This window comes from Phaseolus vulgaris, chromosome 11, assembly GCF_051622355.1.
Source record: "Phaseolus vulgaris cultivar YP4 chromosome 11, ASM5162235v1, whole genome shotgun sequence".
Lineage (NCBI taxonomy): Eukaryota > Viridiplantae > Streptophyta > Magnoliopsida > Fabales > Fabaceae > Phaseolus > Phaseolus vulgaris.
In genome coordinates, this window is record NC_143508.1 from 40,439,390 (window position 1) to 40,504,934 (window position 65,545).

Here is a 65,545-nt window from a genome sequence, read left to right on the forward strand (position 1 = left end):
CTAAAACATTCTAGAACCGGCGCCTATTCCATGCATGAGAAAGGTGTGACTCTTCCCTTCACTTTGGCACCTCCTATTCTACTCCTACACCTATCTACTAATACACCCCCCTAAAGCTCCTAACTAAAGCCTAAAAGATGCTTAAACAAAAGAGGTTTCTAATGTTTCCCTCTAAGCACCTTCAACTAAAGAAATTACAAAAAGAGAAAATAAATGTCCTCTAGCTCCCAAAGCTTTGAACATGCTTCTTGTAATCCTTTGAGGTGGACTTTGACCTCCATGGGCGTCTTCTATTTGTGCCTCCACCTCGTCTTGATCTTGTTGATTGGCCTCCATGTCCTCTTGAGCTTGATCTCCATCAAAACCGGTCAATCATTCTGCAGGTAATCAGTATTATGTTGAGGAATGTTTAGAAAGACTAAACAATTATTCTGATATTGTTGATTTAAAATGGAAAATGCTGCATGATAAAAGTAGATATTTGGTGTATGAGGTCTAAAATTATCTTTACTAATACTATTAATTAATGATTTTTGAATTAAATTAATTATGTGTAAATAATATTCGATAGAATGTACTTAATATAAGTCTTTATAAACATTATAATTTATATTATTTTATATAAATATAAAAAATTTATTATATATTTTTTAAGGTGTTATAAATAATATATATAGTTTAAAAATTGATCTAAAATTGTAAAATTTGAAAACTAAATAAGAAGAAAGTTACAAATTACTAATAAACAATAAACCACAAAATTTAAATCTTTTCATAAACAACAACTAATACTATAACAAAATTTTAAAAAATATAATATTTGAGAGAGTATTATAAAGACTCCGTTCTACTATTAATTAGTCCAATCCTACTCAAACAAAATGTAATTAAGAATTTTTAAACTAAATGTATTTAAGAATTTTTATTTTTTCAAACCCTAACATATCTCTATAAATAAAGTAATTTGATTAATTTTAAAGTTTCGACATTGTTAAACATTTATTTACATATTAGTTTTAAAAAAACATGAATATTTTATTTGCTACTTGATTTAATTAAAAAATAGGTCAATATTTCACATGGTTGTATAATTTTATTTTGATATAACCTATTGTTTTATATGTATAATAATTGGTACTTTGCGTTAATAATACAATTTATCATTAATATATTATAATATGACATCGTAAAATGAAAATTGAAATAATGATTTCTTTAACTAATTTGATTGATTAACATTAAATGATATATTTTTTTAATGTTTGTGTTCTTGTGGTCCAAATTTAGTTTGAAAAGTTTTGATGCTACATTTTGTTATACTAACAAAATGTGTAAATAATATAGTTTAAAGCATCCAAAATTGTAGCAAATTTAAATTATTTAAAATTTTAAAACTTTTGTATTTATATTTATATATATATATATATATATATATATTATGGGTCTAATTTGAAATTTTTATAGTTTAGATCACTCGTTTGCTTCAAATTATATATATTTTTTAAATCTTATCATTAACTTATGCGTTGGTCAAGTAAATGCTAACTTTTTTTTTATATTTTGTAATTTTTTTTTAATTTCGGTTTATTTGTAAGTCAAATCCATTTTAAATTTTTTTAAGTGTGAAACAATATAACTCTATTTTTTTCCGATTAAATTCACACACAATTTTTTTTTAAATTATAAAATAATTATTCTTGTGTCATCAACTCTTCTAAATTTTTTGTTATTTATATGGGTGAAGCACACATAAGCCAGATATTATAATATGTATTTTATACTTAGTGTGAGCTAGGATCTTGTTATGTGCATCGATTTTAAACTCAGTACCTTTTATCCAATTTAGAGTCGGTTGAAAAATCGACACATTAACCATGAATAAACAACGACTTTCGCCTCTTTACACCCATTTTTCATCGATTCTAATTTATTAATTTCTTGTAGTAAAATCTTACAAATTTTTTAACTAAATATGTTACTTTACAAAAGTAGTGGTTAATTATATACTAAATAATAGATCTTTCTTTAAAGCATTTGAAGAAAATAAATATTGAAGATTATTTATATATATGTGTGAAAAATAGTAAGAGAAACAATATTTTCTAAAGAATGAGATGCAAACAAATATAAATTTTAAACTCTTGAAAAAAAAAACATATTTCTATAACAGTATTTTTTTTTCCTTATGGGATCTCTTTTAACCATTGTACTGGTCAGAGTGTTCGAAGTTTCGATCCGACCACTTAAGTGTGTTAACTCGACTGGTAAGGTCAACTTGGGGGAGGCAGCTAACTCGGCCCAAAATAAATAATAAGCCCAATGATGCAGCAAGAGGTCGACCCAGACAATTGGGAGTCCGTATTGAAAAGATAATTAAAAGAACATAAGAATAACCAAATTAGTTAAATACAAATATCATTCTAAAGTTCAGTATAAATAAACAACTAGAGATAATTGTTAGAATTAGAGGCCTTAAACAAGAGGGGAATGAATTGTTTATGAAATATTTACGCCAGTATTGAAGGTAGAGTGAAAGACTTGAAAAATTAATCAATTAGAAATCAGTTCAGTCAATTTCAAATTTTTTTTAATGTGATTGCAGTCAACCAGTTGTTTTTGCGAAACAATCAGTTGTTTATACCATCAATGAACAAAATCAAACCAAAAACAGTTTAAAGAGTGTAGAAAAAGAAAGATTCACACAAAATGTTTATATTGGTTCACTGTTTACCAAGAGTTACATCCAGTCCTCAGAAATCACTAAGAACCACAGTTTCATAACAACCTCTGAAACTGCACAACAAAAATTCACACAAAATTATATTAGTCAAGAGAGAAAGGAATGAGTACAACAAGATACAATAAGAGATTAAAGCACTTATTACGAAGTGAACTTTAAGCCTAACTCAACCCTATAAAACCGACTCATGAGGTGAGGTTTGCACCCACTTATATACAATGAAATGTCATAATCTCTAGTCGATGTGGGATCTCCAACAAACCTCCCTCATGCCGAGAGTGACAACTTATGCGTGGGATAACATATTATGGGTGGTCCGATAACGGTCCGATAGTGGGTGGTCTGATAAGCCCAACAAACACTCGCTATGATAAACTCGAAATGGCTTTGATACCATATTACGAAGTGGACTTTAAGCCTAACTCAACCCCATAAAGCCGACTCATGAGGTGAGGTTTGCACCCACTTATATACAATGGAATGTCCTAATCTCTAGTCGATGTGGGATCTCCAACAAAACTTGATACAACACAATCTTATTTCACTCTTAAGAAAGATCAAAAGCACTTAGTAATTTTGGAAAAACTGATTTGAATGATTTCTCTTAGTTAATTAATGATCAGGAGAGTAAAACAAACTTTATATACTCTAATCAATTGGTCAAAACATTTATTACAAGAACCAAAATCAGTTAGGATTCGTTGAAACAGATTAAAACCACTTAACAAAATTATGTTAAGGTTTTCAGAAAAACAATCGATTGAAAACGCGAAACAATCGATTAAATTTGGTTGACAACAAAGTCAAAGAAAGTCAACCTTTTCAAAATCCACTAAGTGTAACATCTCTTAGAGTTGATTAACAAATTCAACTACTCTAGATAAACACACAACGAACAACAAGGCTCTTCATGCAATCCACTTGGATTTGGAGACATCAAAACACCTTGTTCAATAATAATGTTCTACCTGTAACCATAAAATAAAGGGAAATATTAATAGAGTATCTCTAATGTTTGTTAAACTCCTGAAGGGTGGTCTATGAATGCTATAAAAGGGACTTGAGACCTTGAGCAAAGGTAAGTTGAAATTTGGAGAGACTACACCCATACAGTTATTTTGCATACCGTTTCTGATAGTTATGTGCTCTCACTGACTTGATCATCGGAGTGTAATCAACAAATGGAACTTCTCTCACTGTGAATTATTAGCATCCCAAAGTAACAACAACAAAAAAGAGAAGTCACCCCCAGATCCAGCACCAAGGACCAGATCAGGTCAGCCGACGAGAACAACCATATATGCAGAATTAACGAAATACATTAAGATAAAAATGTTAAAATATTTTAAAATTTAGAGAGTAGAAAATTATTTAAAAAAAAGATAAAGTCTAAAAAAAATAACACTAAACAAAATATATAAAATGAAAAGAAGGAGTAAGTAATATGAAAAAAAAAATCTAAACTTAATAAAATGACATAAGTTAAAAAAATTTAATACTAATATTTTCAATTGATAATAATAATAATAATTAACATTTTACAAAGAATTATTTCTTGTTTAAAATCTAACTAATTATTTTATTTAGAATAATAGTAATTTTAATATGACAAATATGAATAATATATAGTATATATAATTCTATTAATTCATTTAAATCAATTCAAATCAAAATACACACGATAGGTAGTCAATATATAAATATGCATATTTTTAAATTAAAGTAACCAAAAACCTTCAACTTCAAACAGTAGGAAGATATTAAATAAAGGTGTTATTATATATATATATATATACCGATCAGTCCTCGGACTTGGACGTTGACCAAAGTCATGATGCGACCCTGAATGCTGGGTCCACTGTGAGGTTCGCAGGACGCGCCAAAGTCTCAGTAAGCTCGCGGGTACGGGCAGCCGAGAAGGGGGTGGCATCAAGACGTGGGGCGTGGAGGCCTCGGGCCTCGACAAATCGAAACAGTAAAGCTGAGTCGAAAACGGGTGGTTTCCAAGCCACATTCCATCACTCAGTAAGGGATAAGTCAAGGTCATAGAAAATCCATGCATGGGGTGTGGGCGAGGCGGTAGGGTGCGTCGCAATCAAAGAGCCCCTAGGAAAGCGACGTCTGGTAAGGGTCACGTCCCAGGGGTACTCTGCATGCATGGCACGTGAAATGGGACATGACACTCCCAGGGCGGATGACCCAGAGATTGGGTGCATGAGTTGGCACCCAACTGGTCATCCCGCAGAGGTTGTACTCCAGTAAAAGGGGGGGGGGGTCTTGCACACTAAATAGCCCTGAGTGTGGGTGATAATGATGCTAAGACGCACCTACAGTAAGCCTAAGTCACAACTAGCAAAGGAAGTAGAAACACTAAAGAGTATATAAAGGGTAACAACCAACAGAACAAGGTACACATTTCTAGTGAAAGTAACACACAGAGAGAATACACACAGAGAGCTCTAAGAGTTAAGAGTTAAGAGTTTTTGGTGTTTCTTTGCCCGAGAGTTTGACTTGAGCGTAGGAAGGCAAACAGCCGCGAGAGTGTGCTTTATCTCTTTGTTTCAGGTGTTTCCGTCAGGGGAAGGATGACACGTAGAGACGAAGGGATTCTTGGATGCGAGGTTAATAGAAGTGCACCACATTTGGCGCCCACCGTGGGGCCCGATCTAAAACGATTGTCCCAACCGCAAGAACTGAGAAAGATTCATCAAGAATCGATCAAGATGAGGAATACGAGGCAAGGATCTGCTGCGCCAATCGGGGGCGAAGGTCTTAACCTACAACAAGTCATGGAGATGATGCAGGGCCTTCAAGAAGCGATGGCAGCGTCAAGAGCTGATCAAGAATGCATTCAGGTTGATCTGGCTGCGTCGCAAGCAAGAAACGAAGAGTTACACCGAACCAATAAAGAGTTGCAGCATGGGTTGCGAAACTAAGTAGGGGATCGTGAAACAGAGGAACAAGAATGTGCTACTCCTCTGAGGGAGTTTCCCATGCCTTTTTCGCAGGCAATTATGGATGCTATGACACCAGCTACGTTCGTGGGACCGAAAGCCACGTTCACAGAGATGGAGGATCCATAGGCCCATCTCACAACTTTCCACATGCAGATGATGCTGGTTGGTGGTTCTGATGCGGTAAGGTGTAAGTTATTCATGAGCACACTGGTAAGGACGATGATGGATTGGTTCATCAGCCTCCCTGATGGCCACGTGACATCGTTTGCGCAATTGTCAAAGTTGTTCAGGGAGTAGTATATTGTGAATCACGCTCCCCCACCCAACTCTTACGATCTCTTCGATGTAAGGCAGTACCAGGGTGAGTCCCTGTAGGAGTTTGTTAATCGTTTTGGGGCGCAGGTGGTGATGCTTAACACCAAGGATGAAACAATGATGGTTCACGCGTTCAGAAAGGGGATTTGTCCAGGGCCTTTCAATGAATCACTCATCAGGAATTGCCCCAAAACCTTCACTGAAATAAGGCGTCAAGCGGCGGCTCACATCGCAGCAGAGGGGGAGATGAATGAGAAGCGTGCGTGTGTTGTTCCCACGCACCCACAAGCGCCGGCGCGTGCACAGCCCGTGAGAGTGCATGAGGCTACAACAGAGAAGAGGGCCCCCGTGAAGAAGCAATCCTACGAACTTAGGAAGCCTCAGGCTAGGGGGCGTGCAAGGGAGAATAAGCCTTTGAGGCATAATATTGTGGTAGAGCTGAAGGATTTGATAGTTGTGCCCAACATAGCAGAGAGGTTGAAGATGCCGCCCAAGACTGACAAGAAAATGAGACCTCATAAGGAGGCTTGGTGCGAGTTTCACCAAGTGTTTGGTCATCCCATACGCAACTGCTTGGCGTTGGGACACCAGTTGGACGAACTGGTGAAGAGTGAGTTCCTAAACGACTACTTGGTGGAGCCACAGAGGACTGAGACCTCAACAGCGTCAGGTGAGGACCAAGGGCACAAGATGCCCGTGCATGGGGAGATCCATACCATCCCGGGGTGTTTCTCAGGTGGAGGGTGCACTGCTTCTCAACGCAAGAGGTATGCACGATCGGTGATGTCAGTAGAGGCGCAGGTGGTGGATGATGTGCTCGATGTCGACCTTACTTTCACGAAGGCCAATCTTCGAGACATCGTTCCTCATGACAACGACCCTGTGGTGATTTCTGTTGTAACCACGGGAAGAAAGGTGCACCGAGTGCTAGTAGACCAAGGCAACTCGGCGGATGTGATGTTTTGGTCCACCTTTAATAAGCTGTAGTTGTCTCCCGATCTGTTGAGGCCTTACACTGGAAGCTTGTATGGCTTCGCGGAAGATCAGGTGGAGGTGTGGGGATATTTGGAGCTAAGGACCACCTTCACCGATGGCTTTGCATCCCGCACGGAGAACATAAGGTACTTGGTGGTTAATGCTTCCTCAGCCTATAATATCCTGTTGGGGAGACCGGCTTTGAATAGGCTAAGGGCGGTAACATCAACACGCCACATGAAGATGATGTTGTCGGACTTGAGCGGGAAGATGATAACAATTAAGTCAGACCAGCAAGAGGCTAAGAGGTGCTGCGAGAACAACCTCAAGACCAAGAGGGGGTGTTCATGGTTACCGAGCGCCCACCTAGTGGAGACAAGGGTGCCCGCGCAGGGGTCTCCTGCACAGAAAGCGCTCGGGAGAGGCGACCCGAGCCAGTAGGGGATATCGTGGAGAGGCAGATTGGGGGCAAAATGTTCAAGCTTGGTAAGTTGTTGAACCAAGCGGAGCAAGATCAAGTTGCCGGGGTGATAGCACGACACCTGGACGCTTTTGCATGGTCTGCCTCGGACATGCCAGGCATAGACCCAGATTTCCTGTGTCACCACCTCACCATGGATCCCAAGGTCAGGCCCGCCCGCTAGAGAAGAAGGAAGTTCAATGAAGAAAGGCGGCGGGTCGTCCAGGAAAAAACAAAGAAGTTGTTGAGTGCCGACCACATAAGGGAGATTCAATACCTTGAGTGGTTGGCAAATGTGGTCTTGGTGAAGAAGGCCAACGGGAAGTGGAGAATGTGTGTGGACTTCACCGACATCAACATGGCATGCCTGAAGGACTCGTAAGTGATCTAGGGTTGATTGCTTAGTGGATTTCCTCAGTGGTTTCTGAGAAGACTAGATGTAACTCTGGGTTTAGAGTGAACCATTATAAACCTCTGTGTGTATTCTCTCTATCCTTAATCTCTTTAAATTCAGTTTTAATATTTGTGAATTGGTATAAACAACCGATTGTTTTTGCGAAACAACCGATTGTTTTTCTGGTGCTGTGCTCTTTGCTTTGTGTTTTGGCAAACTGATTTCCTTATCAATTGTTTCTCGAAGTAATTTCATTCTTGACTTAAAAGTTTTCGAAAACCCTCTTTAAACCATTCACCCCCATCTAGTTTAAAGCCATACATTCTAACAGCCTCCCCCTCGAGTGTGGGCGTCAGGTACGAACAACAAGGTTCGACCAGTTGAGTCCTCCTTTTCATGTGAGCAAAGACGAGGCTAGATGAACGCCTCGAGACTAAACACCATGATAGGGAGTGGCAGCTCCCGCGTAGGACACCTCCTCTCAAGTGTGGACGCCAAGGCTAAGCGAAAAGATTCCCAGTTAAGTCCTTTGTTGCCTTATGGGCAAAGATGGAGCCAGTTAGTATATCTCCCCTGACCACAAAGGCAGGGGCGAGGATCAGTAAAGGAGTTTCCCTTGTCTAAACAGAGTTAAGGCAAGGCCAGTTAAAGGTTCACGCATGTCCGCCCTCTGTCACAGGTGGCCAAGCGGTCAAAGCAAAGCGAAAGAAATGGCGAGGGATTGTGCTACCTAAGGTTCAAATTTTTCAAGGTCATCGTATGTTAAAGTTATTAACGTTAAAGCATTGTTAGCAAGTTAGCAGTTAAAGGCAGAATGGCTAACAAGCAAATACAACAAAACAAGTAAGGGAGACGTCCATCTCAGGATGCTTGCAAGCAATCTGAGCAAGAGCATCCTCGAACCCCGCTGCGTAGGCGTCGGCGTCATCATCGATGAGCTCCGCCTTGGCTCTCCCAAAGGCTTCATCTTGTGTGGTGAGCTCTGCCTTGGCCTTCTCAAGGGCTTCAGTTTATGCAGTGAGCTCAGCCTCCACCTTCCCCAGTTTCACCTCCCTCTCCGTGGCCCGTTCTTCAAGTTTGACCATCTTAGTTTTTGTTGGCCACGACTTCTTCCTCGAGTCCCACCACCTGGGTGCGCAGTGGCACAACCTTGGCTAGCAAGGAGGTATACTCTTGGCTCTTGTCAACTTGGCGAAGTGTACTTAATTCCTGATTCAGTGCAGTCTCACGGTTGGAGACGACCTGAGCCTGTTGGGCTAGTTGTTCCTTCACCATAACCAGTTCTTTAGCCAAAGCCAGCTGCTCCTTTGCTTTTGACTCTGCCTCGTGGGAAAAGGCATCAGCTTGGGCAAAGAATTCGCCAAAACTAAGAGCCAAGCTCTCCTGCATAGCCTTTTCGTTGGAGCTTCCCATGGCCCCTTGTTGATAGCCCTTGAGGATTTGTTGAAGGAACAGGGGAAGCTCAGGGGCAGGCGCAGGGGCAGGCTCAGGGGCGCTCTCACCCCCACCCTCGAGCGCAAAGAGGCTTTGAGGGGATGAGGCGTTGGGGAAGGGTGATCCCTGAGCGAGGCAGGGTGCCTAGCAGAGGAAAAGTTTGAAATAACCGCTACCGCCACCCTACGCTTTTTGAAGACAAGGCCGTCTGTAGTGTCTGCGTCATCATCAGACACAATCTCCACCACCCTCTTGAGAGGGAATGGAGTGAGAGAAGCCCCAGCGGCAGCCAAGGGCACAACGTCCAGAGGGATTGAGGGGGCAGGAGAAGGGGCGGCTGGTGCGATGGTGGCTGGTGCGATGTTTGGAGCAGAAAGGGCTGGGGCACCTGCACCAGCGGCCGCCTCTTCACGAAGGGTTAAGACCTCAGCCAACCTTACCCGCTTCTCTTCATTCAACACCATGCCTACACCCAGAACAGGGAGAGATGAGAACTTGGTAAGACAAAGTTAAGTAAGGAATCAGCACAGGCATAAGAAAGAGTAAAACAGAGAGCTGAGAGAAAGGTCATGAGCAGGTTCCTATATCGATGTAGCCAGCAAGTCCTGATGGGTTATACTCATTCTTGATGAGCTCAGCGGTGTTGAAGATCGTCCCAAGACTAGCCAGCACTTGGCATACCTCACGATCAGCGGAGGATAGCTCATCGAGGGTTTTGGCCTTCTTGAGGGTCAATTTCCCCACCCAGTACAAGGGGAATCCGTCCAGAGAGGTGTCATCGTGCTCAGAACAACACACCCTAAAGAATTTCTCCTTGAAATCCTTGTAAGATTGTTGAAACAGGGTGAGGATGACTCTCCTTGTCACCCCACTGAAGCTCACCCAGAGGTTCTTCCCAGGGTTTTTGGCTTAGAAGAAATGAAGAAAAACATCTACGGTGGGTGGATGGCCAAAATGGTTGCAAAGGATGGAGAAGGCCCTCACAATCGCCCAACTATTGGGATGCAGCTGGGCAGGGGCAACGTTCACTTCAGTTAACAGCTCCCTCTCGAAGCGGGTAAAGGGAAGGTGTTGCCTAATGCGCTTAAAGACCGTTTGGTAAAAGAAGAAGAAGGGTTCTCCCTCGTTGGCACGGTTGTCTATGCAAACGGGTTCGCCCTCCGCATAGGGGCGAACCGAGATATAGACGTCACTCTCTCTCCCAAATGTGCTACCCTTGAACTCAGGCTCACTGTCTAGGTGTGCCCTACAGTCCGCGATAGAGGTGAGGGAGGAGGTTTTGACAAGGAGTTCAACGAACGCCCAGGGATACATGCTCTTGTAGTTGGCGTTGGGTGGAGGGTTGGATGTGACCTTCGTTCATGCCATGACGAAGGAAGCTAAAAAAGCAAGAAAAGAAGAAGGTAAGGGTTCAGCAAGGGGAGCTGTTGTGTAAAAGGGAAGAAAAACCCAGAAAAACCCTACGCTCGTAGAAAACCTAGAAAACAGAGGAACAAAGAGCAAATGTAGAGGAAAACCTAAACGCGGAAGTTTAAACAGGCCCAGGCAGTTACCAACGTGCGAAATCATAAATAAAGAGCAATCAATGGAGAAAAATCATACCTTTGATTGTTGATGAGCAAAAGTTCAGGTTTTTGCGAAGGTAGGAAACCAGAGTGTTCGAAGAGGAAGACAAAAAGTGCACTAGAAAGTTGCAAGTGATGGAACAATGCATGAAGCGCGCAATTTTGAAATACTTAACGTAAACTTGGAAAGCGCAAGCGACGTTAGGTCCCAGCCATTTGATTAAGACACGTGTGCGTTGATTAAGGAAGGAACAGGAAAGAGTCACTTCAGTGCACTGTGCACGTCCTGTCACATGAAGCCACGTAGGTCGGTAGGGCGGGGCCATAGTCTCTTCATTGAACAAGTTAACAGCTCGAGACTTGGGGGCTTGTGTATCGACCAGTCCTCGGACTTGCGCGTTGACCAAAGTCACGGTGCGGCCCTGAATGCTGGGTCCACTGGGAGGTTGGCAGGACGAGCCAGAATCTCAGTAAGCTCGCGGGTAGGGGCAGCCGAGGAGGGGGCGACATCAAGACGGGGGGCGTGCAGGCCTCGGGCCTCGGCAAATCCAAACAGTAAAGCTGAGCCGAAAAAGGGTGGTTTCCAAACCACATTCCAACACTCAGTAAGGGAGAAGTCAAGGTCACAGAAAATCCATGCATGGTGTGTGGACGAGGCGGTAGGGCGCGTCGCAATCAAAGAGCCCGTGGGAAAGAGACGATTGGTAAGGGTCACGTCCCAGGGGTGATCTGCACGCATGGCACGTGAAATGGGACATGGTACTCCCAGGGCGGATGACCCAGAGATTGGGTGCATGAGTTGACACCCAACTGGTCATCCCGCGGAGGTTTCACTCTAGTAAAGGAGGGTCTTGCACACTAAATGGCCCTGAAAGTGGGTGATATTGATGCTAAGACGCACCTACAGTAAGCCTAAGTCACAACTAGCAAAGGAAGCAGAAACACTAAAGAGTATATAAAGGGTAACAACCAACAGAATAAGGTACGCATTTCTAGTGCAAGTAACACACAGAGAGAATACAAACACAGAGCTCTCAGAGTTAATAGTTTTTGGTGTTTCTTTTCCCGAGAGTTTGACTTGAGCGTCAGAGTGCAGACGGCTGCGAGGGCGCCATTTGTCTCTTTGTTTCAGGTGTTTCCATCAGGGGAAAGATGACACTTAGAGACAGGGGAATTCTTGGATGCGAGGTTATCAGAAGTGCACGAAGACGTTTTAGGTCACCAACAAGAAATATATATATATATATATATATATATATATATTGAGAATAAATATTCTGAAAATTTTAATTTAAAACTACTATAAATTTGAATAAAATACATCAGAATATACTAACTTTCCAATTAAAAAAAAATATATAATTGAAATATCAATTAGAATTAGAAAGTTGAAAATAACTAAATATTATAAATAAATACATTATTTTATTAACGCGATAATTAATTGTGGTAATTATAAATTGATTTCATAAATTTTAATAAATTACTTGCTATACAATTTGAAATAAAAAAATTATATATAAGATAATTATTTAATCAATCTAGTTAATTTTGAAAAGTATATGTTTTTATAAAAAAAAAGTTAAATGAACAAGTTCAGTCATATATGCACTTGATTATTATATAATTAAAAATATTTTTTTTAAATGTAAGATTATTAATAATTAATATATCTTTATATTAATTTGTTCATAAATTATAAAGAGATGATACGTGGATACATTTTATTTTTTCTGATAGAGGATAGTGCACTAAATAATCACACATGTTATATTGAATCATTTCTCATTTAAAATGATTATTATATAATTGAGCACAAAATCAAGTAATAATAATAAGTTTTCTTCTCATAATGATCATTAACTGCATGCATGCACTACATTGATTTCCTCTTCACCTCTCTTCTCATAATCTAATATATAAATAAACAAAATATGCAATTCTTTTCTATCACAACTAACTCTTTCATTAGCATTTTTCTATGGTGTTCAAAGTTAATTCTTTCAACAAAATCTTTTCCACACAAAATGATGTGGACAAAGCCACTTACCAAGAGCATGTGTATTCTCTTTTTGTTCTCAATACTAGTTTTGGAAGCCACTGACAAGGTTGATGGGTACTACCCTAATCTTTTTTCGGGTGATGTTCCTAATGTTCCTAATGCCCTTTTTGTCCCTAATGTCCCTTTTGTCCCTAATGTCCCTTTTGTCTTTGATGTTCCCAATGTCCCTAATGTCCCCGAGGAACATCATCATTACATATATGATTTCTTCAAAAAAATTGACAATCATAAATTCAAACACTTGTCTTTTTTTGTTACATTACCATCCTTATGTTTTTTTTATTTGCACCTTATTCATTTTCATCGTATTCATTGTCATGCTTTCGTGCGGTTACTTCAAAAAGGACAAACCTCCCTCGTAACCACAACTCTTGCGTACAATTACTATCCTTTTTTATTTATTTATAAAGTTGTTGACAAAAAAATATATCATGAAATGATTTGGTTTTGATTTGTAAATTTGAATTAGATGTTTGATTATTTGTGTGTTTTTATTTTTATTTTTTTATATTGTGTATTGTTTTGTGTACTTATAAGTTCCCTTTAGTTTACACAAATAATTTATAAAGGTGAAACTATAAAAAAAAAAAAACAATAACAATAACAAGATATATATAAAATAAAAAGATGAAGTGAGTAATATGAAAAAAAAAATCTAAACCTAATCAAATCACATAAGTTAATTTTTTCTAATAGTAATGTTTTCAATTGATAATAATAATAATTAATATTTTACAAAAAATTATTTCTTGTTCAAAATCTAGCTAATTATTTTATTTAAAAGAATATTAATTTTAATATGATATGAAATAATATGAATAATATATAGTATATATTAATATTAATTATATTAATTCATTTAAATAAATTCAAATCAAAATATACACAGTAATGACTAGGTAATCAATATATAATTATGCATATTTATAAATTAAAGTAACAAAATAATCTCAACTTTATAACGGTAGGAACATACTAAATAAATGTGTTATTATGTGGTAAAATATTTTTTTAATATATATATTGAGAATAAATCTTGCAATTTTTTTAATTTAAATCTATTATAAATTTAAATAAAATATATCAGATTACACTAAATTTCCAATTGAAAAAAAGAGAGTATATTATTGGCCTATCAATTAGAATGGCCCAAATAACTAAATATATCATAAATAAATAAATTATTTTATTTACGTGGTAATTGACTATGGTAATTATAAAAAATGATTTCAAAATTTTTAATAAATTAATTTCTGTACAATTTAAAATAAAAAATTATATATAAAATAATAATTTAATAAATTTAGTTAATTTTGATAATTATATATTTTTATAAAAAAAAAGTTAAATAAACAAGTTCACTCACATTTCAAAAGAATAAAAAATCAATAATATATATTGATTGATAATTTTGTCACAATTTTTGTTATTATAATAATGTCACATTTTAAAGAAAAAAAATCAATAATATATTGATTGATAATTTCATTATGTCACATTTTTTTTGTTATTATAATAATGTCACATTTCAAAGAAAAAAATAAATAATATACATTGATTGAAAATTTGCTTATTTTTCAATTTTTTGTTATTATAATAATGCAATACGTAGTTGATTCCAACATAATTATAAATAAATTTTTTTAAAAAATGTAATGTTATTAATATTTTTTTCATATTATAAAAAAAAGATGTTTATATATTTTTCTAACAGAGTGAGTATTTTAAATAATTACACATGTTGTGCTGAATATTTTTCATTTAAAATAATAATCTTGTAACTAAGGATAAAATCAAGCTTGCAACAACAACAATAATAATTTTTTTTTTCTAAAAATATCATTGAATGCATGTACTATATTGATTCCCTCTTCACCTCTCTTCTCTTAAAGTAATATATAATTAAATTAATTATGCAACTTTCTTTCATCACATCTAACTCTCTTATAACATTTTTCTACGGTCTTTAGAGTTAACTCTTTCAACAAAATCTTTTCTATACAAAATGATGTGGACAAAGCCACCCACCAAGAGCATGTGTATTCTCTTTTTGTTCTCAATAGTAATTTTGGCAACATTGACTTGGTTGATGGGCACCATCGTCGACTTCTTCAGAATTGTAGTGATGTCCCTCAAGAACATCACAAGTACATATCTGATTTCTTCAAAACAATTGATAGTGATATATCTTATATATTCAAAAGTTTTGGCAGTGATATATCTTATACATTCAAAAGTTTTGACATTCTTAGTTACATTATTATCTGTGTTTTTGGTCATTGTCACTTTATTGTTTGTCTTTTTTTTTTTACGTTGCTCCAAAAAGGATGAACCTTCCTCCCAACCACAACAATGACAACAGTGATGCACTGTATCAAAGTGTAAGTACACACGTTCAATAAATACATTTAGGACCATTAGGTTATTGCTTTGATATGATTTATGTTATTAGAGAGAGTATTTTTCTACTTATTTGGTCATGATGGTGTAACAATCCTTGTTACTAAAGAAATAATATTTCCAGTTTTTTATCACTCCAAACTCTTGCGTGGATATGCTCTCTTTTTTTATCTATAAAATATTTGAGGAAAAATATATCATGAAATGGTTTTGTATTAATTTGAAAACTTGAATAGGATGTTTGATAATTTGTGTGTGTCATATTTTTATAACTTTTTTATGTTGTGTATTATTATGAGTACTTAGAGATTTCTTTTAATTTTACAAAAACACTACAAAAAATTATAATTTTAAGGAGTTTATTAGTGAACGTTACTATAACCTAGTAAGGTACTCACATACAAAAGGTTTTCCAAACCCCTAGTAAAACACACACTTAGTAGAGGTCTTTTAAACCTCCATTAACAAGCTAAATTTAATGAGTGAAAATAAATTTTTAATTTTAGTTATTTTTCACTTTTTCTTGATTTCTCCTCTTTTTATTCTAACGTATTTCTTCTGGACAACATGGGAGTTTTGATGATTCAAATATGTGTTGAAGGTTGAAGTTGTGCTACTTTTGGTTTGAGCTTAGTCTAGGTTGTTTAGATTTCTTGTAGAGATCATTCCTAGTCCATTGCACAAGCTAGTTCAATCCTTTTTAAAAGAGAAAAGTGTTTTTCTAAGAAAAGAGAAAAACAACCGGTTGAAACCACGATATAATCGGTTGTTTGTCACTTAGCTTGATTGAAGGTTTAAAAAACTGTTTTAGACTTGGTTAAATAACTTCCTAACCAATTCAACCGTATAAAACGACTTTTCAACCAATTGATTGTCACATTTCATAACAGCTTTTCAAAAACCTGTTGGATCTGTTTTCAGTTGCATCAAAACTGTTTTGGCTCATGATTGACTGCCTAGAACGACTAGTTTTAAGAGATATAAATATGGCTTCTCTTTGTATTTCAAAAACTACAAGTTAACACATTTACAATGAGATTGAAATTGTTTTTGAGAAGAGATTCAAATCAAGTTTTGCAAGATTGCTAAATAGTTATGCACTGGTTTAAGGTCTGATCTTAGGAGCTCTATGATTACTGTAAATCCAGGTGAAATTTGTTCCTTTCTGATTCTTGTATTTGTTCTTTTATAAACTTGTGAAGTGTGTGAAAACCTGTAAGGTCAGAGGGTGTTCTGACTAAGGTTGTGTGTAAGGCAAAGAGGGTGAGTGGTTCTTGTGGTATCAAGATCACCTCTTTGTGGTTGTATGTATTGTAATATGTGATTGGTTACTAGTGGAACCCAGTTGTTATTATGGGAACTAGATGTAGCTCATGGTCGAGTAAACCAGTATAAATTGGCTGAGTAATTTCTCTCTTTCACACTCCTTATAAACTGTTTGATTTCATTTTGCTTTTCTTGTTGCCATAAACAACCGGTTAAAACGAAGTTTCAAACGATTGAAATTCTACAAACAGTTTCTTTTACATTGTTTGATTGGCTTTCTTGATTGCTTTTTCTGTAATTGTTGATAAATCTTCATTCTTATTCAATCTTTTCGAAAATATTTTGACAAACAATTCACTCCCCTCTTATTTAAGCCATTAATTCCAACAAATGCTACCTAGGTCACTACCATTTCAGAGTCAAAGGATCTAACATCCATAACAACTGTTTCTTTGTTTGGTAAGCTAAAGGAACATGAGCTTGAGATGAATAGGTTGGTTGTCCAAGAAAGTGAAGACAAACACAACAAGGGTATTGCACTTAAAGGTTGCAACTAGAAAAGGCAACAAGACTCCAGTGATAGTGATGAAGACAGCATGAGCTTGCCGTCAAGGAAGTTTAGCAAATTCTTGAAAAAGAATAAAGGCCAATCTTCAAAGAGGTTCAATTCTAAGAAGCCAAATGACTTTAATCTTAACAAATATACTTGTTATGGTTGTGGTGAACAGGGTCACATCAAAGCCGAGTGCCCTAATAATGAGAGCAAGAAAAAAGATGATTTCAAAAGTGAAAGAAGAGGAAAATCCAAGAAGGCATATATAGCATGGGATGATAATGATATATCCTCCTCTAGCTCTTCAGAAGATGAAGAAACAAACCTATGCTAAAACGCATCTGTATCAAGCAGTATGAGCACATCTTCTTCAGTCAAAGGTAATAATTACTACCAACTACTTGATGCTTTCAATGAAACTCATGAAGAAGATAACAGATTGGCTCTCATACAACCGGTTGAAAGGTTTGAACAACTGGCTTGAAAATAGAGTCAAAACACTCGAAGAAGAGTTGGAAAAATCTAAAGTTGATTTTGAAAACCTGGATTTGATTTACAAAAGCTCTACTTGCATGTGTGACTCAAAGTTTTGTGAAAACTGTGAAAATCTTGAAAGAAAGATTTACTATCTTTTGAAAACTATGGATAAGCTTAGAACTAGAAAATCCAACATTGTGAATGTTCTTGCATATCAAAATTGTGTCTTTGGAAAAACATGCTTAAGATTTTATCCACTGAGCAAAGAGAATGGGATTTCAAAACCTTTTTAATCAGTGCCAGAAAATCAACCGATTAAAAGAACGAAACAACTAGTTGTTACATATTTTTACTGTATGAAGAGAGGTCATTTAGTTAGATTCTACAGGTTTCGTAATTCTCTTGTTCCTAAAGGTATCTTTAAATGGATTCCAAGAAATTTCGATGGTTCCAAGGATAAATCTAACATGAAAGGTCTCAATTTCTTTAAGGGATCAAATATTGTGATTTGATAAGCTTTACATTGCAGATTTTTGACTCCACATGAAGGGTGTGTAAAATCAGGATCTCATGGAAGCAAATTTGTAAGACGATGCCTTGTTCTGATTTTGTGTACTATTTTCATATGTGTACTTTAAAATCTTGAAGAATAACTCTTTATTATTTATATGCTTGAACATTTCATTTTGAATTCAATTTTGTATTTCTACACTTAAGGATTCTGAATTACTTCGTATTCCTTCTGTTTCTATACAAATCTATGTGCCTTAAACCTGAATTCTCGTATGTTCAATGGTTGTTAAAAGAATTTGGCTTTTTCAAATTTTTCACCAGTTGCATAAATTCAACCGATTGTTTCAACTCTGTCAGCACTGGTCAAATCTATTTTTTTGATAAAATGTGTTTTAAATTGATGTTTTGTTCAAACCCTGTGATGTGTGTGGTCAACAATGCTTCAATTACAACCTTGAATGCAAATTTCCTCTACAATAACTGCTATTCATGCAATATATTCCTCTAAATCTTAGAAATTAAATCTGCTTTTAAAATTTGGTCAAATCAGCATGTGTTTTCTTTCCTTTCTGTTATGACTGACAGAACTGCTTTATGATTTTGATTTGATGCCTTTTCTGTTTTGAAAACAACCCACTAAATGCCAACTTTGACTGGATTTTCAAGGTATATATGAGGTTATTTGTTGCAGTCACCAAGAACAACCTATTTTTTTCTTCTTTCTGCACTAAAGTTTTTTCTGCAGTGTGCTCTCATCTTTCTCTACCTGGACTATGGCTTCAACTCCTCCATCCTCTAAGAGAATGAAAACAAGGGTTGTAAGGAGTGGTGGAAAGCTAGAAGGCTGGTTCTTAGGGGAATCAGAACTTATAGACAAGTACCTACATGAAACAAGTAGGAAGATAGTTGACACTCCAAAGTTTGTCTCTTTCACCTGGATGAAGCAACAAAATTTGACTATGGTGAGAATTCTTCTAAGGGAGCAAAGGCTGAAGAGATTCCTTGAGCTTTCTGGAAACATCTACCCAAATTTGGTGAAGGTATTCTACACCAACCTTTAGTTCAATGGTGACACTCTTAACTCTCATGTAAAGGGGGTAGACATTGTTATCACCAATGATGTGTGGGTTGCCATAACTGGGCTAAAGTTTTTTGGAGTAAGGATTAACAAAGGCAATCTTGGGGTGATAGAAGAGTTCAACAAGATGCAATTCTACAAGAATTGTCTCAAAAACCCCCTCTCAAAGGTAAGAAACTTTTCTGTTGGAGGGTTGAAACTTGATGAAAGGCTCATTGCCTTCATTGTGTCATAGATTATTACACCAAGGGGGAACAATCATTCTACTCTCTCTGAAGAAGACTTGTTGTTAATCTACTACATCATGAACAAAGTGAAGCTCAACTGGATTCACATAATCAAAGATGATATGCAAAAGGCTATAAGGTTAAGTGACTTCCACTATCCCTATGTCATATTAATTTCTAAATTTCTACACTATTTTGAAGTAAATATTGAAGAAGAATTGGCTGAGATTATAAAGCCCTCAAGTGAGATCAATAATGGATCCCTAAGCAAGATGGGGTTTACCAAGATTGGTGGGAGATGGGTAAGCAAGGATGGTGACCAAGTTTGCCCTAGTGGAACTAATGATGAAGAAGAACCTGAAGTTGTAGCAAACCAATAGGAACTTGCTACTGAAACTCATGAAGCTGGTTTTAGTGATGATTACATAGGAGAAAGGATGACTTCAATGTCTCCTTTTAAGAGGCTAATGGTAAACTGAATGGACACCTTTGCTAAAAACCAGAGAAATCTTCATGAACTGTGTGAATCAAGGTTTCAGCATATGGATTCAAGGTTCCAAACCTTGGATGAGTAGATTGAAGAAGTTCAGAAACAACTTTAGGACCTACAATATGGCAGGAATGATTGAAGGAAGTCGAAGTCCTTCATTTAAAATTACTGGTTTATGTTTCTGAACATTTTTTTTCTCTTATGCTATTTTTGTTTTAATCCTTCTTTCTGTCTATTTGTGAAGAGAAATAGGGGGAGAAGTGTTTGGGACGTAATATTCTAAATATCTGCACCTATTTCTGTTTTTGAACATTGCTATAACTACTATGACTGGTTTTTTATTTCAAATTGAAACTATGATACAAATGTTAACTGGTTATTCCTGCGAAATAACTGATTGTTTTTGTGTTGCACCTATGCATGTTTGACTGTTTTCTCACATTGATTTGGTTGATGTTCCTCACTGGAAACACCTAGTGGAAACTAGTTTGTTTTTCCAGTTTAACTGGAATAGATTATCTTGTATTTCTATGTTTGCTTGTGAATGCAGTTATACAAGATTCTAAACAAGAACATTCCAAAAAGCATCCCAAGGATTTGTCTCCTCCAAATAGGGAGAGATTGTAGAACATCGGTGCTTTGATGATTCAAATATGTGTTGAAGTTTGAAATTATGCTGCTTTTGGTTTGAGCTTAGCCTAGGTTGTTTAGATTTCTTGTAAAGATCATTCCTAGTCCGTTGCACAAGCTAGTTCAATCCTTTTTAAAAGAGAAAAGTGTTTTTCTAAGCAAAGAGAAAAACAATCGGTCGAAACCACGATATAATCGATTGTTTGTCACTTAGCTTGATTGAAGGTTTTCAAAACTGTTTTTGACTTGGTTAAATAACTACCTAACCAATTCAACCGGTTAAAACGACTTTTCAACCGATTGATGGTCACATTTCATAACAGCTTTTCAAAAACCTGTTGGATTTGTTTTCAGTTGGATCAAAATAGTTTTGGCTCATGATTGACTGCCTAGAACGACTAGTTTTAAGAGCTAAGCTTCTCTTTGTATTTAAAAAACTACAAGTTAACACATTTACAGTGAGATTGAAATTCTTTTTTCAGAAGAGATTCAAATCAAGTTTTGCAAGATTGCTAAATAGTTGTGCACTGGTTCAAGGTTTAATCTTAGTAGCTCTGTGATTCCTGTAAATCCAGGTGTAATCTGTTCCTTTCTGATTCTTGTATTTTTTCTTTTATATACTTGTAAAGTGTGTGAAAACCTGTAAGGTCAGAGGGTGTTCTGACTAAGGTTGTGTGTAAGGCAAAGAGGGTGAGTGGTTCTTGTGGTATCAAGATCACCTCTTTGTGGTTGTGTGTATTGTAATTTGTGATTGGTTACTAGTGGAACCCAGTGGTTGTTCTGGGAACTAGATGTAACTCAAGGTTGAGTGAACCAGTATAAATTTGTTGAGTAACTTTTTTCTCTCTCTCTCTCACTCACTCCTTATAAACTGTTTGATTTCATTATTCTTTTGTTGCTGCCATAAACAACCGGTTAAAACGAAGTTTCAACCGATTGAAATTCTGCAAACAGTTTTTTTTACATTGTTTGATTGGCTTCCTTGATTGCTTTTTCTGTGATTGTTGATAAAGCTTCATTCTTATTCAATCTTTTCGAAAATCTTTTGACAAACAATTCACCCCCTATTGTTTAAGCCATTAATTCCAACGAATGCTACCTAGGTGTTCATTTTCGTCCAAATACTTTTGTCTTCCTCCCCAATAGTGCAACCTTTGTTCAAAACCCAACGACCCCATTCTCTTCTTTCCATCTCTGTTCTGCCTCACCATAATTTATCGGAATCCAAAAAAATCCCTCGCCTCGACAATTCCCTTTCAGAATCCAAGCTCGAGTCTCTCCTCCATAAAATTGCTGGTATATTTCACATAATTAAGTTTTCTTAAGTTATCAATTTAATAAATTTTCTATAACTGGCATGTTTTGTTTGACTTGTGTCTATAACATGATTCTCTTTGTGACTTGTGTTTGTTTGTGTGTTTAATTTGCCTCGCGCCACTGTATTACATGGATGTCGTTACCGATTTCGACATTGTCGCTGTGGATGAGTGTTACGAAGTTCTCGAAAAGGAATTGAAAAATAACATTTTCTTGCTGTCTTAGAAAAACAATTGATTGTTTTCATGAAACAACCGATTGTTTTACCCCTGACACATTTGAATAAAGTTGTTATGAATTCTTATGCATGATTACAGTTGTTTCTTTTCTTTCAAAACCCATTGTGGGTCAAAAATGCATTTACTATGCCTCTGAATCAGATAATAAAGATATATATATATATATATATATTCTTTGTTTTTCTTGAAATTCAAAGCTTTTGGTGAATGGCAACCACATTGGTGGTCATGGGGTTGATGAATACTTGTGAATGTATCTTTGGAACGTCTGGAAGGTTTGATCTTAATAGAAGAAAGGATATTTCTACCAAATCCACCTCTTGAGCAATCATTCGACCAACTTGAAAATGAACCTTTTGAAGTACTACATTGTTGGGTATTGCTGGATGAAGAAAGGATAGGGGGAGAAACTGTGGTCTCCTTGTTGAAATTTTTGGGGTCTATGGTACTTTGATTCTGCTGCTGCCATAACTCTGATACACTACAAATTTCAGTTGAAATTTTGATATGGTATCACAGGTTTGTTGCTGCAATTTCAGTTGCTCAAGAGGTGGATATTTCTACCAAATCCACCTCTTGAGCAATCATTTGACCAACTTGAAAATGAACCTTTTGAAGTACTCCATTGTTAGGTACTGCTGGATGAAGAAAAGATAGGGGGAGAAACTGTGGTCTCCTTGTTGAAATTTCTGGGGTCTATGGTACTTTGATTCTGCTGCTGCCATAACTCTAATACACTACAAATTTCAGTTGCAATTTTGATATTATATCACAAGTTTGTTGCTGCAATGATGCTGCTACACACAGTCGTATTCTGGTTTTTCTTAATTCTGTTTTTACCCCCTTCTTCTATTTTATTTGAGAAGACAAATAGGGGGAAAAGTGTTTGGATGTTGTAATGTTCTTTAATTTGCAATTATTCTGCTTATGAACATTTCTAAAAACTGCTATAACTGGTTTAAATTTGAAATTCTTTTGAAACTCTGATGCAAAATTTCAACCGGTTATTCCTGTGAAATAACTGATTGTTTATCTGTGTTTGCACCTCTGTATATTGACTGGTTTCTCATCTAATTTGGCTGATATTCCTATCTGGAAATCACCTAGTGGGAACTGGTTTGTGGTGCTTATTTGATTGGAATAGATTATCCTGTGTTTCTATGTTTGCTTTATGCAGGTTTTACAAATTCTAAACAAGAACATTCCAAAAAGCATCCCAAGAATTTGTCTCCATCAAATAAGGGGAGATTGTATAGCATGGGAGCTTTGATGTTTCAAATCCATGATAAAGCTTGAAGTTGTGCTTCTTTTGGTTTGGGTTTAGGTTAGAATGTTTAGAATCTATGTAAAGATCAGTTCTTATCACTTGCACAAAACTTGCCCAATCTATTTTAAAAAGCATAGAGTTTTTCTAAGCAAAGAAAAAAACAACCGGTTGAATTATCGAAATAATCGATTGTTTGTCACTTGGCTAGCTTAGAGGTTTTGAAACTATTTTTGACTTGGTTATGTAACTGCCTAACCAATTCAACCGGTTAAATCGTGTTTTCAATTGGTTGATGGTAACATTGGCTAACCGTTTTTGAAAAACTTGTTATTCTGTTTTGGGTATGATCAAAACTGTTGATTAAGAGTGATCAAGTGCTTTGAAGAATCCAAATCCAAAGTGTTTGATGAAAGGCTGGTGTTGCTGCTGTGTTTAGGAGGGATCTGGGTAGAATAGAATGTGATCCACTCCTTTACTGAATCTAAAACTGATGTGATTTAAAACCTTTTTGAAATCAAGTGTTTTTCAAACTAAGTGAAAAACAACCTGATTTTTGTCGAATCAACCGGTTGTTTTACTCTTAGAAGTTTTGAAAAGGTTGAAAACTGTTTTAGTTTGGTTGACTTAACTGTCAAGCCAAACAATCGGTTGTTTCGTGGTTTCAACCGATTGTTTCTTTGAAAATCCTAACAGAATTCAGTTTTGGTTGTTGAATGTGCTTTAAATGTTTTTCAACTGAATACGCTCCTTCATTAATTGCTTTGACCAATCTTTGGAAAATATAAATTGTTTGTTTATGTTCTCAAAAAAACAAGAGAAACATATTTGAGTTTTTCAGTTGTGACAAAGTTGATTCTAAGTTTTGAACATTCACATCAAGCTTTGGGTTTTCAAAGAGAGTGGAATAGGATTGCAATTGTATTTATTTTAGTTTGTACTGTGAACAAGTGTAATCCATTCTAAACCTACTGTATTTCTGGTGTTATGTTGCCAATGAGTGTTGTGTGTTCTTGAGGTGGTCAAGATCAATACTCTTGGTGTGTTTTGCCAAAGGGAGTGTGTTTCTTGAAGGGTTCAAGGTCTACTTTGGTGGTTTGTGTGTTGTAATCTGGTTTGATTTCTTAGTGGATTACCCAATCGTTTTTTAGGGACTGGATGTAGCTCTTGGCTTAAGAGTGAACCAGTATAAATTGTTGGTGTATCTCTCTCTTACTCTGAACTCATTTAATTCTGTTTTTAGCTTTACTGGTATAAACAACCGATTGTTTTTTTTGTTGCTTTGCTGTTTAATTGCTTATATTCTTGGCTAACTTGATTCTTGTTCTGGATTCACACAAAGAATTTTGTTAAACCTCAAAAAAATTTCAAAAACCTCCCTTAAACAATTCACCCCCCTCTCGTTTAAGGCCATATATTCTAGCAATTGGTATCAGAGCAAGGTACTTGAAAAATATTCAAGTTTGATCCTAATGTTTTTTTTCTATGGCTGAAAAACTACCTTTTAGGGAGGGTGCCTCAATTAACAGGCCACCTTTGTTTTGTGGTTTGAATTATCAATTTTGGAAAGTTAGAATGAAATTCTTTGTTGAATCTCTTGATAAAGGAATTTAGGATGCAATTGAAAATGGTCCTTTTATTCCAAAATTTGAAAAGGATGAATCTTCTATTGAAAAATCATGGTCCCAATGGACTGATGCTGAAAATAAAAAGGCCAAGTTTGATTGCATTGCCAAGAATATCACAACCTCTGCTTTGAATTAGAATGAAATTTTCAGGATCTCACAATGTGCATCGGCTAAGGAAATGTGGGATACTCTAGAAGTCACCCATGAAGGAACAAATGATGTGAAGAGAGCAAGGAAACATACTCTAATACAAGAGTATGAGATGTTTAGAATGCTCAAGGGAGAATCGATTGCTGAAGTACAAAAGAGATTCACTCACATCATCAACTATCTAATGAGTCTTGGAAAAACCTTTGACAAAGAGGAGTTAAACAAATATTCTCAAGTGTCTTGATAGATCTTGGGAATCTAAAGTCACGACTATCTCTGAATTAAAGGACTTGACATCTTTGACTACAACCTTCTTGTTTGGAAAGCTTAGAGAACATGAGTTGGAGATGAATAAACTCAATGTTCAAGAAAGTGAAGACAAGCATGTAAGGAACATTGCTTTGAAAGTTGCCAAGCACAAGAATAAGCAAGACTCAACTGATGAAAGTGAGGAAGAAAATCTTAGCCTGTTGTCCAAAAAGTTCAGCAAATTCTTGAAGAGAAACGGCAACAAAGAAAGGTATGGAAACAAGAAAACTAGTGATTTATATTCTAACAATTATACTTGCTTGTGGAGAACAAGGGCATATAAAAGCTTATTGCCCAAATAGAGAAGGCAAGGAAAAGAAGTCAAGCAATAAGGAAAAGAAAGGGAAATAAAAGAGAGTCTATATTGCTTGGGATGAAAATGAAGTCTCTTCATCAAGCTCCTCATCAAGTGAAGATGAAAAATTCAATATGTGTTTAATGGCAGAAGGAGATGATGATTCAAGCAGCTCTAGCAGTGTAAGTTCTTATGCTTCCTTAAATGCTAAAAACTATAGCCAATTACTTCAAGCTTTTAAAGAAACTCATGAAGAAGCTAACTGATTGGCTCTCTCAAACAACCAATTGAAAGGGTTGAATAACTGGCTTGAAAATAGAGTCAAGACTCTTGAAGAAGAATTGGAAAAGTCAAAAATTGATTTTGAAAAACTTGAAATGCATTACAAAAATTCTTCTCACTTTTGTGACTCCAAGATTTGTAAAAATTGTAAAACTCTTAAGAGTAAGGTCCACTATCTTGTACGAACTGTGAATAAACTTTCAAAGGGTAAATCCAACTTTGAAACTGTCTTGGCATCCCAAAAATGTGTTTTTGGAAAATCCGGTTTGGGGTTTAATCCTCTAAACAAGAACAATGGGATTTCAAAGCCTTTTCAAAAGTGCTAGAAAAACAACCGATTGAAAGATCGAAACAACCGGTTGTTACATGCTTTTACTGCATGAAGAGAGGTCACTCAGTTAGATTCTGTAAAATTAGGAAATATTTTGTTCCTAAAGGTATTTTGAAATTGATTCCCAGAGGTTGTGAGGTTTCCAATGATAAAGCTGAATCAAAAGGACCCACATTTGTAAGGGGACCAAATCTTGTTGCTTGAATTTATTGTATTGTAGGGATACTAAGAGAAGCATGATGTTTTGAGTTATCTGATCAAGCTTTTGGAAGAAAAGAAGTGTGTCTTGGTTTTGATCAGAATGAAAGGGGCGATCTCGTAGTTCTTGGTCTGTGAAGACTCACAACATTAGGCTCAACAATAACACACATCTCACAAAACAACTCAAAAGCCTCATTCACCAACCTTGTCTTTCAAAGCCCATCCAAAATCGCATTATAAACCACAACATTAGGCTCCAAATTTCTCTCAACCATCTTCCTCAAACACTCCACAGCACCAGAAGTATCCGCAATTTTACACAGACCATTAACCAACTCCCCATAAGTTCGAAAATTGCACTGATACCTAAAGTTTCCATTTTTTCAACCAACCAAAGGGCACGATCCATATCCCCTTCAATTCAAAGGCCGTTAACGATGGTGTTAAGCGTCACCGGCGTGGGTTCCACGCCGATTTTGGTCATGACACCTAAAACGGCAAAATGTTGAGAGTGCACACGTTAGCACTTTCGCTTAGCGATTGGAAGCTTTTGATGAGGGAAATCGTCGTGGCATGGTGGTGCGATTTCCCGACGAGACCGAACAAGAGGTTGAAGTCTTGGACGCAGGGAAAGAGGCTTCAGGTTAGCATTCTGCGGAAGAAGTCGAAGGCAGCGGCGGCGGTGGCGGTGGTTTCGACGGCACAGATGATTTATATGATGATAGAGACATTTTAAGTTTAAAATTCGCCATGGTTCTTATTTTTGTCTATAAATAGTTTTATCGCATGAATTAAGGCAATTGCTTCCTGTACCCGATCAATTATGATCGGCACCCGACGAATTTTTAGAAATTCCATTGTGTCCTTCTCTTCTTCACTTTGAAAAATAGTGTATGGTGAGTTGCAGAAGGAACTTTATTTTCTTCGGGTGATGCTTTGAGATGCAGAAGGGGAGGTTTTACTGGGGTTGTGCTCAGATATCGTCTACAAAGCCTGGTTTTCGCATTTCAGATGCAGGCGTCCGGAAGTAGATATTTTACTCCAAATATGAAAATGCCCACAACTATATTCTGCACACAAATATCCAGAATCCATTCACACCCTTCCGAATGAAACCATCGCAGTCCACAACTACTACCTTCCGCGTCCAAACATCCGAAAGTGATTTAAACACTTCTAGATCAACGCAGCAAACAACTTGATTCCGCACAACAATATCCAGAAGTCACAAAATGATTTCCGCCTAAAAATGTTCGCAACGCAACGCACACGCATACCTTGTCTTCTCCGATGCCTTCTCCGATGCCTTCTCCGGTGCCTTCGTTCACTGTCGCAGATGATGCTCAAACCTTCGCATAACAGTGGACGACCTTCAAGCTTCTGGGTTCATCTTTGTTCAAGCCTTCGTTGTAAGTGCGAGAATGCGAACCACGGTGTTGGGTGCGAGAATGGCAGAGACGAAGTTGGGTGTGTGATTGGGTGCGAGAATGGCAGAGACTGAAGTTGAGTGTGTGATTGGGTGCACAAAACAATTAACCTAATTTCATTTTCATTAAGGGTACTTTGGTACTTTCACAAACGCAATTGGGTGTAGGTTAGGTTTGATTGGGTGTAGGGAGAATCACCCATGAATGAAAGGTATTTTTTTTAATTACCATCTTACGAGGTTTCACATTTTGAACCATCTTACTCTATTTTCCCTCTAAACGTTGTATTTTAGTTGTTAAATCTCTGGACTTACTTCTATTTGGTAAAAACTCTGTAACATTAAAAATTGATATATTAATTATAATATTAATAAATTGGAAAGACCACAAATTTAATCCTTATAAAATGTTACCCTTTCCAAAATAAAAATTATGAATATCTATCAATTTGGTCTTTAATTTAATATATTTACTAATATTAAAATATTAATCTAAAGAAATTTTTAAATATTACATAACATAATTTTATAATTTATAGGATTATTTTATAATTTATAGGATTATTTTAAAATTTATAGGAATTATTTTATATAATTTATTTATTATTCAATAAACTTTGCAAAGTGATGAATGTAAAACGGAAACTCAAAATTAAATATATACTTATAAAATGGTATTAATATACTGGGCCCATCCTTCAATTCTCTTGTCACTCAAAATTATTGTTATGGCATATCAAGAATAACAAGTATAAATATGAACCATATATGTGATTCATAAGGAATATCAAGAATATTTGATTGATAAGGATCTAATTTCAAAGATAAACATTCTAATAACAGAAAATAATTAGCTTAAGATTTTAGTTGTTTTTAAGAGTTAACAAACTAACTCTAAGGATTAACCAACTAACTTTTTTATTTAGCTTATTCCAACCGATCCCATATTGTTCTAACTAATAAAATAAGAATTAATTTGATAATTGAAAATTGTAAAACATATTATTGATGTACAATATTAAACAAAAGCGTACAGCTATTTGTACTGTAAACTTGAAAAGAAATATTCTAATAACAGAAAATAACTAGCTTAGGATTGTAATTGTTTTTAAGAGTTAACAAACTAACTCTTAGAGTTAACAAACTAATTTTTTTTATTTATCTTATTCCAACCTATCCCATATTTTTCTAATTAACATAATAGTAAACTTCTCTCAAAAGTTAAAAAATTGATGTTATCCTAACCAGAGAGATAATATCTCACCATCTAAGGTTGTTGAACTAAAGTTTTCTAATAAAGAATATCAAGAATATTTGAGTGATAAGAAATTAATTTGATAATTGGAACTGTAAAACTGTATATTATTGATGTATAATATTGAACAAAAGTGTACAACTATTTATACTGTCAAACTAGAATGAAAATGGACTTAAAATAGTTGTTTTTTTTAACAAAATAAGAAACAACCAAAACTAAAATTATACAAAAATAAAATAGAGAATAAATTAAGTGTAAACTTTGATATAAAATGAAGAGATATTGGTGATGTTATATTTTTTTAAAAATGTATTCATCTTGAGTAGTAAGAAAGATACGTGTAACACCTCAAAAATACATCTAACTAATACAATACAAATCCTGCATATTTATATACAAGTTTAGAGTTTTCCAAAATTTTCCTAATATATGATTAAAATTTATATAATACAAATATTTACAATATAAGGTTGAAAAAAAAATTATTGTAAGAAAATCAAAAGGAATTGGTGGTATAGTTCATAACAATATGATTTTTTTTTAAATCTCATTTGTTTTTTTTTTTTTTTTTGGTTTATGATGATAAACACATTTTAAGTTTTAAATTAGCCATGGTTCTTACTTTTGTCTATAAATAGTTTTACGCATGAATGAAAGGTATTTTTTTTTAGTTCTTTTATATTTTATTTTTTCATTTTTATAAGTGTGAGAAAAATCAAAATTATTTTTGTAAATTTAAAATATTTTAAATTGTATAATTTATAAATTTATTTTGATTTTACAATTGAAAATTAAAAAATATATTATAGATTATCCTAGATCTCAACCGATTTTAAGATTTTAATTGTTTTTAAGAGTTAACAAACTAACTCTAAGAGATAACAAACTAACTTTTTTATTTAACAGAATAGTAAACTTCTCTCCAAAGTTAAAAATTCGATGATATCCTAAAAAGAGAGCTAATATATCTTACAATGAATATATAATGAATATGAGGTTGTTGAACTAAAGTTTTCTAATAAGGAATATCAAGAATATTTTATTCATAATAAATTAATTTGATAATTGGAAATTGTAAAACTATATATTATTGAGGTACATTATTGAACAAAAGTGTACAACTATTTGTATTGTCAAACTAGAATTGAAAAGATAAACATTCTTATAACATTCTAATAACAAAAATAAGTAGCTTAGTATTTTAATTGTTTTTAAGAGTTAACAAATTAAGAAATTAACTTTTTTTTATTTAGCTTATTCCAACATATCCATATTGTTCTAATTAACTGAATAGGAATTAATTTGATAATTGGAAATGGTAAAATTGTATATTATTGATGTACAATATTGAACAAAAGTGTACAACTATTTGTACGGTACAACCAATACCTTCACATCTTCTTAAAAGTTAATGAGAAAATTTAGAATCCTTAGATATTGACTAATAATGTTTGTATGTTGAATGTGACAATGCTCAAATGCCACTATATTTTTTAAGAATATTTATGTGTAGTTATTCATATTCAAGATGGGCAGTATAAACTTACCATCTGAAATAGGTTAAGTCAAGTAAGTCTTTATTATCTATCTTTGATAGTTGGCTTACCTTTTCATTCATTTGGTGTTCCAACTTGAAGGTTTGATGATGATATTAGATAAATCTTAAAAGATCTGTGAAGTGCATTGGACAAAAGGTACCAATTTCAAGATTCCTAAAATAGTTGAAACAAATATCAAGAAAGGAGGGAATAGTAGATTCAGTTTTGTGAGGTTGTAAAATTATTCAAGAACAAAAAATGGGAGTTGATTTTCTAGTAGTATCAAGTCATTCTGAATATCCCTTAGCATCCATTGTTTTGTCAACAAAGGATCTCTTCCCTCCACATCATATGTATGCAGTCTTAGAAAAAGCTCAATTATGATGCAATCATGTTTAAGAAATCATCTCTATTATATTTAATAGGATCTGCATAACAAAATCGAATATCTTCTTCCATCTCTTTCATTTTGACAACAAATTCTCTCATACCTAGATGTGTTCGATTTAGAAATCCCTTTGAGATATTTGGGTTTATTCTCTTCCATTGTCTCAAAAATGTTGTCTACTTTGTGATGATAAGGGCCAATAGAAACAATTTGAGGGGTAGACTTTGGGGTTATTTTCAAGAATTCTTGGTGGTATCCTATAAATGCATTGCTTATGGAAACCATCCTCTTCAAGAGGTTTCACATTTTGAACCATCTTACTCCATTTTCTCTCTAAAAGTTGTATTTTAGTTGTAACATTAAAAATTGATATATTAATTATAATATTAATAAATTGGAAAGATCACAAATTTAATTCTTATAAATTGTTACCCTTTCCCAAATAAAATGGTATTAGTATACTTACAATGTGGGCCATCCTTGAATTCTTTTCCATAAAAAAAAATAAGTGATAGACGAGCATTAATTGTTGTTATGGCAGAAAAGTATATATATGAATAATAGACATGATTCTCTTTCTTAATGTCTGCTTATACGAGTGATATGTCTTTATTTTGATGCTCTTTATTCTTCCTTGTAAGTCAATGTAAATGCAATTTAAGTTGGACACTCAACTTTGTTAAGACGATCCTGTTGGGAATTAATTTGATAATTGGAAATTGTAAAACTGTATATTATTGATGTACAATATTGAACAAAAGTGTACAACTATTTATACTGTCAAACTAGAATGAAAAGAGAAACATTCTAATAACAAAAAATAACTAGCTTAAGATTTTAATTGTTTTTAAGAGTTAACAAACCAATTAACAAACTAATTTTTTTTATTGAACTTATTCCAACAGATCCCATATTGTTCTAATTAATAGAATAGTAAACTTCTCTCAAAAGTTAAAAATTTGATATCCTAACAAGAGAGCAAATATCTCACAATCTTGTGTACAACTATTTGTATTGTCTAACTAGAATGAAAAGATAAACATTCTAATAACATAAAATAACTAGCTTAGGTTTTAATTGTTTTTAAGAGTTAACAAACTAACTCTAAGAGTTAAGAAACTAATTTTTAATTTAACTTATTCCAGCATATCCTATTGTTCTAATTAATAGAATAGTAAACTTTTTTCAAACGTTACAAATCTGATGATATCCTAACAAGAAAGCAAATATCTCACACTCTGAGGTTATTAAACTAAAGTTTTCTAATAAGGAATATTAAGAATATTTGATTAATAAGGAATTAATTTCATACTTGCAAATTGTAAAACAGTATATTATTGATGTACAATATTGAACAAAAGTGTACAATTATTTGTATTGTCAAACTAAATAAAAAGATAAACCTAACAGAAAATAATTAGCTTAGGATTTTAATTGTTTTTAAGAGTTAACAAACTAACTCTAAGAGTTAACCAACAAACTTTTTTATTTAGCTTATTACAACAGATCCTGTATTGTTCTAATTAACAGAATAGGAATTAATTTGATAATTGAAAACTGTAAAACTGTATATTATTGATGTACAATATTGAACAAAATGTAAACTAGAATGAAAAGAGAAACATTCTAATAACAGAAAATAACTACGTTTTTTAAGAGTTAACAAATTAACTCTTAGAGTTAACAAACTAACTTTTTATTTAGGTAATTCCAACCTATCCCATATTGTTCTAATTAACATAATAGTAAACTTCTCTCAAAAAGTTAAAAATTTGATGATATCCTAACAAGAGAGATAATATTACATCATTTGAGGTTGTTGAACTAAAGTTTTCTAATAAAGAATATCAGTAATATTTGACTGATCAGAAATTAATTTGATAATTGGAAACTGTAAAACTGTATAACAAAAGTGTACAAGTATTTATACTGTAAAACTAGAATGAAAAGAGACTTAAGTAGTTGTTGTTTTTAACAAAATAAGAAACAATCAAAACTAAAATTATACAAAAAAAAAAAAAAGAATAAATTAAGTGTAAACTTTAATATAAAATGAAGAAATATTGATGGTGTTATATTAGCCGTAAGAAAGATATGTGTAACACCTTAAAAATAAATCTAACTATTAGAACACAAATCCTACATATTTATATATAAGTTTAGAGTTTTTCAAAAACGTTTCTAATATATGATTAAAATTTATAGAAATACAAATATTTATAATATAAGGTTGAAAAAAATATTATTGTAAGAAAATTAAAAGAAATTATTGGGATAGTTACATAACAAATGATTTTTTAAAGTCTCCATCACTATATTCTAAACGCGTAATAATACGTAATAATATTCCTATTAATTCAGTTGGTGGTCAAATTCAGCTGGTGATGACGCAATCTCATTTTAAGATTTTTACTGATTCAATTTCGCATTAAAATTACTAATATTTCAATACTTTAAGTCAATGTAAAAGCTGGACACTCAACTCTAACTAACAGAACAGTTAACTTCTCTAAGAATTTAAAAAAATTTGATGATATGGTTGTTGAACGTGTTTTCTGATAAGGAAAACATCTTATCTACACAAGTTTCACAATCTTTTTATGATTTGCACTAAAAACAAAATGAAAGATTTAAGATTCATTTGATATTCATTTAATAATGTATCACTGAGACCCTATAATTACAATAGTTGAAGCATGTGTGCATTTATGAGCATCTATTAATTGAAAAAGAAAACATTATGGTAAGAAAATCAAAAGGGTGGTGGCATAGTTACATAAGAAACATGTTTTTTTTTTTAAATCTCATGTTATCTTTTTTGCATTTATCTTATGATGATAGAGTCTAAGTTTAAAATTCGCATGGTTCTCATTCTATGTTCTAAGTTTAATTCTAAAGTATTTCTTTTAGTTCTTTTATACTTGATTTTTGCATTTTTATAAGTGTGAGAAAAATCAAAATTATTTTCGTAAGTTTAAAATATTTTAAATTGTATAATTTATAAATTTATTTTGATTTTATAATTTAAAATTAAAAATATATATTATAGATTTTACAGTATAAAAATAATTGGAGAAAGCCGTATGAAATTGCATAAAAGAATATTTTTATATGTGTCAAAATATATGAAGAGTCTGGGATAAAGCATAAAGGTGCAAAAATAAATTGTTTATAGTGAATACTATGTAACCTTATGTTCTTCTCTCACTGTTCTTGCTTTCATTGATTCATTGTTAGCGTGGTTCTTCACCTTTCGCAAATCTAGGGTTTTCCTTCGCCATCTTCCACCAATAGTATTAAAAATTATATCTCTCTATGTAACATTTTTTTATAATATATAAAGTTAAAACTAATTAATGTATATATATATATATATTTTGTATGAAAAAATAATAAAAAAAGTGTTGTATGCAAATAATAAAACATCAAGTTAATTAATAATTTTAATAAGTAAATCAATTTTAGTTTTATTATAAAAACTTAAAGTTCTGTGATTTAAAAAATAATGTTTTTTTGTCAAAAGTTTAGTTAGCTCTGTGAACCAACCCAAAGTCAGGGTAAATGATACTGAAGTTTCGCAAATCAAGTTTGGCATTTTCTTCTTGCACTTAATAACTTCTTTCTGCACCTTCATAATTCTAAAATAACCCTTTTGTAAAAAGTGCTGGGTTTATTTTTTTTCATTTTGTTAATTGCAAATTCGTAGAGTTTTAAAACTCTAAAATTGAAAATATAAAATTATATTATAAATCTTAGAATTAGGATATAATTGGTAAAAATGGGATGAAGAATAGCCGTTATGATATTGGACAAGTTGAATATTTTCTTCCTTGCACTTTCATAATTTCTTTTCGCACCTCAGTAATTCTTTTCAGATAGGAGAGGTTGGAGAGGGTGAAGGCGCAGAAGCGAAGGAGCTTAAAGGCGTAGAAGTGGGTGTGTGCGTGGCCCAGAGTGGTAAAGTTGCTTCTGGTGGTTCACATGATTGCACTTGCTCAGTGTTTCCAACACATGTTCTTTCAGGTTTCGCTTCATTTGCTTTTTTCTTTTCTAAGACCAAGAACGTCAAATTCTTATAAAACACCAGTTGGTCACGCCGTTTCATCAACAGCAATCTCATTTTAATATTTTTACAATTTCATTCGATTTCACATATTAATTATTAAAATTATCAATATTTTAAAATATTATTAAAAGTATCTAAATTGTTACTTTAGTATCTAAATTGGAATTTTTAAAAATACTTTTGTAAACTAAAAGAATAATAAGTAATTAAGTTAAGTCTTAGTAAATTATCACTAAGTAATGAAGTTCCAAATTTAAAATGATCTGGATAAGGATTGAGAATTTTATGCAGGTTTACAAGTATGTGTATTATTTGGTATAAGTAATAAATCAATGGGTTTAAATAGATAATGGAAATTAGATAGTTAATTTTTTGCTTTAACTAAACTTTTAGTTAGTTTAAAAAAAATGGAATGAGAATAATAAATGAGTGGGGCTATGATAAATTAATTGGGTATGAGGTTAAACAAAACCTACTCTTATATTAAAATCTTAACAAATAAGGGAATGTAAATAGAAATTTGAAAATTTCCTTCCTTTACATATTTTCAAATTATCTTCTTTTACATTTCTTTTGCATCTTTTAAAATTATAATCTAAATATTTTTTTTATTTTCTTTGATAATTTTTAAATATAGAATCTAACACGATCCTAAATAGGTTGTGTACCGGTACGGAGGAGAGATCGGGACCCACCCGGCTGCCCGATGCCGTGTCAGCCTGACCGAGACCATGAGAACCTGGCCGAAACCTTTTAAGACTTGGCCGAACGGCCGGAGCAGAAACCTTTGAAGACTTGGCCGAACGGCCGGAGCAGAAACCTTTGAAGACTTGTGCCGAGAGGCCGAAGCCTTTGAAGACTTGTGCCGAGAGGCCGAAGCCTTTGAAGACTTATGCTGAGAGGCCGAGGCCTTAGAAGGCTTGGCCGAAACCGCCAAAGACCACAGGGATTTGGCCGATGGCTGACCCGCACCGTGGGAATTTGGCCGATGGCCGAACCCCATTACAACTAACGCTCAGACCGAGATCAGTGAAGCTAATCCATCATCAAGAATTAGGTAATGCAACCCTAAGCGGTATCCACCTCGATAAACGGGCCCAACAAGGTAGGCCCACTAGAATAATATAAATAGCATGCATTTCAAGGAGTAAGGTATGTCATTATTACTGTTCACCTACCTGAGAGCTAACCACCCGCTTTACTGACTTGAGCGTCGGAGTGCCTTCGCAGGTACCCCCACCATCCGGTGTTCACCCGACGACCGAGTCCCGAGTGCCGAAAGATAAGCAGAAGGAAGAGAAGGATCCCAGTTCATCACTCAACCACCTGCCCGACCGAAGGAAGGAGAAGAAGACTTCAACAGTTCTCTAGGTCCCATCTCCCTAGCAGGAACAATTGGCGCCCACCGTGGGGCCGAGGGAAACTAGCTGAAGGAAAAAAGTAGATGGTTTCGACAAGAAGCATGGAAAGAATGACTGAAGCCGACCAGACAATGCTGCTGCTGTCTCTCCAGAGGGAAATGGCCGAGATGCGAAGAAAAGCCGAGGAGGCCGCTCAGAAAAATGAGCAAGAGCTGCAGGTTCTCCGCAGGGAGAACGAAGATATGAGAAAGAAGCTGGGGGAGGGAGGACCTTCTGTCATACCGACGAACGTGGTTGGCAAGTCCTACACCTCTCCCCCCAACCCGGATGTGGCCGAGGGGACGAGAGGCCGACCCCCTCCCCGCGAGACTGAAACGGGCGACGAGTCGTGCCTAATCAGGTCCACCCGGACGACCCTAACGGCCGACCCGAACCGTCGTCATCCCTTTACAAACAACATCATCGAAGTCCCACTTCCTGAGAAGTGGAAGGATTTCAACCGAGACCGATACGACGGGTCGACCGACCCGGACGAGCATATGGACGCCTACACCACCCATATGAGTCTCTACACCTCGGACGACGCCGTCTTGTGCCGAGTGTTCCCCACATCCTTGAAGGGTGCAGCCCTTAGTTGGTTCACCAAGCTCTCACCCAACTCCATAGATAGCTTTGCCACGCTCATCGCAAAGTTCGAAACACAGTTTGCGACCAGCCGGCCGCACCACCTGACCTCAATCGCCCTGGTAGGCATCCGCCAGGAGAAAGGAGAGTCGCTGAGAACCTTCGTAGATAGGTTCAGCAAAGTGGCAATGAGCATCCGAAATCTGAGTCCGGATGTCGCCATGCACCACATGCTGACGGCCCTGCGCCCGGGGCCCTTTGCCGACAACCTATGCATGCAGCCGGCCGACAGCCTGGCGAAGCTGAGAAAGAGAGCCGCTAAGTACATGCAGCTGGAGGAGCTAAGAGAGTTTCGCAACCAGGCCCGTGCCGAGGCCGGTGGAGAGAGGAAGGAAGGAAAAGACCGACAGGCTCGGCCGATACAGAGAACGGACCGGCGCCGGGAGAACCGAGACCGACGAATCCGTTTCTCGAGGTATACACCCCTAACGGCCGAGCGGGGAAGGATTCTGGACGAAGCCCTTAACGCCGAGCTGATCCCTCCCCCAAGGAAGGTGGCCAGCCCAAATAACGCCGACCGGAGGAAGCAGTGTCGGTACCACCAGAACACCGGACACTCAACCGACGAGTGTCAGGCCCTTAAGGACAAGATAGAGGAACTTATCCAGGCTGGGCATCTCCGCCGGTTCGTCAGGAATGGCCGAGACCCACCGGGCCGGACGGATCCTCCCAGGCGGACGAGGTCACCTCAGCGCGGCCGAGAAAACCAAAACAACAGAGGCGACCGACAACCCGCAAGGGCCGACCCCCCTCGAAGGGACGACCCCTCAAGGGAGGGCGATAGGAGAGGTAACCGAGAGGTTATCAACACCATAGCCGGCGGTTTCGCCGGGGGAGGAAGCACAAACAACGCCCGGAAGAAGCACCTCCGGGCGGTACACCAGGTAAACGCCGTGGCGTTCCGACCAAGGATGCCACCCATCACGTTCACGGACGAAGACTTTAAAGGCGTGGACTACCGCCAGCAAGACGACCCGATGGTGATAGCGGTCGACATAGATCGATTCACCATAAGGAAGACCCTCGTGGACCAAGGAAGTTCGGTAGATATCCTCTACTGGAAAACTTTCAAGGCCATGAGAATGACCGAGGCCGAGATGATGCCATACGACGACCACGTGGTAGGATTTTCGGGCGAAAGGGTGGGTACCAAGGGGTATATCGACTTGTACACCACCTTCGGAGAGGGGAAGAACACCAGGACCATCAAAATTCGGTACCTGGTCATCGACGCCAACACCTCCTACAACATCCTCCTCGGCCGACCATCCATCAACCGGCTGATGGCCATAGTATCAACCCCTCATCTCGCAATGAAATTCCCTTCGAAGACAGGAGACATTCTCACGGTCCACGTGGACCAGAAAGAAGCACGGGAATGCTACGCCGAGAGCCTCCGGGTGGAGCCTCTAAGGGCAGACACCTCTCCCCTTCGGGCGAGAAAGTCCTCCCGAAAGGACCGCTCCCCCAGGAAGGACCGGCCCAGGGAGACCCGGCCAACCGTGGCACTAGTAGACCTTGATCCCCGGGCAACCGAGGACAGGCTAGAGGCAAGAGAGGAGCTGAGGAGAGTCCCCCTCCTCGACGAAGAGCACAGCACGGCTGTAGGGACAGCCTTGGCGGCGGCCGAGGCCGAGGTCATGCACGCCGCGCTAAAAAAGAATGTCGACATGTTCGCATGGACGCCGGCCGACATGCCGGGAGTAAGTCCGGATGTCATCACCCATCGGCTGTCCATATTTAAGGAAGCCCGTCCGATCTCCCAAAAGAAGAGGGACTTGGGCGACGAAAAACGACTCGCGGCGAAGGAGGAGGCCGGCAAGCTCCTGTCGGCCGGATTCATAAGGGAGGCCCGATACACGACATGGCTGGCCAACGTCGTCATGGTTACCAAGCCTAACGGTAACTGGAGGATGTGCGTCGACTACAGAAACATCAACAGCGCATGCCCGAAGGATACCTACCCCCTCCCGAACATTGACCGACTGGTGGATGGGGCGGCCGGCCACAAAATTATGAGCTTCCTGGACGCTTACTCTGGCTATAACCAGATAAGCATGCACCCGCGGGACAAGGAGAAGACGGCCTTCATGACGGCCGATGCCAACTACTACTACGAGGTCATGCCGTTCGGCCTCAAGAACGCCGGGGCAACCTACCAGCGCCTCATGGACAAAATTTTCAAGGGTCTAATAGGCCGGGCGGTAGAAGTCTATGTGGACGACATAGTCGTGAAGTCCGACTCGTTCGAGCAACATCTGAAGGATCTGGACGAGGTCTTCAAGGCCCTAAGGGGGGTCAACATGAAACTCAACCCCGAAAAATGTACTTTCGGGGTGGAGGGAGGAAAGTTCCTAGGCTTCATGCTCACCCACCGAGGGATAGAGGCCAACCCCGACAAATGTCAGGCCATACTCAGCATGAGAAGCCCGAACACCGTGAAGGAGGTACAACAACTCCTTGGGCGGCTGACCACCCTCTCTCGATTTGTCCCCCGCCTGGCCAAGAGGACGAGGCCGATCGTTCAGTTGCTCCGTAAAGGCAAAAAATTCGTCTGGGACGACCAATGCGAGGAAATCTTCAAAAAATTCAAAGAGTTCCTCACATCTCCGGCCGTCATCCAGAAGCCGAGACCCGACGTCCCAATCCTCGTATATCCAGCAGTCTCGGAAGAAGCAGTCAGCGCTGCCCTAGTGTAGGAGGCCGAGGGCGAGGAGCGACCCATATACTTTGTCAGCCGAACCCTCCATTCGGCCGAGACCCGATATCAGATGATTGAGAAGGTGGCTCTCGCACTCGTCCTCACGGCAAGACGGATGCGCCCCTACTTCCAAAATCACTCCATAACGGTAAGAACCGACTACCCTATTTTCAAAATTTTATCTAAACAGGACCTTGCAGGGAGGATGATAGGATGGTCGGTCGAACTCTCCGAGTTCGACATACGTTATGAGCCGAGGGGCGCCATCAAGTCTCAATGCTTGGCCGACTTCTCGGCCGAGCTGACACCACTGCCCACCCTCTCGGACGGTTGGACTCTCTACGTGGACGGCTCATCAAATAAAACAGCCTGTGGAGCGGGAGTCGTCCTGGAAGGGCCGGGCGACCTCCTCCTGGAACAAGCCCTCCAGTTCGGATTTCGGGCGACCAACAATCAGGTCGAGTACGAGGCCTTGCTGGCCGGGCTGAACCTAGCTTACGACATGGGAGCGCGCGAGGTTACATGCAAAAGCGACTCCCAGGTGATGGTCGGCCAAGTCAACGGAGATTTCGAGGTTAAAGAGCCTTTGCTGCAGCGGTACTACCACGCGGCCAAAAACAGTATCGCCCGCTTCAACAAAGCGCCCTTGCAACACATACCGAGGGAGGACAACAAAAGGGCCGACATCCTGTCCAAGCTCTCGATCACCAAAAAGAAGAGCCACCAGAGGTCAGTCATACAAATATGGCTGAGACACCCTAGTGTGACGGAGGCCGAGGCCGAGTGTCTGGCTATCGAAGAAGAAGAGGCCGACGCCGAAAACTGGATGACACCCGTCATCCAATATCTAACGGTCGGCACATGCAAGGCCGGCCAAGAGAAGGCGATGAAGCAGCAATGCGCCCGGTACATCATGATTAACGAAGATTTGTATCGGAGAGGCTACTCGACCCCCCTGCTAAAATGCATCACCAACAAAAGGGCCGAGTACATCCTGGCCGAGATCCATGAAGGAATCTGCGGAAATCACGCCGGGACGAGGACGATGGCCGCCAAAGTTTTGAGGGCCGGCTACTACTGGCCGACCATGCAAGGCGACTGTGCCGAATATGTGAAGAAATGCGCCAAGTGCCAAGAGTTCGGCCCCCTCCACCACACCAGGCCGGAAGAACTGCATAGCATCATCTCCCCATGGCCGTTCGCCATGTGGGGGATGGACATTATCGGGCCATTCTCCCTAGGGAAGGGGCAGACCAAATTCCTCCTGGTGGGAGTCGACTACTTCACCAAATGGATCGAGGCCGAGCCCCTCGCCTCCATCTCGGCGAAGAATGTACAAAACTTCGTATGGAGGAGCATAGTTTGCCGATTCGGCGTCCCACACACAATAGTAACTGACAATGGCCGACAGTTCATCGACCGAGGCCTACAATCCTTCTATGACGACCTGGGCATCAAGTCCGTCACAGCCTCGGTGGAACACCCACAAACCAATGGGCAGGCCGAGGCCGCCAACAAGGTCATACTCAACGAGCTGAAGAAGCGTCTGGGCAAAGCAAAGGGCCGATGGACCGAGGAGTTGATCGAGGTACTTTGGGCGTACAGGTGCACTCCCCAAACTACCACACAAGAAACGCCCTACAACCTGACATACGGAACCGAGGCCATGATCCCGGTAGAGGTGGCCGAGCCCACCATACGACGGCAGATGTTCGATCTCACCCTAAACGAGGAAAGCCTAGCGGTCAACCTTGACTTGGTAAGTGAGCTTCGTGACAAAAGCAAGATTCGGGAGGCTGCCTGCAAAGCCCGGGCGACCAGACGGTACAACACCAAAGTCCGGCCGAGAGGTTTCCAGAAGGGCGATCTTGTCTGGAGAATGCGCAGCGACGCAAGAAAAAATGAAGGGAAGTTCTCATCCAACTGGGAGGGACCCTTCCGAGTTCGAGAAGTTGCGCAGGGAGGGGCTTATCATTTAGAATGGCTGTCAGGAAAAATTGTACCGAGGACGTGGAATGCCACGCACCTCAAGTTCTATTACAGCTAAAATCAATAAAATCACGCACTCTTTCCTCACCCAACCAGGGAGGTTTTAACGAGGCGTTTTCATCAAAAGTGTTGCAAATATCCTACCGAAAGTATTGGCCGAACGCCCACTTGCTCGATTAACATCGCAAGTGCCGGCCCGCCGACCGCCCGCTCGCTCGATTAACATCGCGAGTGCCGGCCCACCGACTGCCCACTTGCTCGATTAACATCGCAAGTGCCGGCCTACCGAACGCCCTCTTGCTCGATTAACATCGCAAGTGCCGGCCTTCCGAACGCCCTCTCGCTCGATTAACATCGCGAGTGCCGGCCCACCGGCTGCCCACTTGCTCGATTAAAATCGCGAGTGCCGGCCCGCCGACCGCCCGCTCGCTCGATTAACATCGCGAGTGCCGGCCCACCGACTGCCCTCTTGCTCGATTAACATCGCAAGTGCCGGCCTTCCGAACGCCCTCTCGCTCGATTAACATCGCGAGTGCCGGCCCACCGGCTGCCCACTTGCTCGATTAACATCGCGAGTGCCGGCCCGCCGACCGCCCGCTCGCTCGATTAACATCGCGAGTGCCGGCCCACCGACTGCCCTCTTGCTCGATTAACATCGCAAGTGCCGGCCTACCGAACGCCCTCTTGCTCGATTAACATCGCAAGTGCCGGCACGCCCACATTTTCAGTTGCTCGAATTTTACATTCGCAATTAAATGGCCGGCCGCCCATATTTTTACTTGCTCGAATTTTACACTCGCAATTAAATGGCCGGCCGCCCATATTTTTACTTGCTCGAATTTTACACTCGCAATTAAATGGCCGGCCGCCCATATTTTTACTTGCTCGAATTTTACATTCGCAATTAAATGGCCGGCCGCCAACATTTTCAGTTGCTCGAATTTTACATTCGCAATTAAATGGCCGGCCGCCAACATTTTCAGTTGCTCGAATTTTACATTCGCAATTAAATGGCCGATCGCCCACATTTTCAGTTGCTCGAATTTTACATTCGCAATTAAATGGCCGGCCGCCCATATTTTTACTTGCTCGAATTTTACACTCGCAATTAAATGGCCGGCCGCCCATATTTTTACTTGCTCGAATTTTACATTCGCAATTAAATGGCCGGCCGCCCACATTTCCAGTTGCTCGAATTTTACATTCGCAATTAAATGGTCGGCCGCCCTTATTTTTACTTGCTCGAATTTTACATTCGCAATTAAATGGCCGGCCGCCAACATTTTCAGTTGCTCGAATTTTACGTTCACAATTAAATGGCCGATCGGCGGTAATTTTATTTGCTCAAGTTATACGTTCACACTTAAATGGCCGGTCGCCCACATTTTCAGTTGCTCGAATTTTACATTCGCAATTAAATGACCGATCGGCGGTAATTTTATTTGCTCAAGTTATACGTTCGCACTTAAATGGCCGGCCGCCCACATTTTTACTTGCTCGAGTTACACGTTCGCAATTAAATGGCCAGTCGCCCATATTTTTAGAAGACCGATTGAGTAACTTGTCAATTCTCACACCAAAATGATGAAAGGAAAACGGGACGACACATTAATAAACAAACATATTAGGCGATACATCAAAAAACCAAAGCAAAAGAGGCCACACCCCGGCCTCGGAAGAAATCAAAAGAGCAAGAAAAGGCCACACCCCGGCTAAGGGAAAACCTACTCCTGAACCTCTGTGCACTCCCCCTCCTCGGCCTCAACCCCCTCGACCCGAGCCACGGCCTCCCCTTCATTGGTCCCGGCCGCCGAAGCCTCCTGCGCCGACAAAGCCCCCACCTCAGCACTCGGAACCAGCCGGCCCTGGTAAACCTCATAGTCCATGTTAAATGAACCAGTGGCCGGCGGCCCTCCATAAAGCACATGAGCCTGGCGCACCGCCCGGTCGAAGCATTGCTGGAGCAACTCCTCCGACTCCTCATAATTTTGGTCGAGCTCAGCCTCGACCTGCTCCTTTGCGGTTTGGAGGGCGGCCAACTTAGAGGCCGAAGATGAGAGCTTCTCCTCGGCCATCTTCTTCACCTCGACGACTTCGGCCGCCGCCCTTCGGGCCTCCTCCTTGGCCGAAGCCAAAAGCTGCCTCGCCTGAGCGGCATCCTTCGCGGCAAGCTCTCTCTCAGCAGCCTCCCGGGCAGCATTGGCCGAAAGTTCAGCATTAGCAGCCAAGGACCGCTGCAAATCCTCACGAGCCTCGGCCAGCTCCTGCTCCAACCGAGTCACCTCCTCGGCATGCCGGTCGTGGCCTTCAACCCCGTGCTCAACGAGGACGATTGACCGGCACATAAGTTCTAGGCCGCTCCTCACCAAGTCAATGGGGGGGACCGACCGGAGCGACTCCCGAGTCCCCTCGGGGAGAGCCACGCGAACTCTTCGCATGAACCTGTGATTCCCCCCAAGCAGATCCAGGGCCGAGGACGAAGACCGGTGGCCTCCAGCTTGATGCCCAGACGCCTGCTCCACGCGCCGAGGGGACAAAGGGATCGCCTCGACAACCTCACGGGGAGGAGGCGGTGTCGGCAGAGAGCCGGGGGAACGATGGGTGGTAGCAATGTTACCTCCATCCCTCGGTCTCTTCTTGGACTTATGGGAGGGACCAGCCTCGCCCCTTCCAGCACCATGGGCGGTCGAGGGAATAACATCAATACTCTGACGTCCCTTTCGGGCAGCCGCCCTCTCCCGATACTTGTCGAGGACGCTGACGCCGGCCGGTTTCTCCTGAGCCATCGTAGCTGCAAACCAAAACAGTTAGAACAACATAAATAAAAAACACCGACCGACACAACAAAGGACGAGCCTCATACCCCTAATGGCCGCCCAACGCGCTGTCTCGGTATATGCACCGATCAGCGATCGGCAAGGAAGCTTCCTTGGGAGCGCATCGAAGAAGGAGAGAATCTCCACCTCCTCGCCCTCCGTCGGCCTCGGCCAAGACTTAAACTCCGTCGGCTTGGAAGTCCAATACAGGGGAAACCGAGACCGACCTGCCTGGTCAAAGAAAAAGGCCGTCGCCTCGGGCCGAATGACAACCTTGACGAACCTCTCTTTAAACCTCTTGTACGAGACCGCGAAAGGGTCGAACAAAACACTCCCTGGCCGACCGGCCAAAGATAGCCAAGAAGCAAGGCGACCGGGATGAGAGCCATATTAGCAAAGAAAAGAAGAAGGGGTTGGGCGAAGCCGCATAACGTCACACAACAAGCGAAATGCCTGAAGGGACGCCCATGTATTTGGGTGTACTTGGGTAGGGGCCACGTTGAGCGCCCGAAGGACGCCCATTGTAAACTTATCAAAGGGGAGAGACACGCGAAGGTCGGAGAAGAAGCAAGCATACATATAGAAAAAAGGAGGACCGTTACCAGCCCGATCCAGACACATCCGCTCGGTCGGCCCACACGGCAAGATCCTGAAGTAGTCTGGATCCCTGGAATCGTCAGAACCCTCGCCCGCTTTCAACACCGGGTACCTGGCCAAAAACTTGGCCACAGACTTCTCGGTGCCATAAGTGGACGAGAACTCAACAACCCTAGGATCCACCCAACTAAAATCCGCGAGTGGGACAGCTGTCGGGGGTGAGCCCGACCGGTCACCAGCGCTAGCAGGGGGAGAGCCCGGCCGGGCAACTACGATAGTAAGAGGGGAATCCGATCGGTCAACGGCGTTAACCGGGTCGTCCCCCCTAACCACCTCTACCATGGGTGACCCCTCGTCCATCCCAACCGATAAAGAATCGGTGGCAGATGAAGAGGTTGACAAAGAAGAGGTTGACGTAGGAGTTGACAAAGAGGAAGAAAGCCCAAGGACACGAGAGGGGCAACCGGAAGAGGGGGAAGAATGGCCGGACGTCCCTGACGTTGGCCGAGACACGGTTGACATCACTACTAACCTTGGAAAAACGAGGTGAAGCTTTGCCGAAAGACCGAACGGTCACTCGGTTCTCAGAGAGTGGGCGAGGGAAGGCTCCACTATCAGACAAACTCACTCAGAAAATGCAAGGTCTCGACACTGTTGGAGACCCCTATTTATAGGGCCCATGGGCCTCGGAATTCGAAGCGTCGAATCAATCTCAACCGTTAGATCTCTTAGATCCAACGGTTCACAATACTTCCCGCCCAGAAAACCCCTCATTAATGCCAATCACATCACGTCACCAAAGGTCATGTCACGCCGCCCAGATCACGTCACACCTCGAGAAACGAAACAACCGCACGCCCTAGGAAGACCGGCCGAGTCCCATTATTGAAGACTCATCGGACATAACTCACGCGTCTGCCCTTGAGCCTGGGGGGCAAGTGTACCGGTACGGGGGAGAGATCGGGACCCACCCGGCTGCCCGATGCCGTGTCAGCCCGACCGAGACCATGAGAACCTGGCCGAAACCTTTTAAGACTTGGCCGAACGGCCGGAGCAGAAACCTTTGAAGACTTGGCCGAACGGCCGGAGCAGAAACCTTTGAAGACTTGTGCCGAGAGGCCGAAGCCTTTGAAGACTTGTGCCGAGAGGCCGAAGCCTTTGAAGACTTATGCTGAGAGGCCGAGGCCTTAGAAGGCTTGGCCGAAACCGCCAAAGACCACAGGGATTTGGCCGATGGCTGACCCGCACCGTGGGAATTTGGCCGATGGCCGAACCCCATTACAACTAACGCTCAGACCGAGATCAGTGAAGCTAATCCATCATCAAGAATTAGGTAATGCAACCCTAAGCGGTATCCACCTCGATAAACGGGCCCAACAAGGTAGGCCCACTAGAATAATATAAATAGCACGCATTTCAAGGAGTAAGGTATGTCATTATTACTGTTCACCTACCTGAGAGCTAACCACCCGCTTTACTGACTTGAGCGTCGGAGTGCCTTCGCAGGTACCCCCACCATCCGGTGTTCACCCGACGACCGAGTCCCGAGTGCCGAAAGATAAGCAGAAGGAAGAGAAGGATCCCAGTTCATCACTCAACCACCTGCCCGACCGAAGGAAGGAGAAGAAGACTTCAACAGTTCTCTAGGTCCCATCTCCCTAGCAGGAACAGGTTGTGTTCCATGGTATTTTGTGTCTCATAATTTTAAATAGAGTTTGATAGAAGTATGACTTTATGATGTAGGCTTCCTGATTAGCGATATTTGTAGGTGATTATTTCGGATGATTATTTCGGTTTATATATACTTATAATTAGAATTAATACTTTTATGTTGGAATCTTAATATGAAATTTTAAATTTAAAAGGAATTGAAGTAATTTGGATTTAATTGATAGGAGATTTTGTAGAAATTGAAATTATATATGGACAAAATATTGAATTTTATTTGGATATGAGATTTAACAAAAATGTTTCAAAATGGTTTTGATTTTGAATTGAAAATGATAGAGTGGTATGTGGGAGTGAAAAATGAAAAGTTTTGTAATTCAAATTTTTAAATAATCTTTTCTAATATAAATTGTCTAGTGAATTAGAGAATTAGAGACAAATAAAAAGAGGAAATTTTGGAGAATTTTATTGAAAAAATTTCCTCCAATAAAAAAAGTGCTAAAAATTACTTATAGATAAAAAAAAAATCTCTGACAGATTTAAACAAATAACTTTGTTATATATAATTCCAATTTATTACAAAAATATCAGAATACTTCTTATATATTGTGTTGATGTTTATTATATGATTAGACATGTAGTATTTTAAGGATTAGAGTAAAATATTCTATGAATTTTATGATTTGGTAATTTCTAGTAATAGTTAGGTTGTAAAATTTTGTATTAATTGGATTTAGTTGAAATGGATGGATGTGAGTAATGGACTATCAAGTATTAGAGTCCTTAATTAAATGAGACATCCAAAATTTAGTTGTACTTGTAGGCTAAAATCGAGAGGTTTAGGCCGAGAACAACATTAAGTAAACAAGGGGGGATAAGGTTAAAACCGAGAGTGAAAAAGATATACATTAAAGAATAAAATAAAATATAAGTACTACTATAAAAATAAAACCCAATTAAGTTTAAAACCTACAGGAGGGGTGTGTAAATAATAAAAAGGTGTAAAGAGAAAGTCCAACAGAAAAGGGGAAAAGCCCATTAAGGAAACCCTATAAATAGAAGTCCAGAGTAAGAAAAAGGTAAGAGTGATTTTATCTGATGAATATTAAACCTTTTCTGACTTTGGCATCGGAGCAACTTGCAGGTACCCCCCACCTGTCGTGAGGAGAAGCCGAGAGCACCAGCCGATAGGAGAAGCCGAGAGCACCAGCCGAGAGGAGAAGCCGAGAGCACCAGCCGAGAGGAGAAGCCAAGAGTTCCTGTCGAGGAGAGAAATCAAGTATCCAGCCCAAGATAGTATCCAGCCCAAGATTGAAGGATTAGTCTTGTTAACCTATTTCGAGTGTTCTTGGTCCCTGCTGTAAGAACATTTTGGCGCCCACCGTGGGGCCGAGGGTCAATTGAGAAGGGTTAAAGACAAGATGAGTCAAGGAGGAGAACAAGGTGGAGATCGGGAAGACAATGTTAACATGCCAATGGCAATGTTGGTCAAATTACAAAAAGAATTCGAGATGTTAAAAAAGAATAATGAAGAAGAATTGTGTATGTTGAGAGCCGAAAATGCACACATGAGGAGAAAGTTACAAGAGGAATCGGTGTTGAATTCATCTTTCGAAACTGTTCAACCTGGGATACAAGTGAATGAAAGGCTATATCACAACGAAAGTTCCCAAACCAAAAGAAGATGGCTTGAAAACTCTGGGGTTTGTGCAGGGACATCTTCTAGAAAACATCTGTTTTATGATGTTATAAATGATACTCCGTTGCCTGACAATTGGAAGAACTTGACCATTGACAAATATGATGGGAGTATGGACCCTGATGAACATATTGCAATATATACTACTCAAATCAGCTTGTATACATGGAATGATGCTGTTATGTGCAGAGTATTTCCTACAACTCTGAAAGGGGCAGCATTGAGCTGGTTTACACGCCTCCCACCTTTGAGTATAGATTGTTTTGATACATTGATAGAAAAGTTCGGCGCTCAATTTGCAACTAGTCGTCCTCATCATTTAACGTCAATCGCCTTAGTGAACATAAGACAAGAGAAAGGAGAGTCTTTAAGAATGTTCATGGAACGTTTTGGAAAGGTTGCTTTGGGAATCCGAAATCTTAGCCCAGAGGTTACCATGCATCATATGATAACGACATTAAAACCGGGACCATTTGCCGATAGTCTTTGTAAGAAACCTGCGATCAATTTGGATGAACTAAGGCAACGAGCATCAAAATTTATGCAAATGGAAGAATTAAGGGAGTTTCGAAACCAAGTAAGGGTTGATGGAGGTGAGAAGAGGGTGATAGAAAGAGAACACCCACCTGTTGCAAGAAGAGCCCGAGAAGAGTTCAGAAGTCGAAAGTTCCAACAATACACACCTCTAAATACAAACAGAGCAAGAATTTTACAGGAAGCCATGGCAGCCGAAATAATACCATCACCAAGAAAAGCAAGAACACCAGAAAGGGCAGACCGCACCAAACATTGTGAATATCATAAAAATCATGGTCATCATACAGAAGAATGTATTGGGTTGAAAGACAGAATATAAGAGTTGATTCATGCCGGGCAGTTAAAACGTTTTGTTCAAAGGGGAAACGCAAGAGCATGGTTGAGCCCTGAGAGAGATGTGAGAGGGCGAGAGCTGGGTGAAAGAAAGGTTGAAAGGTTTGAAAGGAGAGAAAATAAACGAGTGGAAAAAAGAGATGATAGAAGGATTGGAAGGCCAGATGAAAGAGGAGATAGAATCTATCAAAGCACCCAGTCAGTAAGACGAAGCAGAGAGCGAAGTTTGGGAAGGCCGGTTAGGGGGTTTATAAATACGATCTCAAGGGGTTTTTCTGGGAAGGAATCCTCATCTGCACGAAAGCAACATTGAAGAAATATCAGGGCTGTTAATCATGTTTTTAAAAGAAGAACTTTACCACCAATGCTTTTCACAGACGAAGACTTTCAAGAAATTGATCCAGATCATGATGATCCTATGGTGATCACGGTTGAAATAGCCGAATATGCTGTCATGAAGACCCTGGTTGATCAAGGGAGTTCGGTTGATATCTTGTTCTGGGATACGTTTAAAAGGTTGCATTTGAGAGAAGAAGACATAGTGCCTTTCCAAGAGCAAATCATTGGCTTTTCGGGTGAAAGAGTTAACACAAAAGGATATGTTGATTTGGTAACAACATTTGGAAGAGGTAGCAAAATTAGAAAAATTAAAATCCGATATCTGGTGGTGGATGCATCCACTTCATACAATGTGTTGCTAGGACGATCTTCCTTAAATAAGTTAGGAGCAATTGTGTCAACACCGCACTTGGCCATGAAATTCCCAACAGAAAAAGGAGAGATAGCGACAGTTTATGTCAATCAAAGAGATGCTCGGGAGTGTTATGCGGCAGGTCTAAAAATGAATTTGAAGATGGATAGAGATGCTGAAAAAATAGTAGCCATGGTGGACTTGGATCCCAGATTGAATGAGGAAAGGCTGGAGCCGAAAGAAGAAACAACAGCAGTAGTGTTAGGCCAAGACGACAGACAGTGCACTTATATAAGTGGAAGTATGCCTGATGAATTGCTTAGCAAACTCATCACACTGTTGCGTAGCAATAAGGATTTATTTGCCTGGCAGCCGTTTGATATTCCTGGAATTGATCCAGAGGTAATGTGTCACAAATTATCTGTTTGCCGGGAAGCAAAGCCGGTATCTCAAAAACGAAGAAAGTTAGGAGAAGAACGACGAAAGGCAGCAATTGAAGAAACTCAAAAATTAATACAAGCTGGTTTTATCCGAGAAGCTAAGTATACTACGTGGTTGTCTAATGTGGTACTCGTCAAAAAACCAAATGGACAATGGAGAATGTGTACAGATTACACCGATTTGAACAAAGCCTGCCCAAAAGACACATATCCATTGCCTAACATGGACCGACTAGTTGATGGGGCATCTGGCCAAGAGATGATGAGTTTTCTTTATGCTTATTCGGGGTATAATCAAATACAGATGTATGCACCTGATATCCTGAAAACAGCTTTCACCACTGATGTTGCAAATTATTGTTATAAAGTCATGCCTTTCGGCTTGAAGAATGCTGGAGCAACATACCAAAGATTGATGGACAAAGTGTTTAAAGAACAGATTGGAAAAAACCTAGAAGTGTACGTTGATGACATGGTCGTTAAATCAAGTGAGATACAGAAACACCTGGAAGATCTTGAAGAAGTGTTTGCTCAAATAAGAAAGTACAATATTCGTCTTAATCCAGAAAAATGCGTTTTCGGCGTCAGAGGAGGAAAAATTTTGGGATTCATGTTGACAAACAGAGGAATCGAAGCCAATCCTGATAAATGTGAGGCAATCATGCAGATGGGAAGACCGAAAAACCTAAAAGAAGTACAAAGGCTAGTAGGAAAGCTGAATTCATTATCAAGATTTCTGCCAATATTGGCTGAGAAAACCAAACCGATTATAAACTTGTTGAAAAAATCTGAAAACTTTGTGTGGAGTGAACAATGTGAGCAAGCTTTATCTCAAATAAAAAGCATGGTGGTTGAACCTCCAATCTTAGTAAAACCTGTACCCAATCAACCCATCATAGTCTACTTAGCCACTTCAAATGAAGCAATAGGAGCTGCTTTAATCCAAGAAAACCCAGAGCAGAAACCGATATATTTTGTGAGTAGAACCCTACAAAATGCCGAAACCAGATATCCCAAAGTTGAGAGAATTGCCTTAACATTAGTGTATGCTGCAAGACGCCTTCAACCATACTTTCAGAATCATCAGATAATTGTGAGGACAGATTTTCCAATATCTAAAATTTTAAAAAAACCAGAGCTTGCAGGTCGAATGGTGACATGGTCAATGGAGCTTTCGGAGTATGGAATCAAATACGAACCAAGAGGACCAATTAAAGCCCAATCTCTTGCAGATTTTATCATTCAGATGCCAACATCAGCACAACAGGACCAGTGGACTTTGTATGTAGATGGCGCGTCAAGCAAAAGAGGAAGCGGAGCAGGAATAGTACTTGAAGGACCAGATAATTTCCAAGTAGAGATGGCGCTAAGATTCGAGTTCAAAACATCCAACAACCAGGCCGAATATGAAGCTCTTGTTGCAGGATTGTTATTAGCCAGAGACATAGGAGTGGAAAATGTCATTTGCAAAACTGATTCACAGCTATCGGTGGGACAAGTGCACGGGAGTATCAGGTAAAAGACCCTTTGTTAATGAAATATTATCATAAAGTCTTAAATATTATGCAATGTTTTAACAAAGCCGAGATGAAATATATTCCAAGAGAATTAAATATGAAAGCAGATTCATTGTCTAAGTTAGCAAGCCAACAAAGGCAAGTGCAACACAATTCAGTCATACAACAAACCCTCAGTCATCCGACAGTTAGTCTGGACGAATGCTTCAATATTATAACATCCAAAGATGACTGGATAAAAACATACATCGAAATCATAAAGACCCAGGAGCAAGGTGTTGAGCCGGATGCCAAAACAGCAAAGAAAGTCGCTAGTTTCATTCTAATCGGTGATGAGCTATATAAAAGGGGATATTCCATGCCCCTGTTAAAATGTTTGACCAAAGAACAAGCAGAAATGTGGTCAAAGAACTTCATGAAGGAATTTGTGGACTGCATTGCGGAGCTAGAACAATGGCAACAAAGGTTTGCAGAGCTGGTTATTATTGGCCAACAATCCGAGAGGATTGTGAAGTTTATGTCAAAACATGTAGAAAATGCCAAGAGTTTGGGAGCTTAAATCATATCCCAGCGCAGGAGTTGCAAGAAATTATATCTCCATGGCCATTTGCAAAATGGGGAATTGATATACTTGGCCCATTCCCACTTGGACGAGGCCAAACAAAATTCAAGATAGTAGTTGTAGACTACTTTACAAAATGGATAGAAGCAGAGGCATTGACAAAGATAACGGCACAACAAGTCCAAACGTTTGTATGGAAAAATATAATATGTCGATTCGGAATCCCACATACTATTGTAAGTGACAATGGCCGACAGTTCATTGAAAAAAAACTTATGGAATTTTATGCAGATTTGGGAATCAAGCCCACAACCACTTCAGTTGAACATCCGCAAATGAATGGACAGGCCGAAGCCGCAAACAAGGTTATTCTTGGACAATTAAAAAAGAGGTTGGGGACTGCTAAAGGATTATGGCCAGAGAAATTACCGGAGATCTTATGGGCATATCGTTGCACACCGCAAACATCAACTGGAGAAACACCGTTCAATCTCACTTACGGAACAGATGCAATGTTACCAGTAGAAGTTAATGAACCCACATTAAGAAGACAAATGGAAGACTGGAATATCAACAATGAGTGTTTGAGAACCGATCTTGATCTTATTGAAGAACTTAGAGAAAAAGCAAAAATAAAGGAGACTGCAGTAAAACGAAGAGCAATGAAGAGATTTAATGCAAAAGTAAAATTTAGGGCTTTTAAAGAAGGTGATCTGGTATGGAGAATGCAAACTGATGCTCGAAAGGATCCACGACATGGAAAGTTGGCATCCAATTGGGAAGGTCCTTTTAGGGTGTGCTAGAAAACTTACAAAATGGAGCTTATAGATCAGAAACTTTGGAAGAGAAAGTGATACCGAGAACCTGGAATGCAAGTCATCTAAAATTTTATTTTAGTTAAAATAGATGTAAAAAGAAGACTATGTAATTATTTATCATATAATGAAGAAGAATTCTCAAGAAACAATCCATCTTGTTATCTTCCATTATGTACATATTCATTCTTCGTTTCTCGGCCTTGGATGCTTTCACTTCAGGTGAAATCCCACCCGAGAATAGATTTACACAATTTCTTTGGGCTTGGATGCTTTCAGGTGAAATCCCACCCGAGAATAGATTTACACAATTTCTTTGGGCTTGGATGCTTTCATTTCAGGTGAAATCCCACCCGAGAATAGATTTACACAATTTCTTTGGGTTTGGATGCTTTCATTTCAGGTGAAATCCCACCCGAGAGTTGATTTACATAACTTTTTTGGGCTTGGATGCTTTCACTTCAGGTGAAATCCCTCCTGAACAAACATAAATATACTTCTCATTTTTGAAAGCCTTCAAATCAGATGAAATCCCTGCCGTCAGAATCTTCCTTTAAAACTGTCAATCTTAAACGTTTTATTTCACACGGAAACTGAAAGATCAGAATTAAAAGATACATGATCTTTACACCTTCACAAAACGCCAGGTCTAAAGCAGTAACTTTACAATTCGAAAAACCGAAAGCTACTCATCCAAAATACATTGCTAAACCGACAATTGCATATTACAATCAATCATGTATCAATTATGAATCAACCTTAATAAATTAAAGGTTTCTGATTAATAACTTTATACTTCACAATTTAAAAGATAAAAAATGCTTGTTCGATAAAACCGAAAGCAAATAATCCAATACGATAAAACCGAAAGCAAATAATCCAATGCGATAATCACGGGGTAATATACTTTTTTAAATCCCAACCGAAAGAACCCGGTAACAATCTTATTAACAAATGAATGTTTTAAATTTAAAATAAATAACCCAAAGGGTCAATATTGGGTTAAACACCGAAAGGCCTTTAATGTTAAATGATTATAATCCGAAATATCACGCTTAAAAAACCGAAAGGTCCAGGTTACAACATAGTCAATATCTTCATGCTCTAACTGAATGTCATGTTTAAACTAATATTTATGATCATTAAAACCGAGAGGTGAGCTCAAACAATTCAGACATTTTTAACGCTTTCAACATAAAGAAAACCGAAAACTAACAAGTCTCACAACGATTATAACCGAAAGAAAATTTTAACCAGACAACATAATATAAAGGATAAAATTATGATGATAACCACAAAAGCTTAAACATTTATATTAACAAAGTTCCCAAAAAGGAATTACATCACGAATGCAAATATCCAACAAACCCAGCATTCCAAAACAATTGTACTTCTCAGCAAGTAACCGAGAGGTAACTGACAAACTATAAAACTTAAAACCCTATACCTAATTTTCGATATTAATATCTTCAGCATCATTATCCGAAATTTCATTAGCAGGAACTAGCTCACCATTAAAAAAGTCCTTCTTAACATCAAAATTACCTTCATCAATAGGAATCTTATAAAAGTATTTTGCTTGTTGAAGAGCCTTCTCAAAGCCAAGTTTGTGTTGTTCAAATATAAAACTTTCGGCTTCAAAAACATTAGTCCTTAGCTGATTAATCTCCTCATCCATGAGTTTGATGGTGTTCTTGTCGGATTCATTCGTAGAAGATAGCGCTGATACCTTCTCGGTCAAAAGTTGATTCTCTTTGAACAATTGAACATTCTCTGCGCTAGATTTCAGATTTTCATTCTTCAAATCAGAAATTTCTTTTCCAAGACCTTCATTCTCGACTTCTTGTTCCTTTTTCTGTTTTTTCATCTTTTCTAACTCTAAAGATAAAGAGTTCATCCTTTCCTTATACTCAGCAAGATCATTCTTCAATTTTTCAAATTCAGATAACGACACGTAGTTCCCATTCTTCTCTTTCATCATTTTTCCAATCAAAAGATTTCTACTTGACAATTCAATAACAGAATCCGCTAATGAAGCAGCATCCATATTTTTCAGCATATTGTAAGATGATTCACTAAAAGATGTTTGAACAAACTTTGCATACTTAGTCATAGCACTAAAAATCGTCTCAGGAAGAGGTTCAGATGAAACATTTTCACTATGGCGATGGCGCCGAGAAGACGAATGTGACCTCTTGCTACTCCTATCTCGTTTCTTCGATTTCTTCGAAGGACCAGCAACATCGACATTACTTGTCGGTTCCACCACGTCAACATTAGCAACAAGTTCCACAGTTTCTACTTCCACAACAGGATTTACCACATTCTCACGTCGGGGAGTTACATCTTTGTTCAGCAATTTCGAAAAGTAAGATCGAGCTTTCGGATTAGTGCTTGCAATCAGAGCTGAAAATCAATAAAAAATTTAGCAAAGTTAAAAAACTCATCCTAAAAAGCAAGAAAATGCGGAACAACCACGTACCAGTAAGATCTTCTCGAGGATGTGATGAAGTATACAACTGTAGCAAGGCACGAGTGGGAACTTGGTACGAGAAACGACTAAAAACTTCAATAACATGACGATCGGCCACACCCATCGAATGGAAAGATATTGAGTTAAACTTCACAGGATCTTTCGTCCAATACAGAGGAAATTTTGGAGAATTTCCATTAAAGAAGTATTCTCTTCCTATTGGCTCTATTAGAATTTTGAAAAAACTTCCCTTAAAATCCTTATACGACAACTTAAAAGGCTTAAGAAAACACACGTTGGATTTGCTAATAAGGGATAGCCACCCCGGCCGTTTACCAGGCCGAGAACTATAATAGTATAGAAACGCAGAGGGACTAGGAGAAAGTGACAATAATTTACACAAAATATTGAATGCTTGCATCGCAGCCCAACCATTAGGATGAAGCTGAGTAGGAGCAACATTAAGAAAATTAAGAACGCCCATTTGAAAATTGTTCAAAGGCAATCGAATATGCAGATCTCTGAAAAAGCAAGCATAAAAATAAAAAAATTCATAGCTATCACCTTCTCGGCCATGACACACATTATCAACATCTCCAACACGCCGAAATGAAATGATATCATTTTCAATATCAGAATAGTAAATTTGATAACGGGAAAGAAAACTCCGAAGTTCGTTAGCAGAACGATACTTCGAGAAATACTCTCGGACTTTAGGATTAACCCATTGATAATTGGGACAAAGGTTTTTCTGAGGCACGATAAATTCAAATTCTTGAGGAATATCAATAGCAGGAGCTCCACTTGAATCATTCATACAAGATGGAGTAGCAAATGAAGATTTCGACTCAGGAGGAACTTCTTCTCGAACCACTCGGCCAGTTGATTCACCACCCGCGCTTGAAAATTCATCAGTAGCAGAAGAACTTGAAAGAGACATTACCTTCGCAAGAATTGAACGAAGATTGACAATACGCTTCCTTCTCAACAGCAGCAAAGCTCAAACAATCATAAAAAACCCAATGGCAAACCTATTTATAGCCCAGAGAAAACCCTAGAATTTCAAACGTTATAAACAATGTGGCACCATTCAAAAATATGTCATCTAACAGTCAAAATGGCAAGTTCCTGTCAAGTCATGTAAACTGAGCAAAATAAAGCGCAGAAACCAAAGCGTTCCATATCAAATCAAATCAAATGTCAAAATTATTATATTATATTAAGACACAAATATTTGTTTAAACTTAAAATAAAATATTTCTGTCTCGGGGGCTAGTGTACTGGTAGGCTAAAACCGAGAGGTTTAGGCCGAGAACAACATTAAGTAAACAAGGGGGGATAAGGTTAAAACAGAGAGGTTTAAACCAAGAGTGAAAAAGATATACATTAAAGAATAAAATAAAATATAAGTACTACTATAAAAATAAAACCCAATTAAGTTTAAAACCTACAGGAGGGGTGTGTAAATAATAAAAAGGTGTAAAGAGAAAGTCCAACAGAAAAGGGGAAAAACCCATTAAGGAAACCCTATAAATAGAAGTCCAGAGTAAGAAAAAGGTAAGAGTGATTTTATCTGATGAATATTAAACATTTTCTGACTTTGGCATCCGAGCGACTTGCAGGTACCCCCCACCTGTCGTGAGGAGAAGCCGAGAGCACCAGCCGAGAGCACCAGCCGAGAGCACCAGCTGAGAGCACCAGCCGATAGGAGAAGCCGAGAGCACCAGCCGAGAGGAGAAGCCGAGAGCACCAGCCGAGAGGAGAAGCCAAGAGTTCCTGTCGAGGAGAGAAATCAAGTATCCAACCTAAGATAGTATCTAGCCCAAGATAGTATCCAGCCCAAGATTGAAGGATTAGTCTTGTTAACCTATTTCGAGTGTTCTTGGTCCCTGCTGTAAGAACATTAGTAAAATTTGAATAAAAATATTGGAGGTGAAAAAGGGATTAGGATTCTTAATTTGTTATTTTTAATACGGGTGGATATGTTGCATTTGATTATCAATGAGGAGAAAAGAAAAAATGTGACACTTAAATAATTATATTTTGTATTGATTTAATTAAGTTTGAAGTCTTTGATTTTTAATAGAGTTTCTATTATTTTTTTTTATTTATTAATAAAAAATGGTATATTTTTCAATTGAGTATTTGTCCTTTAACATTTTTTTGTTAACTAAGTGATGTAATTATTATCTTGGTTTGTTACCCGACTTAGTTATCTCCATATATTATTTTATATTAATATTAAATGATGTAATTTTTTGGTTAACATAATATATGACTTTTACTATTATATGAGGGTAAACAAAAATGAAAAGAAAAACTAAACGAAAATCTAAATATAGTTTTGAGAGATTGCAAAATAAGCATGAGATTGATTAGCAAAATAAGCATGAGATTGATTAGCAGAAAAAAAGGAAGTTGAAGTTGTGCCCGAAGATAATGAAGGACATTCCATAACCAGGTTTATTTGTGGCACATCTAATAATATGTAGTTTTTATTGTTTTGGTTCAAAATTATAAGAAATAACTTATTTGGATGAGATTGAAAAGAATCTGAAAACGAAAACGTGTGGGATGAAAATCAACAAAAACAAAGAGGAAAACAAAACGAAAACCTAAATATAGTGTTAAGAGACTATGGAACAAATGTAGGGTTGGAGTTGCACAGGAAGGTAGCAGAGGATAAAAAAACGGTAGTATAGGATAAAAAAACTTGCAACAAACTTTGTATTTGGTCATAACCCTTATTCTATCGTTAATGTTCTCGTAGTCTCCTAACACCATTTTTAGATTTTTTTTGCAAACCTTTTCGTTTCTATTGATCCTCATCCAAAAATAAAATATTATGTTAACCACAAAATTACATAATTTAATATTAACAAAAATAATATGAAGAGACAACTAAGTAAGGTGACATGACAAAATAACAACTACATCACCAATTAACAAAAAAGTTATATAAATAAAAACCTCAATTAAAAAATATATAATTTTCTAGTAATCAATATACTAAGAAAATTTAATAGAAACTCAATTGAATATACTCAAATTTATTATGGATTTAAAATTTAATAAGTATTTTTTATATTTCTTGTTTTAAGTATATATATATATATATATATATATTTTGCTTATATTTTGTTTAGATTAAAATGATAACAAATGAGAAATTTGATAAGAACTTAGTTATTTTAAAAAAAAACAGTTCTTTATCTACATGTCATTCCATTAATCTCCAATGAAATAACGAAAATAATAACATGTTCTTAGTATAATAACCATGGAAAGAGACAATATGCCATGTTTAGGTTTATATTTCAGTTTTTTATATTGCTTTTATTAAATATATTGAAAAAAATTCTTCCTTTGATTTTTTTTATCAAAATAAAAAATATAACAATGAAAAAGTATGTTTCTCATTATATCAGTCTTTTTTTTACATATTAACATGCAATAATAATAGACTTAAAGTAGTTGTTTTTTTAACAAAATAAGAAACAACCAAAACTAAAATTATAAAAAAAATAAAAATTAGAGAATAAATTAAGTGTAAACTTTAATATAAAATGAAGAGAAATTGATGATGTTATATCTTTTTGAAAATGTATTCATCTTGAGTAGTGAAAAGGATAAGTTTAACACCTCAAAAATACGTCTAACTATTACAATACAACTCCTACATATTTATATACAAGCTTAGAGTTTCCAAAACATTCCTAATACATGATTAAAACTTACAGAAATACAAATATTTACAATATAAAGTTGAAAAAAACATCTTAAAGCCCTTTAGAATCCCCGACACCTGTATGATCATCTGCTCGTGTACATAGTACAGTCATCGCAGTTCACAACATAATAAGAAAAGCAAGGGTAAGCTAGTGAAAATAAAATTTTATAATATACATAATTCAATCAAAAGATCAAAACAAATGACATGGATCAATTTCTTAATTATTCAATTTTCTTCAAATTCTAATTTAAAACAATCACATAAATCCCACATGGATATACACATCTAACATATTGAACAAAACATAATAACAACTGACATCTTCCAGAAGACCCGTATTAAGTAAGTCCTACCACAGACTAACACCTGATCTAATACTCAAGACTTAGATTACCAGCGTGCAAGAGAAATGATCAAGGTAAGTTCAATACAACCCAAGTCGTGCATCTCATATGTCATAGTGTGCATTAACTCCCATATCAGTTTCTCACCACTTGATATCTTAGTCTATGTGACTTTGATCATTAGTGAAGTTCGAAGATCTTTGTTACCACATAGGCATCAATACTTAATACACAAACAAACATCAGTCCATACATTATCCCAAATGTATAACTTCAATTTCATACAATTTTCATCATATGGTATTATTCAAAACGTGATCCACAACATTCAAAAAGTCCATTTAACATAAAAAAAAAACACTTAAATATTGAACCATCAAAATCTAATATTTCTACAAGTTTTAAATAATATATAAACAAACAACACAATATATAAACAAAAATCCCTGCAAGAGAAATTGAATATTGGGACCACGTCCCTTTCAAATTCAGATCTTCTAGCTTAGGGTACTATTGAAAGTTAAAGTTGCTTATGTTACCTTAATTGCTTGCTTTACAAGCAACCTCTAAAATTTTATCCTCTCAGTTTGGATAAGCTTCAAGATATAAGGGCCTAATGCAAGTTATCCAAACAGAACAAAAATTCAATATATCGTAGAATAAGTTAAGAGGATTAATTTTCTCAACTAATCCACCAAGATTGATGACTAAATCCTAAGAAAAACAGAGAATTAAAGATCTTTAGAGCAAAAATGAACTTACTATGTTTGAAAATTTGATCGGGTAGAAATGTTCCTTAATTCTTCCGCTACAGCGTGGTGCGATAAGATATTAAGATAGATGATGTATGGAATGAGAAATGAAGAGAGAATGGAGAAGGTTGGAGAGATGGAGAGAAACAAAGGAAAGTTACATGGTTGGAGGGGTTTTGTGGCCTTTTTTTTAACGTTCTTACATTATCTCCAAATACAAAAAATTTCATCCTCGAAAATGAACTTACCAAGAAAGAGATTAGGGTATGATGCTCGTATCTCCTCTTCAATTTCCCAAGTGAAATCTCTAATGATGAGATCCCACAATACTTTCACCATGGGAATACTTCTTCCTAGGAGTTGTTTCACTTGTGAATCTAAAATTCTTATTGGCTTCACTTCAAATGACATATTTTCTTTCACCTGAATTGAATCAGACTGTAGAATGTGGTTGGGATCAAGTAGGTACTTTCTTAGCTGGGATGCATGAAAAATATTGTGAATATTAGCTAAAGGAGGAGACAAAGCAATTTCATAAGCCACAAGGCCTATTCTCCTAAGAATTTGATAAGGTCCTATGAACTTAGGACTCACTTTCTTGGATTTGATTATTCTTCCTAGTCCAATGAATGGTGTAACTCTAAAAAAGACATGCTCACCCACAGAGAATTCTAAAGGTCTTTTTCTTTGATCTGCATAAGATTTTTCATGTTGAGCGATGTTTTCAATCTTTCCTGAATCATTTTGACTTTCTCAGTGGTTTGTTGTATTAATTCTGGTCCAATTAACACACTGTGGAGTACCAATCAAAGCCACCATATACACTAAATAAAGTAGAATACAATTGTAATAGAAGATGTATTTGTAGATGTACTTAGGATTAGGTAGCTTGCGGCACAAGCTATCTCATTTGGTTATAATACACTACAAGAAAATCATGAAATAGAAACCAATTTTTAGAGACCAAAATAATTAGTTGCAATAGTAACTAAATTAGAGACCATTTTAGAAATTAAAAAAAAAATTGGTTTCTAAATTAGTTTCTATTATTGTTAAATAGTTTCTAAAAATTGGTATCTAATTAGCAACCAAGGTTTTAACTACCAATTATTTAGTTTCTAAATTTGGTAGCAATAAACTTTGTTTCTAATGAAATACCAATTTAGAAACTATTTAACAATAATAGAAACTAATTTAGAAACATTTTTTATCCGATCGGTCATCGGTAGTCGATGACGTCAGCATCAGAGAACCACGTGGACCACTCGCAGGGTGACACGTGGACCAGGTGGCAGAGAGGTAGGGGGACGATCACCAAGAGAGGTGATCGGTGGTCAGTAACCAAGTTACCACCGACAGATCAGGCGGCAGAGAGGTCGGGGGATAGATCACCCAGAATGGTGATCGGTGGTCAGTAGCCAAGTGACCACCAGCAGACCAGTTCCCAGACTCGCGCCTGGAGGCAGAGCGCGAGTAGCGAATAAACACTGATCAGTCATCGGGTGTATTGTCATCGGGGTCTCGTGTTACACGCAGTTAAACTGGGACTAAGGTTCCCAGCGAGAGCGTTACGCATGGACCTCGCATGAGCACACCTCAAGGAATCATGCACGAGAGTGGCCTGAGGGAACTAGTAAGCCAGTCAGTGATTGGTGATTCCCTCAACCCATTACGTGCGTGTCATCCAGAAGGGTAAGTCGCCTACACAGAGAGTAACGTTCGGTGAGTGCGCCTAGACCAGCCACACCCGACGACCACTCCTAAGAGTGTGCAATTTACCCAGATGAGAGAAGCATCCTAAGTTACTCCGCAAGGGCGTAGCTTAGGCGAACAAAGAGAGGCGCTAGAGCCCTTCCAGTAAGTGACACGTGTGTGGTTAGATGTGAGTTGCAGGCCTCCACGTGTCACCATCTGAGAGGGGTGCGGTCCAGACAAAAGAGCACTCCGTACCGCTAAAGGTACAGACAGGCGCAGCCAAGCGCAGACATGCGCAGACTCTCACGCTCCCCATTGCTGATTCTGAAGGTACGCTTTCTCTGAAAAGCATGACAGGGTTCTGACACATGCCAGAAAAGCATAACAGAATTCTGTTATGCCCAGAAGCAGGGAAAGAGAGATAAAAGGCAGAATCAGAGTGAGAGTGAGGAGAGAGAGGAAAAACAGAGTGCAAGTTTTTCTCACACACACATTTTTTACTAAGTTCCAGTTTCTGGTGGTTCTGTTGAACTAACTTGATCGTCGGAGTGCAAACGGCCGCTAGAGGCGCCGTCTGTGTATTTTGCAGGTCACATCTTGAAGCCATCTGAGAGAGAGAGTTCAGAAGGTGATTCTTCAGGAGACGCAGTCGCGAAGGCAGGGCAGAAAGTGTTACGAAGCGATTCACCCACGTTCAAGTTGCCGGCAGGATCATTTGGCGCCCACCGTGGGGCACGAGTGAATCGTTGTCCCATATACACCACAGTTTTAAAGCTCACCAGAGTTTTATCAGTTTCTCTGATAGAGAAGATGCCGAGAAACAGACAACCATCACCTGCGCCATCCGCTGATGAAGGAGCTGTGACAATGGCGCAGGTCCTGGAAATGGTGCGCACGCTGCAGGATAACGCTGCAGCGTCGAAGGTCGAACAAGAAAGGATGCAGACGGAGTTGGTTGCGTCGCAAAGCAGGAACGACGAGCTGAATCGTGTCAATGAAGAGTTGAGAAGAACGCTGCAGGCGCAGAGGGAGCACGTCGTTGACGAAAGGGTGTCTAGGCAGCCTTCACCTCCAAGGGCATTTCCCATGCCATTCTCCCCTGAGATTATGGGAACCATGGTGCCTTCCAACCTGGTGGGGGTAAAAGCGTCGTTCAAAGGGGTGGAAGACCCGGAGGCGCATCTGACGGCATTCCACACCCAGATGATGTTGTCTGGGGGTTCAGACGCTGTATACTGCAAGATGTTCATGAGCACACTGAGCGGAATCGCCATGGAGTGGTTCGTGAGTTTACCAGAAGGGCATATCACGTCGTTCTCTCAGTTCTCGAAGCTCTTCATCGAGCAATACATCGTCAACAAGGCACCTGCAGTGGTGTCCTACGACCTGTTCGACGTGCGCCAATACCAGGGGGAGTCGCTGAAAGACTACCTCAACCGTTTTGGAGCACAAGTGGTCAGACTACCCAGCAAAGATGAAGATATGCTTGTGCACGCATTTAAGAAGGGAGTGCTGCCTGGCCCTTTCAGTGAGTCTCTCATCAGGAGCCATCCCAGCACCTTTGCAGAGATCCGACGGCGTGCGGTGGCGCACATAGTGGCAGAAACAGAAGTTTCTGAGAAGAGGGGAAGTGCTGCACCACCCAGACCGCGTGGAGGGCAAGGAAAACCACAGCAAGCGAGGGTGCATGAGGCCAAAGAGGGGAAGAAGGTGCGGGAAAAACCTCGTCCCTATGCACCAGGCAAAGACCAGAGTAAGGGGCGTGCAAGGGAGAATAACGCGCCCCCAAGATACAACTTCATGGTGGGGTTGGCGGATCTCATCGCCCTTCCTGCCGTAGCAGCAAGACTACGAGTACCAGAGAAGATAGACAAGGTACTCGGAAGGAAGAAGAATGAATGGTGTGAGTTTCATCAGGCCTTTGGGCATACACTTCATTCCTGTTTGGCGCTGGGACACCAACTGGCAGAGTTGGTGAAGTCTGGTTTTCTAGCAGATTACCTGCGTGAGCCACAGGGTGATCGCGCGTCAGGATCCCAAACTGGAGAGCAACAGCATGAAGTCCCTGTGCATGGGGAAGTGCAGACGATCGCTGGAGGCTTCTCTGGTAGGGGGTGCACAGCTTCACAAAGAAGGAGATACACTCGATCTGTGATGGCGGTAGATGCAGTGAATGAGAGTCATTACCCTGAGGTGGACATTGTCTTCAGGAAGGCTGACCTACGAGACGTTGTCCCACACGACAACGACCCTGTGGTCATTTCTCTCATCACGGCAGGAAGACGAGTGTATAGAGTACTCGTAGATCAAGGAAGCACGGCGGATGTCATGTTCTGGCCAACATTCAACAAGCTACAGTTGTCCCCTGATCAGTTGAGACCGTATACTGGTTGTCTCTACGGCTTTGCAGGGGACCAGGTAGAAGTGCGGGGATACATCGAGCTGAGGACAACGTTCACCGACGGAACGGCAGCCCGCACGGAAAAGATAAAGTACCTGGTGGTGAACGCCCCTTCTGCGTACAATGTCCTGTTGGGGAGGCCAACGCTCAATAGACTGGGCGCAATACCATCGACAAGGCATATGAAGTTGAAGCTGCCGTCGATGGAAGGGGCCGTGATAACCATCAAGTCGGATCAGGCTGAGGCAAGACGCTGTTATGAGAACAGTTTGAAGCAAAAAAGAAGTGTATGCCATGTCACCACAAAACCACCACCAGGCGTGCGCAAAGAGCGATTGGCGGTCAAGGAGACACAAGGCGCTCAGAGGATGGAGAACGCTGCGGTGGGGGGCTCCCAGGTGGCCCAAGTCGAGGAAGAGGAGGAAGGCACGATCACTCCTCGCGAGTCAGGGATCGCGAGAGCGGTCATTGCCAGTGAGCGGAGGCCCCACCCAGCTGAAGGATGGGTC

General features: G+C 38.9%; 2 protein-coding genes and 1 pseudogene across 2 annotated transcripts; 2 read left to right on the plus strand and 1 right to left on the minus strand.

Moving 5' to 3' along the window:
- Positions 1-30,887: 30,887 nt before the first annotated feature.
- LOC137806823 (UPF0481 protein At3g47200-like) lies at positions 30,888-31,505 on the minus strand (annotated as a pseudogene).
- Positions 31,506-36,672: 5,167 nt separating this feature from the next.
- On the plus strand, positions 36,673-40,226 carry LOC137838424 (uncharacterized). Its single transcript, XM_090297775.1, has 2 exons — positions 36,673-39,175; positions 40,165-40,226. Exons 1-2 carry the CDS (start codon positions 36,673-36,675, stop codon positions 40,224-40,226), a joined length of 2,565 nt encoding a protein of 854 aa, XP_090153901.1.
- An 8,386-nt stretch (positions 40,227-48,612) lies between these two features.
- Positions 48,613-49,599, plus strand: LOC137806843 (uncharacterized). Its single transcript, XM_068607177.2, has one exon. It carries the CDS (start codon positions 48,613-48,615, stop codon positions 49,597-49,599), a length of 987 nt encoding a protein of 328 aa, XP_068463278.2.
- Positions 49,600-65,545: the final 15,946 nt, after the last annotated feature.

Excerpts from the sequence above, each read along its gene's own strand:
- LOC137806843 (XM_068607177.2), top strand. The coding sequence starts at position 48,613 with ATGAGGAGAAAGTTACAAGAGGAATCGGTGTTGAATTCATCTTTCGAA.
- LOC137838424 (XM_090297775.1), top strand. The coding sequence starts at position 36,673 with ATGGTTTCGACAAGAAGCATGGAAAGAATGACTGAAGCCGACCAGACA. Across the intron at positions 39,176-40,164 it reads CATGGTTACCAAGCCTAACG|GACCTTGCAGGGAGGATGAT; the intron begins GTAACTGGAGGA and ends TTATCTAAACAG.